Source organism: Poecilia mexicana, unplaced genomic scaffold (assembly GCF_051168715.1).
Source record: "Poecilia mexicana isolate PSO_F unplaced genomic scaffold, ASM5116871v1 scaffold_19, whole genome shotgun sequence".
Lineage (NCBI taxonomy): Eukaryota > Metazoa > Chordata > Actinopteri > Cyprinodontiformes > Poeciliidae > Poecilia > Poecilia mexicana.
In genome coordinates this window covers 12,165,115-12,227,321 of record NW_028263388.1, presented here as the reverse complement: position 1 = coordinate 12,227,321, position 62,207 = coordinate 12,165,115, and the positions used below count along the sequence as shown (strand labels likewise).

Here is a 62,207-nt window from a genome sequence, read left to right as displayed (position 1 = left end):
AAAATGGTTTGATCTAAGCAGCTTTAGCGTAGCTTTTGCTGCGTGTTCTGTTGAAAAGTGGACCTCCGCCTTTTTCGGGGTAGTCCAGCGTTCCCATTGCATGTTGTTGCCACTACCAAAGGAGGTACTGCGTTCCAGATTATGTGCAGTGTTTGTTTTCCTCCACAAATGAGCAAATGATAACATTTCAGTCTCTTCTGACGAGAGCAGTGCACCTTCTTCCATGTTTGCTTCGTCTTCTGTGCGGCTTGTGGCATAAAATGAGACTTCTTATGATTTTTCTCTGCTAACAGTTATCCTATCAACAGATTCTCCCACATGAGCTGTTGGTCTCTACAGCTCCTCTGGAGTTAAAGTTCTCGGCTACTTCTCCAAAAACAATTTCTCCTTCTCTGAGTAGTTAGTTTAGGTGGACAGGCAGGTTTTGGTAGGTTTACAGTGTTTAGATGAGGAACCATCTTCAGCGTTCTCCCTGATCTGGGTGCTGTGTTCCTCATGATAGCCTCTCTAAAAAAAAAACTTCCTGAAATTTTTGTCTTACAAAGAAGACTGTTGCTACTGGCAATGAACGTACCTCATTTATTGTCATCAAAGTACGGAAACCTGAACTGTTTTGATGAATATAGGTGTGAAGGATATGAAGGCAACTCGTTTCTAAAGCTTCAAACACAAAAATTCTTCAGTCATAATTCAGTTAATATTGAAAAAAGTATATTTAAGTCAAGCAACTGCCCACTGGCATTATGCTCAGCGTAATCTACCCAATGGTTTGAATTATAAATCTGACAGCATTGGTAACAAAGCTACACTTCCTTTTTTTCTCAGAGGACGATATGATTCAAAGGTTAACTCGTGTTTTTGTTGCCTGTTCAGAGGAGAAAACAGAAATCACATCTTGCCCTTTTCACCAACAATGAAGGAGCCTGTTTGTTTTTGTACCTGTGCTGAACAGCTTGTTTCGAAAGTCGCAGAAAAAAAATAAGCGGCGTGTTCAAGCCGTGGCTGAAAGTTTTAGCAGTGGCACAAGTGTGATGCTTCATAACGTTCTAAAATGTTTCAATAGTTTGCCAAAAACACTAATTTTGAATCTCAAGCGTGTCCTTTTCTTTCAGTGTGCTCGCAATATTTTAGCAAGACACAGGCAGACAATATATTTACCAATATATTTGCCTTTTCGACTCACTCACATTCTCCTGCTGCCAGTGGCAATCAAGCTCTGCACTGCCGGAGTCATGATCCTCTCCTCCTGAGGAGATGATACTCACAAGCTGAAGCCTTTTCTGTAGCAGCTAAACCTCTCAGCTTGACGTCTTGGACGAGCCACAAAACTGTTGCATTAGTGATTACTTGCGCCTCATTTCCACTGAGCGGTGTGGTATGGGATGATGTGGTTTGGTACGCTATTTTAAGGTGCATAATATTCAGAAAACCATTTCTACCATCAGTTCGACTGTCACTGGGTTAAACCCAAATGCCTAAAGTTGTGCCATACCTGTACAGTCACTGAACTGTGCTGTGCGACACCAGTAGCTCTGCTTTAACCATACCCTTGTCTTATAGACCTACAACTGAAGGCAGTCCAAAACAGTGGGTTCAGTACGGGCTGGTTATATGGTCTGCTTTTACAATGGAAACAGACGAAATAGCGTACCAAATTACATCGAACAGGGCATTGTGCTTTTGATTCTTGGTACTATTGCTGACTCAAGAAGTTGACATTGCCCCTTTTTTATTGAAATTGTTCTGCGGAATAGAAGTGCATGAGAAAAAGACGGTGTTGCATTCTGTTTGAACTGCATCAAAATGAAAAGTTTTATTTGTACTTAATTTCCGCTTTCAATATTGCTGCTATGACCGATGACCAATATTTACTAATATCACATGGTATTATATCTGCTTCTCTTCCCTTTCTTGACTGTGAGTGATAACTGAAAATCTCTTTCTAATTTAGCTAAACATGCCACAGTCGTGTACTGTGTGTCACTATCACTGTCAAATGCCCAAACAAATATCACATGCTCAACGCCTCCCCTTCCAAAACATATATATAAGCAGGATCAAAATGGAAATAAACATCGGTTATTAATATCAGCTACGTTTTCTTGAGGTGACCAATACCAATGTTAATTGCGATATATTGTTCATTCCGAGTTTGAATGTCTAAGCGTGGTTGAAATGTTTCAACATCAATCAAACTGGCATAATTTGAGGGACCTGTGTTGATGACGTGTCTGTACTAAACTTAAGTTAAGAAATTAAGTGATTGCCCCCCCCCCCCCCAAACCCCCAGGTTCTCATAGCTATTTGCAACAAATTGATTTGTGAAATATTGTGAAACACAAAATTTCCTTCTCTGCAAAACTTAACATCTCTGTTACGGTCCAACTCTTTTCACCACGTCTGTATATAGTAGAAGAGAACTAATAGAAAATCAGCTCCTCTAGTCACGATTCTTTGGCGATTCTTTATATGGGGGGGATTTGTATTGATTATTTTGACTGTGCCAGTCCATTTTCTACACATGAAAACACAAGAGTTTGCTAATCATGCACAAACTCAGATCTGTTTGAATCCAAATCAGCCGTCCTCAGGGGGGTTTGCTCAGAGTTTAATCTGTTACAAAGTTGTAGATCAGCCAAGTGACGTTCCCTGCTTTTATGGGAACCATGAATGAAGGCTAAAACACACAGACAAGTAAAGAGAAAAAAAAATAAAAAATCAAGTGAGGCTCTGAAGAGGTCACGTTATGTTTATGTGTAGTGAAAAAGAAGCCACAGACCTTCAGAGAGCCTGGAGCGTCATTGATCGAGACCACCTTAAGAGATTGCATGAAAGGACTGGCTGCTTGGATCAAGAGTAAACAGCTATGTGCTGCTGCAGAGGCCCAGCAGAGTCAGGGGTAAATAAGAAGAAACCACAAAAGAGGAGTAATTCAGCCCTCAATCTTCATTGTACGTCTATGAATCTCTGCAATCCAACAGACTCTTTTAAAGAGCTGAACATTTTAATGTGGCGGCAGCCTTTAACCGAGGTCAGCGGGTCACATGAAGAACTCCTCTTTCTGAGCATCAGACTGCAGTTTCGTCACTTCGGTTGAGCCATTCAGCCTCCTTTTCCGCTTCCCCCCGGGGGGTCTCGTCAAAAGGAGCTAATTTAAGGACGTGAATCATACCTTCACCTCCTAATCACCAATCACTCAACCGACGTGCCGCTCTTCAGTTTCCATATAGGGCCTGTGCTTGTTTTGCTGATTTTCTGCCTCTTTAGTCTTGTTTATTTTCAACCTTGCGCAGCTTTAAATTTGATTTCACCAAACCCCCCATAAGGTTGGAGTCGGTGTAAAAACATACTCTTTTTACTGTGCCGATTAACGTTTTGTTTGCATCTCCTTTTTTTTAGAGATGCTCTGAAGCGAACGTGCATGTGATTTTATTGTGAGCAGGACTGAATTGTCCAAGGACACGGCGCACATCAGCAGCGTATGCTACGTCGAGTCTCTTTGTCGCTTTTATTTTTATAGAAACGAGACAGGAAAAGCTTCTTTCATTATGGATGATTCACAGTCAGAAACAAGCTCTCGCAGTGTTCACTTGTGGAGACAATTAGAGCGTGTTCAGCGGGGCTGAACTGTGCCAGCTGACCTTGACGAAAGCTGTTTCGGAGTTACTCCGGTCTGAAGAGAGCGTGTTCATGTGCGCTCGGAAAGGGGAGGTTACTGACGCAATCAGACCGTTGGCACCTTTGACTGAACAGAGGAAGTGTTTTTCGTTGCCGAATTAATTAAAAAGAAGAAACTGAAGAGATGCGGTTACTATTCCAGTGACATGGCTCCTCAAACTGAATTATGCTGGTGTGAAGTTTCCTATCTTTTCATTCAGATCTTATTTTGCGATCAAATAAGTACACATGTATGCAGTGGCAAAAGTAAATGCGAGTACAGTTGTAAGTCTTGGGATGTATGTTTCGAACAGCTTTGCACTTCCAGAGAGTCAGTTTCCTATTCTTCTTGGATTGGATATTTTCAGGTCTTGCCTCAGATTCTTAGTTGGTTCTTGGAACAGACTTTGACTGGACCATTTTAACACATGAATGTGCCTTGATCTGATGCGCATTGCCTCAGTCTCTCATCTTTTGAAGCCTCTACTCGAATACTTTCCTAATACTTTCCTACACAGTAAAAAATGCTGGGTTATTTTCATAACCCAATTTCTGGGTTAAAGCTGTTGGGTCATAGGTTGGGTTAGTTTGACCAAATATTGGGTCAAAATTCATAACTCATGAGTTGGGTCAGAAATTTATCGGAAGTCTACATCTTGCACACTTCTGTTGGGCCAGGAGTTGGGTGGGTAGATTTACCCAAACGGTTGGGTTAAAGATGAAACTTGGAAGAAGCCACGCCCCTCTTCACAAGCCTCCATTTTCAACATGACTGTGAACGTTGCATATCGGACTTCTTCTCTACGTTGAAATAAGACATGGTAAGTAAAAAGAAGATAAAGTTTCAACGTTAATAGAATTTTATACATAAATTGAATTTATTTCAAACATGTTTGATATTTATTTTTATGGTTATTTGAAATGTTTATTATGGCAGGTTGCTCTGACAAAGAGCTTCAGTGTTGCTACAACACGGATGTTGGGGAAAAATAGATGAAGGGGAAGGGCACAATTTGTCAAGTAAATTAAATTCAGTTTTTAATATAACCTCAATCATATTTGTTCATAACTTAACATAGTCAAATTTTTAAAAATCGATTTAGTTTTAAAAGAAAAGGTAGTTGACGGTTTGTCCCCTGATTTTTGCAATATGCGCGCGCATCGTCAGCGGGCTGAGGCTACGTGTTCGAACACCAGCAGTAATGGCGGAGGAGAGCGAGCAGAGCTTTAATAATGTGGGTATATTATGCTTGTTGAAAATAAAATAACTTTTGCAAAGTTATTAGGCGATAAATTAGTTGTGTAAACCTGAATTATGCGCTCGGTTTATTAACATATAGCTTAATTACAAACATGCTCGGACGTGTTCGGACTTATCGCTTCCCTCCAGCCGCCTGCTCGTCTCTCCCGCTCAGTCAGTTGACCGGGCGGAGCGGCTCGTTAAGCCGAGAGAGAACGACCGTCTCCCGGCACATTGCTTTCAAACTCCCGCTGGTTTTCGGCAACGAATTAAAAGCAAAACTAAGACAATATCTAATGTTAATGTTTGCTCATTTTATTATTATTGTTACTATTAATTACAAATACATTTATTTAAAGTTGGTGCTGAAAGTTATTCAGCACTAAGTTTGTGTTAAGTTTTACTTCTAAATTAAATTATATGTGTCATTTTATTTTATTAAGAGCTATATTTATTTTTAGGAACATAAAATTACTCTGAACATTTGAAATTGCTGGCTAATTACAAGTTATTTGCAGTGGAGACAGCTATAAGATTTAATTCAGTCATTCTTAAAGTTTGATTTGTGATTTTCTTTTCTGATAGATTTTGTAATTTTACATCCAGGATCTTCAGGAGAATTAAGCGAAACTCCTCGTTCTCAAGGAAGACATTCTGCATGACCAAGAACATGAGTCTGCTCCCTCAAGGTATTGAAGCTCAGAAGAAATGTTCTCTAAAATGTTTTCATGCTTTCTAGTTACTGCAACATTTTAACACTAACTTATGTTTGATACAGAAGATGATGTAGTCCTGCAGCTGCTGCCAGTACCCCTTCCTGCTCCACCTTACTAATTTGGGAGAAGTTTCAGATCCATCAACCTGGAAATTCAGATGTTTTCATTGATATCCAGCCTGTAAGTCAACCTTCATCTCTGAATCATGCTCAGATCGTTTAAATAATTGCATTACATTCAATAGTGAGGTTTTGTGTTAAACTAGAATCAGTCAGAAATTAGTTTTTGAGAATGTAGCCCTTTACCTTTAAATTCACTAATGGCCTGTTTTTGTGTCTTCTCTCTCTTGTTCTCAACAAAGATCTTTTGTATGGCCAAGAAGAGAAAGGAGCGGCCGTCTTCTCAACAACATGAATTTTCTCCCTTAAGGTATTGAAAGCTGAAGAGATGTTTATAAACTGTTAACATTTAACATTTTAACACAAGCTTATGTTTGCCAGACAGACAAGATGATGTAGCCCTGACGCTGCTGCCAGTACTCCTCCCTACTTACACATTTGGGAGTAGAGTTTCAGACCCATCAACCTGGAAGTTCAGAAGGTTTCATTGATATCCAGCCTGTAAGTCAACATTCATCTCTGAATTATGCTCAAATTGTTTGCTGTTTATATAAGTTCATCACTAATGGCCTGTTTTTTCTGTCTTCTCTCTCCATCAGGTTGGGACAAACCTGGTGGTGCATCTACAAAATGTGACAACCTGTATGTCCTCATGCAGGGAGACTGGCAAAATGCTAAAGTGTCGTTAAAAATGCTCCTTGTTTAATGGCTGAAAGGTTTACTTGTAGTTTGCTTTAAAACAGACTTTTTTTCATTAAATGTTTTCTAATATGGAGTAACAGATACTTCTGGAGTTGTAGCCAAATGAATTGAAGTGATTTAACTACTTATGTTTTATAACTTTTGTAAATGAAATTGCTGGCTCTATATATGTATCATGTGAAAATAAAAGAAGCTTTAAATTCATATGCCTTTTAATCCTTTTTTTATATAGTGAAATTTAAAATAATTTTTTTTAAATCCAACTATAGTGGTATAATAACCCTTGTGTTGGGTTATGAATTTCAACCCAATTTTGGGTCAGTTTAACCAATTTAAACAAGTCAATTTAACCCAACGTTTGGTTAGTTGCCATGACCCAATGTGCTGGGTCAAACCCTCAACCCAACCCAGTTGGGTTAAAACAACCCAGCGTTGGGTCGGTCCATATTTGACCCAGCGCTGGGTTACGTATTGGGTTATTTTTAACCCAGCAGTTTTTACTGTGTATTAATCAGCTGATAGTCACCTTACCGCTCAGATATTTATGCCTCAGAGGCAATGGAAAAATAAAACATACACATCTTGTTTCTTGGCAGCCACTTTATCAATCAATGTGGAAAAAAAAAAAAAAAAAAAAACTAATAAAAAAATCTTCACGCAAGAGAAGTTACTAAACGTTGACAGCTTAAAATGAAACCGGAAAATAATATTGGCATTGAAAAATATAATTGCAGCTGAAAATATTAACAATTACTCTGAAATAAATGTACTGAAAACTACACTGATAGTAAAACAATAATTGATTAAAAAAAATACTTAGAACTCTAAATATATACTGTTGATTAAAATAACTAGCTTTCACACTGGCAGTTTTCTTTTCACTGACATTATTTTTTTTTAGCGGTGCTATTTTTCAATTTAAATCCTCTCTGACTGTTTTGGTATCGGACTTGAGGGGCGGGACTTTAGTTATGAATATGATTTGCATATATTATACAAGCCAACATTAGTGCTGAACCTCACACATACGTTAGAAATATGACAGGACTGGAAAGTTCTGTTAGTTTTGTTCACTTTCAGACAGCTCGTTTTTTTTTCTTTTGAATCTCTGTATGAATGACAAGGCAGCAAACAGTGTGACGGCAGCTTCAAGATGTGCATTTGGTGTGTCAGCAGGGGTAAAGTTTTTCTTATAGGTTTGATGTTTTCTTTCTCTGAACTTGACTGCCTGTCACACCTGTAAATCTGAGAATAAAACTGTTTCTTGAGACACTTCAACAAAGAGGCAAAACAGTTTCGTTCATCTTCTTGTACCAAGGAATTCAACAAGGCATTTCTGGCACGACAGTTTAAGAAAAATGTATAACAAGCTTTAGATTGAAGCTGCTTAAGTTGAGAAAAGAAAGAATCTGAATGCAATCATCCCTGTCATGTTCTTTGGAAAAACTGCTAAAATAATCTGTGCTTTCTCTATGCCTCGAGACCTTGGACTTTTAAGCTTTGCAGCTACTTTGTAAAAGATGTGCTGTACCCAAAAAAAAAAAAAAAATTACATTGAAAAAGAACGGCAAAAATTGTGAACAAATATTTGCTCCTCGTGACGGTTACAAAATCACATTCAGACGTTTCATTGTTCTCAGCAGCGTCACAGTGAAAAGGGGTCAGCGTGAATGAACCAGGTTTGGATTTGACGATGATTTGAAGTTGTTGTTGGAACGCAATCATTTCCGAGGATTTGATTAGCGGTCGCTCCCTCCTGAGAGACAATGTTAGTCTTCTGTAAGGTCATTGCTGATTTCTTTCCTTTTTGGCGTTGTGTTTCCACTAACATGTAAAGTGCCACCATCAAAGTGCCTGCTTTCAAAGTGGGGTCACACCTGCTAATGATGGAACCAGTCCTAATCTAGTGACCCCCTGACGTTTAGTTGTGCTAAATGTCTCAGGTGCTATGGCTGTAAATAGTTAAGTTAGCTCATTCTTTGCACAATTGCCTTAAAACAAAATAGAATACAAGAAGTAAAAATGCGAAAAAAAAAAAATCCTGTTCTTGTCCATGTGATTCTTATATGGTTAAAATAAATTAAGTATGCTCCTACGAAGGAACGAATTATTTTAACTCAGGAAATTAAATTTATTGCACTGATTCATGTTTTTTTTTAATTCTTTCCAACCAATCATAATATTTTCTCATTAATCAGATTTTTTTTACGGCAGACTATGCATAAAAACCAGACTGTGTTCTCTCCACTGCTGGATGGTGATGCTATATTTTCTACCTGAGAGTCGGTAGCCACCACAGGAACACGAGGTCATTTATCTTGCTTTGCAGTATCATTATCGGTGGGCAGCACACACACACACACACACACGCACACACACACACACACACACACACACACACACACACCCCCACACACACACACACACACACACGCACACACACACACAGCGTGTCCTGCCTGGAGACTGTACTGACATAATTCACAGATTGATAATTTATGCAAAACCCTCGTTCACTCCTCCTGTGCGTCTTGCAACGCTTCCTTACTCACTTCTACGTTTCCTGCCTCTGGTTTTTTGTCAAGTGACGCGCCACGATCAACGGTGCTATGCATAAACACGGACGTTTATGTAAGACACATACAGACTGAATCATTAAATGAAGAGGGTGGGCAGAGGCCCTGCCGGCTGATGGAATATTCATGGACGGCTTTCAAGGGTTGGAGAGGTGAAGCAAAGAGGAGACAGAGAGGGAGAAAAAAAAGACGGGAGTGACGCACTTCTCTGCCCCTGTCCTTTGAGGGAGCTGTACAACTGGCGTTTCTATTTGGCTCCTGAATAAGTCAAAGGACTGCAGCACCAGACGCCGCTATAGGTTTTGTTTTCTAAATGACACATTTCCGATTCATTCTTGGATGACTTTATCTTTTTATTACTAATATCTGACTTCATTTTAGACAAAAAGAACTTCTTGGTTGAATAGAAATAGATGTAAACTTAAATCTGCCAGGGGTATGAATATTTCTTGGCATAACTGAATAAACTGCAGATAGCTTTCTTTTTTTTTTTTTTTTTTTTTTTTTTAGCTTTTAATGGGTAGCAACAGCAAGGCCAAAGGGTTTGTCTTTGTGTGCAGGTTTCCAACCTCCATCCATCATGGCTAAACGAGTGAGAGACAGAGAACAGCCGTGACGGGCTGCCACTCAGATTAGCGTCATGATATAGGGAATTGATTAATTAGGAAGTTGGGTCCTGTTTTAATTATGTTTATGTAAGGCGCTCGCTATCTAAAAGAGGCATGGATTACATGTATATATATATATATATATATATATATATATATATATATATATATATATATATATATATATATATATATATGTTTATTTTTATTTTATTTTTTACATTTTATGTGGTTATGAAGAGAACAACTCACCAGCCCGAGCTCATCTCCCATATTCTTGTTGATAAAAGAGAAAACGTTTGGGAACCGCTGGCTTAATGGACGTCGTCAATGCCAACTGTTGTCGCTATTTATATTAGCTATCCATGACTTTCTGTTTCCCTGGGGGTTTAAATATGATGCGACAAGAACCCGTATTTATCGTTGCACCATTTACAGTGAGTGGGAGGATAAAATATGTAAAAAGCTCACTGTTAGAGAAGTTCAGCTCAGAGTGGCGTCTCGGGGTCACAAAGTCTGCATAACAGCCATTAGAAGATTTCTACCTGCCGACTACTTGTTTAAGGGGCATGCCTAGAAAAAGCTTCTCCTTTTCTTTCAGCGCGGATCAAAACACGAGGTTGTTAGACTCTGCCGGGACCTTAATTGGAACTGTTTGAAGATCACACAGTTTTTTTTTTTTTTGCATTAAACTCTCCAGGAAGGTATGCACTCCATTAGGTGCAAGATCTATGATGCAAGGGGGGCCAAGTCGTCTTCCGAAAGCACAGGAAAAACCATGTTGTAGTGCATTGCATGGCAAAATCTTTGAAATGCCAGCATTTTTAGAATTAAAAAAAATAAATCTGAAAACTGAAAACGGGACATCATTCAGTCTTTTGTGCAGGATAGTGATCTGAATCAAACATGAATCAACACAGAAATAAATGACTCACCAGACACAAAAATGCATTTGGCTATCTACATCATGTCTTTTGTTGAATACTAATGAAGTTGTGTGCAAAAATGCTCAAAACATCCACTCAAAATATTTTCCTGATTGGAATAGAGCTGGAAAAACATTATGAACTTAAACATCTTGTTGCCTAACACGATTTTAAGCACATCCAAAAGAGCTTGACAGGAAAGGCAGATGGGTCCTTTCTGAATTCAATAATTTACGTGTGTATCTACAACTTAGCTCATAAGGTAACTATATAAAAGTGCCTCAAAGGAGCATCTTTTGAATCATTGATCTTGTAATTCTTGCAAAAATGTTGATAAGCTGTGCTTCGTACAGTTTGATTACTTTATGACCTTCAACTGGGCTTGTATGATGCATAAAGTATACAAAGGGATGATTCTGAATGCTCCAATCTTATGAAATATTGGCGAGGACAAAAGGAGGTTGTAAAAGCTTAACAAGCAGTGAAATTTATCCAAAAATAATATTTTGAAACACAGGCTGCTCCCACTAAGCCCCACTGAACATGTATAGAGGTTAAAATTGTCTTGTAAATTTCATTATGATATAAAAGTTATTAAAAAAAATGTCTTTTTTTTTACAACTTGCCAAAAACACTAAATTGCATTTCTTTTCATTTTTTTTTTTTTACTATTTATTATTGTGGCAGGAAGCTACTCTGATTGAATATACTTAGCATGTTTGGTTGTGCAGCTTATTTTCTTCTTTTTGATACAAATATGATTTTGCTAATTAAATAGATAACAATGTTTTGCTCATCCAGCTGCTTGTCACACTCAAAAATTCATAGGTACCTGAACAAAAGTAGTAACAGGAGCCGATTATTCTATAAAAAACAGATCTCTGCTCGATCACTCATCTTTATCCCATCGTCGGTAATGGTTTTGTGGGCCAAGGGCGGCAATTGTTGTACTTCTCCCTCCTCTAATTAAAAACCAAAAGGAAAACGAGAAATACGATGGGCGGCCCACCTGTATTCATGTCCTACTCTGAACCAAGACTTTAGATTTTAGATGAGTCACTTAGCAGAAAAAAAAAAGAAAAAAAAAAGGCTTTCCAAACTCCTCTTTGCTGCTCCCAAAGGGAACAAACTCACACCTCCCACTGCACCGTCCCGGCTGTCTTCCATTGTTCAGTAGCAACCCCACTGACAGCGCCGAAGTCTTTCTGCAAGAGCAGAACTGAAGCACGACGGTTTGTTTGCGATGAAACCCTGAGCACTGCGTGACAACAGCAGGATGACATAACAGGGTGGTGGTTGCTGTTGGAGGACACCTGGTTGCTGGGGAAACTGGAAAAAAAAAAAAACGATGTGATGTAACGGCGACGCAACTCTCTACACCTACTCAGAACACGGTGCCGGCCAGTTTACGCTTATGTGCACCGCGTGTCCAATACGTTAGTGATGGAGAATGGGAATGAAGTGCGTAAGGAATGGAAAGAGACAGCAGCTGTGTGTAAAGAAATAAATAAATAAAAAAAAGAGGAAGAAAGTCCTTGTCGAACCCGGAGTCTTTGGACTCGCTGGGGATTCACGATTCTTTTTGTGTCACAGGAAAACCAGGTTACCCATTTGCTCGCCGCTCTTTACTGGACTGCTTAAACTCCCTGTGGCGCACCTAAAAATATCTGCTCACACACTCTGAAAATGGCCTACCTGTGTTTGGTGAGGAAATGTCTTGTTGACGTATCCCAAATATATTTCTTTGTTGTTCCTGCAGCTTCAAATAAATTTTTGTTTTAAATTCTTAACCATAAAATGTGCAGAGGGTAATAAATGCTTTCATAGATTTTTTTTTCTGTATCTTTGAGATACAACAAATAAAGTTGCACCAGTGAATCACTTCCACCATAGAACACGATATCTGATATCCATATTTCTTTGGTTACAGTTATTGAAACGTTTTCATCATATTACAGCAACGGTACTCGACAAGCGCATTCGTACAGCTTGGCCTTTCAAATATTTTGCCACGTTACAAAAACAAATTTCAATGTGCAGGCCCTTGGTACTTTGGAGGAGCTGCAGAGATTTATAGCTCAGGAGGGACAGTTGGTTGATAGTTGTAGAACCATGACGTGCAAAATACGCTGCGCAATACATCAAATTGCAATCACCATCAGGATTTTGCTTTCAATTTCAATATGCTATTTCCACAGAACTGCTTAGATGCAGTACAGTGGACGCAATTGGCTATATTGTTTCATGCAATATGGATTTCAAATCTGCTCATCAATAATATATTTGAGCAGATGGATGGATTCTCGTTGTCCTTTATGGCTAAATTTATACGTACTACATTAAGAATTGTGATTAAGACATTAAAATGTGAATGGAATAAAAATAAATAAATAAAAAAGCTAATAAATGCACTGTACATCCATCAACATAAAACAATAAAATAGTCTTTGTTTTTGGGGGGTTGTAGGAGGACCCAGTATCTGTAAATGTGCAGTCAGATGATTCAGGCGTTTTGACGTCATCTACCAGAACAAAGATGCCGTCTTCTGTTTGCAATCTGACCTCGCTAACAACCTGTCACTGAACTGACTCGGGATACGAAGAATAATTACATCTGGGGGGATAATCCATGTGTTTGCAGCCGGGCCAGGCCCGGCGCATGGATTTCCAATAAATAACGCGGCTGAACAAAACAACGAGCTTCAGGCAGAGTGACACTCGAGACAGAAAGAGATCACTCAGGATCTGTCTGTGCTCTGTAAGCCGCTGCTTTTTCTACTTGCAAAGCTAGATCTTTACATCAGCTTCTTTTGTTCTTCGGTTTCGGCTTATCCGGCAGCGAAAACCTCCCTTTGCACCTCGAAACCAGAAGTCCGATCAAACGGTAGCAAAAGCAATCTAAGAGCGAGCTCTGTCCTCGACAAACAAGCCGGTCGCCGTTCTTTTTGCGACGGCGACTTTGGGTTAACTCTGGTTCCACATGCGTGACGCGTGCAACGTTGCATGACCTGGAACATATGGGCCGCACCAGCCTAACAAGACTGCTGTGGCGCTCGTGTCTGGTAATTGGCTGTCAGCGTTGGCCCTTCTTCATTTTCTGCTAAGTAGAAAGAACGGTCCAAGGCAGCATGCGGACCTCTCTTCTCAGACTCAGGCCTCAGTCTGCTCTACCTGTTTGCAGTCCGTCGTCTCTGTGGAGATTTGCTGGAGCTTTTATCTTCCTTAGATGTTGCTGTTTCCCAGCCCCCCAATTTTAATTGCTTGCTGTAGTTCTTCCTTTTACTCTTCAAACTCTGCCCCCCAAAAATATCTAATTTAATATTGACAGGAAAACATGTTTTCTGTTATTTAATCCAAAGTCAGCATTAGTTGTCGTGTATGGGAAGGAATAAAGTTTAACAAAATGTTGACACATATTCCTGACAAGCAGTTTTGTATTCCAAGTGGCATCTACTGCTGCACAGGGGGTAATCAAACTAAAACTAATCAGGACAAAAACCATGAGAGATCACTGGTAATCTCGTGACGCAAAGTTTGTATAAATCTGCATGCGCCGTGAGCGCATTTAAATTTACAAAGTGCCGTTTGCTCGCATCTGCTGTTTTGCTAACCGATGGTCTCGTCGTAACTCCTCTAACATTTTTGATCTCTGTCCTGAAATCACAAAACATTTTGGTTCTGCTGTTGCCAACAAAGGCCGTACAACAATAAACCTCCCAGCTGTCTGAGCTATAGCTTTCCACTGCTTTCTCAGCCTCAGACATGTTTATATGCGCTTTTCGCCTCTGTCTGTGAGCATCTCTCAGAGTATGAGCTCTGTGCCAATGTGACATTCACATCATATCCAGTATCTTACACATGGCTGGATTAATGCCCTCAGGATAAAATTGGTGTTGGCTCTTCCATGACCTCCACTGTACATGCCGGTTTTATTATTTTCTCCGGCATCATGAAACCAGCCAGTGCTGGAGATGAAACGATTAGCTGGCAGTGAATCTGAAAACCAAATAGGGAAAGAATATAAGAATGTTCAGGTCTGCCTCCTAAAGTGTGTGTGTGTTCTTTATTTCCCTTGCTTTACTGATTTGGGTTATTTTGATAGTCCTGTCTTCCTGTTGAGTTATTCTTGGTCAGTTTCTGTCGGAAACGAGTTTTTCTTTCAGCAGTTTATTGCTTGGTTTGTGGTGCCTCTGATATCATTTTTCTGTACAGATGCAGTAAAGATCCAGTTAATTCTTCTGCATTCATTTCATATGTACTTGAGTCCATCATCAGCGAGCTTACAGATGAGTACCCGGTCTCCATAGAAGGAGCAAATAGCACCAGTAACTGGGGGGCACAGCTTAATGATCAGCAACAGGACTGACGAAATAAGACAAAGACAGAAGTGATGGCATTCGTCCATCCACATGCCGCAATGCCGTTAATGGCTGCACAGACCTCCTCTGTCTACTGCAGGGCCTCTTTTTATTTTACCTCTCGGAGAATGACCACTGAAACTTTGCTGGGAATTTGAAAGCTAACCCAGAGATGTCCATTGCCTAAAAGTGATGGCAACTTAAATGGCTGAGTTCTATGTGTTTTCCAGGGACGTAATGCCACACAAGTACACTCTAAAAAGTGTTTTTGGCTGTAGTTCATCTTATGGACTTATTTACATTAATTTAACTTAATTCTTTTGCTTTTGCTATGACAACTTACTTTTTTGTGTTCATTTAACTCAAAACTTACAAATCTTTAACCTGGAGGAACTTTTCACTTTGACTTTACTTAAAACAATTGAGTTCAACGCCAGTTTTGTATCCTAAGTCTGACCAACTCAATTTATTATGATCATCCAACTCAATTCACTAAGTTCTTCCAACTCAATTTGCTAAGTTTTTATAACTTAATTCATAAGGGGGTTTAACATGACAAATTTAAGTCATTCTTACTCAAATCATTTATTTTGTTCTAATAAACATTTAAAATCTCTTTGATTTAATTCTACAGAAAGTCAACTCAAACTTTTAAGAAGTTCCAAACTAAATTTAAATAATCTTTTTACAGTGTCATCTAAATACACAAATCTTTTTCTTAAATAACCTTTTTCACTTTGACTTTACTTGAAATAATTCAGTGTCCCATGTCTGACACAATGACTCTTACGCTTACAGGGACACAGTCCCAGTAAGCGACTGTGGCTCTGTGGATAGAGTAGTCGCCTTGTGATCGGAAGGTTGACGGTTCAACTCCAGCTTCCTCCTGCTGTATGTTAATGTGTCCCCTGGGTACTTAATCTGAAGTTGCCAACCAATCTGAGCATTAAATAAATGTGTTAATATGTGCTTTCAGTGGTCAAAAGTGCTATTTAAGTTTATTTACCATTTTTGAAGTAAACTAAATGATTTGAGTAAGACTGACTTAACAAATTGAGTTGGGTGATTATAATATATTGAATTGGTTAAACTTAATAAATTTAGTTGGATAAACTTAATTGAATTGCTTATCTACAGAAGCAATTCAATTAAGTTGGTTCAACTTTTTTCTTTTTAGAGTGTAACTATATCACCTTTAGTTGTTCTGAAATCATTGTATATGTCAAAATTTGCTGGAACAAATTTAACTTCATAATTTGACTCCTTGAAATTGGGCCTCTGCGGCTTAACAAATCTCCTTCTCCTTCCGACACTCTGCCTTCAGCACGATGTCACAACAATGCTTCTCATTATGTTACAACTGTAACGAGAGTGGGACTGAAGAAGTAGTTGGTATGATGAGCTCCACAGATGGGCAGTTCCAAGGGGGAGCTTTGAGGAATAAACACATTGAAAGCATGAGTGAGACAATACGCAATGGGTGAAACCTCATAAATGGGCCTTTGAATTGTCTTTACAGATTTAAATCCAGAATTATTTAATTCAGCCAAAAAGTTTTTTTTTTTTTTTTTCCAATTGGGAAACGTTTTCCAAGATCGCAAAAGTAACACTTGAACAGACAACAAAGTACTTGAAGTCTTTCTTGTCATTACAGTTACCAAGCCTTCCTTATAATTTCTGACTTGGCTTTTGTATGTTTTCACTGATATGTGACAGTTATTGTTTGAGGTTGAACGCCTTCTAGCTATCAAACTAATCTCTAGATCTCTCCAGCAGATTCATGTCAGGATTCCAGCTGGGCCGCTCCAAAATGCTAACATTTCTACTGGGCAGAGGAAACAATGTTTGTAAAATTGAAAGATTGCTTAAATAAGTTTGGGCTTAACTGTATCTATATTTTAAAGTATTCGTATTGTTCAGTCGCTATGCAGAATCCAGCTGTCCACTTTGGAGCTGTGGAGCAACTCGAGTACATTTTCAGTGCTCTTACTCCTCCCCCACTCCCTCAGTGTCTCTTTATTCCCTGAACACACACTCGCATACTCGCGTGTTACACACGCAGACAAAAAGAGCCCTTCCTCATGTAAAATGCAGCTTTCTCAAGAAGACGATCATCCACAATGCAAGTTCTATCTGTAGCGTGCTTCGTTTTACATTCGCAAGACTTTCCGAATCCGATTCCGTTTCACACCTTTGCGTTTCACACTTTTTGGGTTATTGGATAGTCCTAATTTTCTCACACTCGTCCAAACGGCTGTTTGAAGGTCATCGACTGAGAGGAGTTACATGTAAGGGCGTTCACTTGTTACCATGGAGGTCTTTTTTTTTTTTGCCGTGTCCTCACAGGGGACAGTCACATATGCACATGTTTCAGTGTTGCAGAGGAAACAGCTTTGGAGGCCGAGCAGCTTTGTCCTTTGCCAAGGACTCTGTCTTCCATTAAAATAATGCTCTGACGTCTTGACAAGGGGCACATGTGCAGCTTGATCGGTAAGGTTTACATCACCTGAATGAGCAGGCGCCTTTACGCTCCAGCTGAAAGATGCCACACTCCCCCCCCAACCCCAATCTGCCGTCTTTTGCGTTATCTCGTAGTCTGTCTGATCCGAGCTTCTGCTCTCTTCCCTCTCACACATCGTGTTGTTTCATCCAGCGTGAACCAGCAGCACCAGGCTTCATTAATTAATCATCAACCTAAGATCGTCATATCTGTATCTTTTACACGCGCTTAATTTTACTTGCCAATTATCACATGTGCTCTTTGTCAGTCTTGAGCTTCCTCTGTAAATTCAGGCCCCTGGACAGGTTGTCAGTCCGTCACAGGACAATACAGAGACATGCTGGGAAAATAACCAATCACACGCACTCATATTTCATTTTTACACTGTGTGATGTAGCAGTTAACAGAAGCTAGAAGTCACAAATAGGTGAGTGAGCTATCATGGCAACAATGAATGGAAAGCTTAATGTAGAATTTGAACTCGAAGAATCAGGGGCGGATGATGAGGGGAAAGAAGCTAAAGTCTAGAAAGAGGCAAAACTCACGACCAAAGATTTTCTTGCAACACAGAAGAAATTTCACAATGGGAACCTGTTACAAAAGGTCAACTTTTATACTAATTGATGTTTTTCAATAAATCAAACATGCAACAGTAGATTTCCCCATGTATTGCAGTCGATGTTGACCTTTCGATTGTTGCCTAACAGCTGGAAGGATCCCAGTCTAAATGTCACCTAGTTTCTGGGGAGCGTCAAGGTTCTCCGTGTTGCATGTGGGTTCCCTCTGAGAATCCTGACCATCTCCATCAGACCCGAAATATGTGTCAGCTATCTGGTGACTGATTATCACCCTCATGTGTGAGAGTGCAGGATTTTTTAGAGTATTTCCATTTTCCATGTGTTTTCTTGCAAAAAAAAAAAGAAAGAAAGAAAGACAATGGAGGATCTCTGTTAAATCTTATTTGGGCAGCTATTGTCTTGACAAACTATTAAACCTGAATGCAGATCAGTATCTGCATGCAGGCAGAATGTGGCCTTCAAGGTAGAAGATGAGAAAGACAGAAATATTTCCCAATGCTGTTATGAAAATTCACATTTATTCATCTTTCTCTTCTTGATGTCATTGTAACCAATTTTGGTGCAGATTCTGCTTCTTCCTTACACTGCCCCCCCCCGTCTCGGTGTCATGTAACCGATAAACCTCCATTATTTTGTTTACTTATCGACATTAAGAGCAGCGCAGAGACTCCAGGTGTGGCGTTGAACATGCAGCCCAGGCGCTGTTGGTGGAGAGTGTGCTGAATGGTATCTTTTATTAGCTACACCTGCATCACAGATACTGCACAGGGTTGTCATAGGCAAAACAAGAAGGGAAGCTTTATTTTCCCCCCTTCTACTGTACAGACTACTGTAGACGTGATATTGTTGCTAAACAACTGGCAGAAATAAATGCTGGTTCTTCAGGGATAGTTTGTATATGCTGGCATATTTCCATCTACTTCTGAGAGAAAAAGGGCAGACTATCCGTTCCATTGTACAGTTCCTATGGTTTAATGTCTTTTTCATCGGATGCTAGCGAATGTGTAAAGTATTTTTTGTAGCATAACGCACCACAAGGAGAGGGCTTATCAGAGGAGCGGCCCCAGAGGTCCATGGCAACTCTGGAGGAGCTGCAGAGATCCACAGCCCAGGAGCGACAATCTGTTGGACAAGACAATTATTATTCATGTTTACCACAAATCTGCCCTTTATATAGAACAGGCAAGTTTTTTCCCCCCCTACTCCTTGAACACAACATCCTCTTGATGAAACATGAGCTTCTTTCATAAAATGCATCAAGGCTGAATTTAAAAATGTTTTTGCCCTCGCCGTGTGATTTGTGAAAGAGACCAAGTGGGTCCAATGAGAGACTCCCAGCCTTGCGTCAGCTGACTCGTATAAGCGTAAACTGGCTTTGTGGCTCAAGTTTCTAATATAGCAATTACAGATGGTCTGTGTAGCCAGCTGCCTGGGGGATTTAAGGCAGAAGCACACAGACACCAGCTCTGTGAAGCTGCATATTTGAAGCGCTTCATTCCTCTCAAGAAAATGGCAAGACGTTCGCCGAGACAGAAAAAGATCACTAGACTTTCCCCTTGGGTAGTTAGTTACTTCAGCAGTGATGCTGTTTCAAAATAGAACAACGCTGATTAGGCATCACAAGCCGCTGATGTGACTAACCCTGTAGGAGTGTCCTGACATTTATTTTATGTTTGATACTGTAGGCTGAATCTGTGGAGCTTCACCTCACATCTTGCTTTCATCCCGCAGCGATGGCTTTTTTTTCAAAGCCTGAGGGATATGCCCCACCTGGATCTGTGTCGCACGAATGACCAAAGGGAGCTCAAAAGGGGGCTCGTCTTTGCAGACCCTTATCTACATCTATATCCAGATGTAGATATTTATGTGCCAGCATGGCCTGGTCATAGTCCAGACATAAATCCAGTAGAGAATCTGTGATTATCCGTGTTAACTCCATTAGCATGCGAGTTTGAGATTGTAAAGCGACAACATTTGAAAAGGTTTCATAAGCTGAATGAAGGCCGTTTTCTTTTAGGTGCTTACTGTTGGTATTTCCCTCAGTTTTGTCAGCTTCCTCCACAACTCAGCTGGCGTTGCTCCCTTTGCTTCCCTTAGGGTCAAACACAAACCTGTTTGACCCTGAAAATTGCTGAAGTGCAGTTTGCTCACCTCCCTTCCGTCAGGCTTGTTTCTCTCCTGCCCTGTGCTGTCTTCAGACGGAGCCCGTATCATTCCTTGTCAACTCAACAAAGAAAAATGTCTGGAGACGAAGTTGGAACGGCGGAGTCACTTTTGCATTCTCAGCGGGCTCATTATCGTTTCTGTTTTCACTTAATCATTTGGTTCGCAAAGTAGTAAAAACAGTTATTAGAGCCGATGATCTCTGTATGACTTCCGGGCTAACTGTCTCCACCACTCAGCCACATTTTTCTCTTCATATTGTTCATCTCATCTGCACGCAACAGCCATCTTTCACTCCAGCCTGCTGGCGAGCCGAGTGTGCAGCGAGAGAAAGCATCGCGCTTGTCTTCCGTAATGCTCTTTTCGCCGACTGAGACCAAATTACAGTCTTTGTTTCACCGGGAAACACACAAGTTCTTGTGAGTCATCCAACTTTAGCTCACCCCCCCCATCAACAAAGTGTGAGAACACTGATTTCTTTTTTTCCTGCAGTTGTGTTTGTGGTTGTGTTTGCGGCCATGATTTACTTTTTTTTAATTGTTGGCAAATAAAATAGATTTTGATCAAGTTCTTGTTTTTTTTCTGTGCTTCTGGGGCTGCAGCTTAGCTCAGCTTTTCCTCGTTTTTCAGAGCAAGAGAATCCAATAATGAGGAGATTAATGTCTTTTGTGGGTAAAGTTCTCATTCAAAGTCAAGATAGACTTTCTTCCCTCCAGCAAATAGAGAGAGAGAGAGAGAGAGGGAGGGAGGCAGGGGGGATGTGATGAACTTGGCTGGTGAAAGGCAAGATGGATGAATGTCAGGGAGAACGACGGGAAAGGAAGACAGCATGATGGTGGAGAAAACGGGCTGGAGGAGTTGACGTTTAACTTCAGCATCCGCAAAAAAAAAAGAAAGATTAGGGGAGCTTCGGTGAAGGAGGGGAAAGAGAGATTGAAAAGACAGAAAACTCTGAGTTGCGGGGGGAAGAAAAATACTGCAACACAACTCATTGTCTCCCTCCTGCCCCTGCCATCAATCTCCCAAATGGCAGCTGCCTCTCTCTCTCTCACACTCACACACACACACAGAAGTTCATGGCCGCCTGCGTGCACAGCTGATTCCCCCGGTGATGAATCATGGGAGCAGCATGGCACAGCACAGCACGGCATTTGTTAGAGGTGGTGTTTTTCTGCTGCGCTGACAGGCTGCATAAGCACTTTTTACTGTGTGTTCCCCTGCGAGTGTGTGTGGGTGCGCATTGTGGCAGCTGGGGCCCAGGCTGTTTTGTATGTGTTTTAGCGCATGCTACATTTTTGTCTTTAAATGAGGGTTCGTGTTTTCAAGTGCGGTTGTGTTGGCATTGGAGTCAGTATCTTACTCGGGAGTAGACAAGCAGTCAGACTGATCTCATTTCAGAGAATCGGGCAGGAACTCTCGCGAGAGCCAAGCTGAAAGCTACTCGTTTCCTCCGTCTACAACTGCTTAAATCGAAAGCTCCGTCTGTAACCCCTAAACTACAAGAACGGACCATAGAAGATACTAATTAACACTGGTCAACAGCCAGAAAAAGATGTCTGGGGTTTTTCAACTGTTTTAGGGTCATTTTGATGTGATGAATCCAAAAATCACAGTGGTTTTGCTCAGTCAACTATGGAGGCAACATGAGCATCAAAATGCATGACTTGTTCTCACATACGAATCGGTTTCCTGAGAATCTGGGATGAATGAGTGATGAGCAGGAGGAGAGAGACTCCATCAGGACAGAAAAGAGACGGAGAATTTAGCAGAATGAAGACGTAATGTTCAATTTACGTGCAATTACCCTTATAAGTGTGCCCAATTTATATTACTGTCAGAAATGGTCTAATATATCCTTGTCAGTGCTCAACAATGCCTGTGCATTCTTTTTGCATCTACCGTTTGAGTGTGCACGTCATGTCAGCTCCCCTTCGGCATGTTGAGTGCGTCAGATTCAGGCCTTTGTTTACCATTTCTCTGAGGTCAAAGAGCTATCAGAGAAGTTCATCCACTGTTTTATACCAAAGAGCCTTGAAAGGCAGCCAACTGCTATTAAGCTCTGTTATCTAGAACGCTGTAATGGCTGACGGCAACGTAGACGAGTGAGAACATTTTAATCGACCTACATGTCTGATTGTAGGCATGATGTTCAAAGCTGTTTGTCAATAAAGGTAGAGCACAAAACTTTACTGTCACTGTTATAAAACCAGCATGTCTGTGATTTCCAAATGCTAATATTGGTTGATTCTGGTTGCTCTTTAATGACCTCTTATTTCATTAGCATCTGGAAATGGGCAACAGATTCCTGATTCGGATTAGAATGTGTTACTTTAAACTGACAGCGACTTTGCAATTTTAAGCACCTTTGTTTGTCTAATGATGGAGATGCTCTCACTCTAATTAGCTGCTCTCCTTCAAGTCTGCTCCCTGTGTTGTGAGTGATGACCCTGATGCAAGAACCTATTAGACGTTGTGTTAAAGTGCAAAGCCTGGACCACAGCCACATGAGGTTCACTAATTAAGCAACAGAGATGAGCGACTCAGGCGAAGTTTTGAAATAATAAAAAATGTCTCATGCAGCTGGAAAAAAAAAAATCTGAGAAGATTCATGTTTTTGCTCTTTATCATTATTTTTAGGTTCAATGAAACTCCTGAGCACAGAAATACCAAATACTGCTTTAGCTCCCTATCCTCCTTCCATGTTATTTATTTATCTGGCTGTAGTTTGTTTGCTTTGATAAGACTTTAGTAAAAGGCACTAGAGTAGATTTGAAATCAAAACCTAAATAAGTACATAAATAACATTACTCTATTTAAGGGCCAAAAATACCAAACTTCAATCCATGAACACTAAATATTTCTATATATTATATAACATTTTCAAAATTAGTTATGTAATCTTTTTTGGCATTAAAATAGTTTAGCATTTCTTGTAACTGCCGACGAAGGTTCTGTATGTTCCCACTGGTATTTTGAATAAATATTAAGTTATAATTTTTATGTCCAATCTAGGCCTAAACCTCTAATAAGATAGCTGAAGGGAGACAAACCCTACTCTGAGGAGTGAAAGTCTTTTGTTTTTAATTGTGTGAATGCCATCGTCTCCTTCTGTGCACTCATTTATTTAATGCATTTAATCCCAATGGGATTCAGTGAACAGCCTTATTCAGCCAGTGATTTGATTATGTGTGTTATTATTATATTAAAGTGCTGTTGTCACTTGATAACAACTCCTCATGTGAACTGTGTGTCTTTTTCTGTTTGTAGTAGCAAGGAAATATAATATAATATATATATGTATATATATTAAATAGATCTATACATTTTTGGTGTTCTCCCCATTTATATCCTTTTTCCTCTTTTGATGCCGTACGTTCCCTCCGTCTGGCACCGTCCACCTCCTCTCACTGTGTCATCCCGCGATCCCCACAGCAGGCTGGACATTTGGCACCTCTGACTCGGACAGTATGCTTGTGAATGGCGAGACCAGGGCAGAGAGGTGGCGTTCCCTTTCTGCTCTGCCAAATGCTCCCATAACTCGTAGCTTCAGTCCAGAACACCTGCTTCCTCCGTCTCTCACGGTAAACAATGCCAAAGGCTGGAAGGCACGGCACATAGGAGCCAATTAACCTGCCAGCAGGTATGATGCGACTCCTCGGGTTTCTGTGTCTGTGGACGCGAGGCGTTGAGGATGCGCACGCCAATGACCGAATCACTGCAAGGACAAAGTAGCGGCATTGCAGAGCTGTTTCTCTCCGCATGTTTTGCTCTTGTCCAAAAAGGATAATGATGCTGTTTTTTTTCCCCCCAATATCCTGGATCTGCATACTGTTCACAACTCATTAAAGCCCAGGATGTGGGCCAAGTCATAGTTCTTAGTTTTCACTAGCCTTCCCTCTTCTTACATTAATCTGACAAACTACAGTACTGCAATGAATCTTCTTACAGTGAGGAAATGCTACTGTAATAAAAAGAGAAAGAAAATTACGCAGCTATATCAGGGGTGCCAATAAATGTGTGTATATGTAAGAAATATATAAAAAGTAATTATAGGAAGATGATTTCATTAAAATAGATGATAATAATAAAACAGTTTCTGTATTGCTGTGTTTTTCTCCGCCATGGGAGTTAGGACATCTGAAGTCTTTCAACAGGCTGTGAGTTGGATTTATAGGTCTGGATTTGACTGGACCACTGTGACACATGAATATGGATTGATCTAAGCTATCCCATTGTAGCTAATGGGATAGTTTAATAATGTATGTTTGTTGTATCAAACCTTGCTTGCCTTTGGTCTGCGTAACTCAGTGACAACATTTAATACAGAACTGAGCCGTGTTGGAGGAAAATGTCAGGCTTGGTCGGGCTTTTCCAGATTCGCACAAAGTGACCATGGGAGACCTCACTGAAACCACAGAACTGCGAATGCCGAGCGCATTAACTGCTCGGCGTTTACCTACGCAGTTCAAGGCTCCTTCGACGTTCCATTTACACAAAGCACAGCGGCGGTAGAAAGTCCTTTCAGTACTGTAGACAATATCACAGAAGGAGGGGAGGGGTGGTCTCGAAGGAGAAGAGAAACAAGGAAGGACTAAGAGGGAGCATGCAGGGAGGCAGTCTCGGAGGACAAAAAAGGGTGTGATGTGTGGGCCCAAGGAATAAACAATCACAAAGACGCCAATTTCACCCTCTGAATCTTCTGTTAACGATGAATCTGCGCTGCGGTTTCAGTCTCACATAGGGTGGCCCGCTACCTTTTGTGACTTAAAAATAGAGGTGGAAGTTTTTGACTCCGAATCCGAGGGTAAAGGGGTGGGGGGGGGGGGTAACAGCGACGTGCAGTCAGGAAGTTAAGCTGCGGGAGTGAGTGCGAACTGCACTGTGTGGGGTAAATTATGCATGTTAATTTAGAGACGCACAAGCATGAATATTCCTTTGTCCTTGTCTTTTGTTAAGCAAATGCAGCCACATCCATCAGCCTACACAATGTTGTCCTCGCTGACGGATGCTAGCAAAGAAAGTCAGACGTGCTCGTTTTTATTTGGATTCCAGCGTCCACGATTGAGCTGATTTTTGCTCTTTTTAGAATTTAAGCTCTGATGTTTGCCAAATTGTCAATTTACGCACAAATTGCAAGGGTTTTTGAAATTTTGTATTTTCAATTTTTTTCATGCAACAACCACAAAATTTAATGTGTTTTATTGGATCTTTGTGTAATAGAGCTAAACAAAGCAGTTCTTGATTGTAAAGTGAAAGGGATACTTGTGATTTCAATTTTATTTTCAAACTGTGGTGCACATTTGTTCTGTTACCGCTGGATAAAATCCAATGGCACCAGCTGCCTTCAGAAATCATGCAAATAAAATGCAAGTAACATTTTTAATAGTATTTTTTTTTTCTTGCAGTGTTTTAGGGATTGATATTTTTGTTCTGACGTATATTTAGAAAACATGACTTCCTTCTGATTTGTGTACCTTCATGCCTATGTGCTTTTCATGCACTAATGTTTGAAGAATCTCTTTTGCCGCGCGTCGTACTGAACAGCCCTCGTGTAGTGTTTGATTCCCGCAGCAATTTTACAGACTTTAATTGGATAAAGTCAGGATCCCAACTGAGCTTTTTGGACCTCCTCCAAGTCCTGATATCCATACAGACTGAGAGACACATTGCGACGCCAGGGGTCTGGATTATAAAACAGATTTATGGTCAAATTTCATCACTAAGCTCTCATTTCCCCTGCATTATATGAAGCAAAATCACAGGGCGGATATAAATTGTTTAAGTTAATTTGATATTTATGAGGGTCTTAAATCATCGCAAACAGTATTCTTTGAAATTCTCATGTCCAGTTTGTGTATATGTGGTGCTTTTCTTAGCAACGTTTTACAAAATAATTGCAATTGTTTAGGTTTCAGTGCAGAAACATTAATAGCTATACCAAATCTGACTATAAAGTGAGTTTTAATTGTTTTATTTATAGTATTTACTTTACATTTAGTTTTAATTTTATAATGTGTCTCTATTAATTCGAGTAATATTGAGTTCTTGACTGATTGCTTCATAATCCTGTCCAAACCACAGTGATCCATGTTGCTTGTGCATCTTCCTCAATTCTCCATGAAAATATTTGGACAAAGTACTATGTAGCATTGACTTTTTGTGGCTTATCCTTCTTGTGAAGCATCACTGATTGAATGCTGGACAGCTGTCAAATTGGCAGTTCCTATTGTTCCTATTATCAAAATTTGTTTTCATTCTCGCGCAACGTCCAACTGCGTTCTCTGTTTTCATGTTGGAAAACTGCAAGTTTGATTCCTGCTTCCCTTTGCCACACACCGAAGTGCAAGAGACTGAACTGCAACTTTCCAGCTGGTCTGCAGGTCAGCTTATATGCATGTCTGTGCAAATTGGCGAAATTCATCAATTGTAATTTCTGATTTACTGGAGAACTACTGTATTTAAGTTGAGTTTATTTACCTTTTTATATATCCATCCATCCATCCATCCATCCATTTTCTTTACACCCTTGTCCCTTGGTGTGGTCGGGAGGGTTGCTGGTGCCTATCTTCTTGCTGCAAGGCAACAGCTCTACCAACTGCGCCACTGTGCAGCCCCCTTTTTATATATGCATGTGCATATTTACAAGAAAACACCATTTCTGGACTTAGTTTGAAAAATAATTGATCAATTAGGCCTAATTAATGGAACAGCTTAATTTTTCAGCCTAAAAAAAATTCAGCAAACACAAGATGAGAAGCTGTTGAAGAGCACAAGTACTTAATATTTTACCACTTTTACGACTAACCATGTGTGTCTGCAGCCTGTTTGACCACATAGGCATTTTTGCCTGCACCTATGTTTCAGTCAGCTTTGTGTTTCACAGCCATGAGTTTGTGTGTGTGTGCGCGTGTGTGCGTGTGTGTGTGTGTGTGTGTGTGTGTGCGCGCCTGGGTGGGTGGGAGTGCTGTTGTATCATCCTCCTAAAACCGGAGCGGAAGAGAGATGTGGATTGGCTGAGGTTTTATTCCCCTCACTCCTAGAAATGTAAGAAAAATAGCACAGTGGAGGAAGGGAGTAGATGAAAATAGCTCAGTAGGCAACCGCTGACTCACAAGGCAAAGCTGGGAGTCAGGATGACATCTATTCCAATATACATCAAAAATCAGCTTGTGTAACTACCTCTGTGTCCATGAGCTGACAGATCTCAGTGCCCCTTGCCACATCCTGTATGAATTTGGTGCACATTTCTCGTCTGGCTGCATTAAAACAGGGAGGTGACGTTACAGGTGCCATTTATTTCTTTTGACAGCTCAGAGTCTTTGGGACACGAGGGCTGGCTAGACGTGATGTAGCGTGATCGGCTAACCACGCGGCTCATTCATCATGCCTCTGGTGGAGGGCAGGCTGTCAAAGCTCATGTTTTGTTGTTGTTTTTCTTTTTGAAGCACTGTGAAATGGAACACGAACGTGAACTGAACTCGTATTTGAATCATTCCGATTAAAAATATGCGGTTCGAGCACCGGTTTCTCATGATACCACGATTGAGAAAGTTGCAGGAATTGCAAGGAGGTGTGCGGCGTGTCAGCAATTTGAAATGGGAAATGTTTTCATTCGCTCCACTATCTGGCATATGATAAAAAATTGTATTGATTTTCTGATATTTGGGAAAAGAAAATCAAAAGCTGAAAATGTCACCACACCCACTTCAGGCTGATGGCGCTTTAAGTAAGTTATCGAAACACTCTTCAGCCGCTGCTGCTACATCCCACCCTGCTGCTGCTCTGGCTGCAATCAAAAGGATCTCACCAAGCAGCTGCAATGAACAATCCAGACTCTCCACCTTAAAGTCTAATTAATACCCACTTACCCGCTATAGTTTCTGCTCGACCGGAAAACTTCAGTGACATAAATAATTCATACCCCAATAACGGTTTTCTTCCAGGTTGAGGCTCAGAACGATGCAGTCTCTTTTTGGCGGCGGGGAGCTCGGGCTGCTGGGAGGAGGAGGCAGCGACGCGGGAGGCCTCAAAGAGGATGGCTGCGGCAGCATGGCGTGGAGGACGTCGGCCCTTCCTTCTGACGACGTGTACTCCGCGTCCCACTTCACCCTCATCTCCGCCTATCAGGAAATCAAAACGAGACTGGCCAGCCTGGAGCGAGAGAACACCAGCATCAAGAGGAAGCTGAAGATCTACGAAATTAAGGTGAAAGCGTTTTTAAGTCCGATGTTTGGCTGCTTTAAACAAACAAACAAACAAACAAACAAACAAACAAACAAACAAACAAACAAACAAACAAACAAACTAATCAACACGGCTGATTTTGTCCTTGTTTGTGTCAGATAGGAGGACTCCTGGTTTGTGCTGTTGATTTACTGCCAAGGCTAGAGAGCCACTCAACCTTTTCCATTTTTATTAAGGTGGGGAGTGTTTCAAAAATATAAAAAAATAAAAAAACAGAGTCTAGGCTGACAGCTGACACAGAATCTGTGGAGGAAGCTAAGATTAGGGTGATGGCAAGGAGGCTTTCCAATCTCAAAGACTTGGAGCTCACAACCAAAGCTAAGTGATCAAAAAGCAGTGGAAACGTGCACAAAGGAAGATTTATTGCTGTAATGCCAATAGATATTTTTCCGTTGGTTATTGGAAAGGATAGAAATGCTTTTTTGAAAATAAACTGTAAACACAACCTGATTAAAAAATAAAATGAAAACTCTTTTACATTGCTTTATTATCCTCTCAGAGACTCCTGGCTGCATGGTCGTAATTTTTATTTGATTGAATTTTATGCAGTGTCTGGAGTGTAGGTTGTTCATACTTATTCTGGGATTGGTATGTTTTGAAGTGAAAATAATACCAACACTGGTTGCTTTTGAATTCCTTTTATTGTCCAAAATAAAATTAAGAAATGTAACGTAACTCAGTGTGAGAAATGAGTCACGTCAGTTGGTTTTGTGCAGCCGAAAACGGAAAATTAACCCCAAATTTTTGTAGGTCGATTTAAAAAAAAAAACAAAAAACAGATTAAGTGGCAACCTAAAGGCAACGTTTGCAGGTGCGACAACTTCTACTCCAAATGGCCAACATCTGCACCTGCTCCACCAGAATCAACACCTGCCTCTCTGTGGAACCGTCCCTGAGCAAACGGCCACCTGTGAGTGAGTCAACAGCAGTTTGGCAGCCTGGAGCCTGCAGGAACAGCTGCTTGCTAAAAGCATCCAGGAGTTCTGACTCTCTCCTCCTTTAACTTCATTTGCACATATTTGAAATTCTCCAATACTAAGCCGACTGCTTGGGTGTATTTGTTTCAGCGATGACGTTTTTGTGGCTTTCTTTTGATTCTCTATGCGGTAGACCATATTGAAATCCTTAAAGTAGGGGGAAAAAAATAAGAAATGTCTGCTCCTGTATAATTCCTAGAATAAGCAGAACACCTAAGAGTAATGATTAGTGGAAAACTCTTTTTTTTTCCATCTTCTACTAATCCTGCTTTGTTCCTAATTTCAACAATTCATCTCTCCCCCTCACTGCTCACATCATTATCTCCTTTTGCTCCCTCATGCTTCATCCTTTTTTGTGTCACGCAGCGCATCCCTCCTCCCATGTAGATCTTTCTTTCAACTGCCTTTCCCATTTTTACTCATTTTCTGTCCTCCTACATAATTCCTTTGCGCTCGTTTTCCCTAAAGCTCCCCTGATTTAATCTGCATGCCAATTCAGCTATCGCTGGAAGGATTTCTGCCTCACCTGCTGTCTAATCGAACCAACAAGTCTCATCTCCAAACAGCGAAACAAGAGCAGGTCAGACTGTACTTTGAATCGAGTCGCTCTACTGACACACTAATTAATCCTGGATACTCAAACAGGTAATTGAATATGTAAATACCAATCACTTCTTAATTCAAATATTGAATCAACTCATACCATGACAGCAAGTGAGTAAAATGTATTTATGTTGCGCAAGAGCATTAAAACCAAAACAAAACAAATAACAGCATACATCATGAAGAAGAGCTAAAAACAAAGCCTTTTTATTCTTCAAACAGTTCATAAAAATTATTTATAAGGTCAAACTGATTAATTACCAAAACAAAACAAATATCCAGCTTTACAGAAGATTTGACATCTGTGCATTGCAAAGATGAAGGCAACAATTTCCATATCGGCTTTAAAAGATTTTGTCGTAAAATTAGTCTGAGGCGCCACTCTGACCTCAGAGAGGTAAAGCTCTGAGAGGTCGCAGACAGAGGGAGCGGCAGCACCATAAATAAATTTAGAAGAGAGTTTTAATATTTTAATGTGGGTTCCTAAATGTACACACCGTCAGAAATACTGATACCTCTTTCAGATTTAGAGTTAAAGAATGTGGTGGTGGAAGTGAAGCCTTCTTGTCTCAGAAATGAATCATCAAAAACACGAGTGGAAACATGTAAAAAGTGGCTCTTAGGTAAAAAAGTTCTGTTTTTGTTTTGATAGTTAAACAGATTTATTATTGAGAAATAATAACATGTCATTTTTGGTTAAATATTGATAAAAACTTGCACTAAGTTATCTTTTTAAGAGAGACCTCTCTTAAAACGTAAAAATGTTTTGTTTTTGTTGGTCCTGGGATTGGATGTTGAACATGCTTGACAGAAGGTCTGTCTGAACACGGTGGCGCTACAGTCAGTTCACAGAGGAAGTGGAAAATTTGCTGCGACTTTGACTTTTACACAGATGACTTTTTACCCCCAAATGACTGACTGCAGAAGTAACGGGGTGTTTGACAAAGAATTTAGCTAATCTCGACAACAATCACCAATAAACCAATCAGCAGCTCGGTGGCCCTCCTCCACCTCAGATTTTGCTATCAGTCTGTGGTTTAATCAGTGTAGCGCTTACTGTGTTGTCATTGATGTTTCTGTGTTCTGTGCTCCAAACGTGACAGCAGGTATCTTGTCGGTTTACTTTTACAAACCGAACACAAGAGAGTTCCCAAAATATAACCATGCAGACACATATTAATTACCAGGAGCTGCTGCTATAATTACAAATGAATTTAAATAACTTAATACCTAAAGTGAAACTGACTGGGCACAGTTATTAAAAATCATAAGATTCCTGGGCTCATATGTATCTAAATGTGAAGTTTGGCTTCATCATTTATCTTCTCCAGATGGTTTGTTACATAAAATCATCTGGGAAGTCATTGTTGGGAAGGATTTTTTTTTTTTTTTTAAACAAGCCAGGTTTTTTTCAAAGGGAACTTGGCAGTAGATTGAAAGAACATAACAGCTCAACAGAGTGGAGCCAGTTGGTGTAATCAAGCCAGTCAGGAAAGGAAGAAATACACTTACAAAAATCACAGTCATCAATACTAATGACTGTAGTTAAAGGGGCAGTATTATGTAAAATTAACTTTTTTGGTCGTTACGTCACGTCATGATGTTGTTGCCTCATCAACAGCATACCTGGATTCCTTCCTGCATCTTTGAGAAATCCTTTAATCTCCCATGGCAACCACTGAGCTGTGGAAAACGCCACCTTTGAGGCGTAGATCCTCCTCGGAGCGGAAGTTGCCGAGCTGCCGCTCTTCCATCTCATGGAGCAGAGCAGCTCCTTCAGACTAGCAGCAGCAATTAGCAAACACCTGGAAGAACTTTGCATCTGCTGAGCTCATTAGATGAGATACTTTCCAGTGCAGCGCTGGTAAAAGCTTTGTTAAAGGGCTAATAGAGGAGCGCTGCTGTGATGACTTTCGACCTCAGCTTCAGTATGGCGTTTCAGAAAGAGCAGGAGTTTTTAAAGGGACAGAAGACCAATTTCAAGTCATTAAACTGTGAAGCCAAAATTCCTTCTAGTAAAAATGTTACATAAAGCATTTTTATAACAACCGAAGGTAACATAGTTTCTTGAACGTGCTACAAAATGGCACTATGTGTACCTGGAAAACACATAATACTGCTGCTTTAAACCCACTTTAAACCCACTACTTGACATTTGCCTTTAGTATCTTTTACAGGAGAAAACAAGCTTCACTAATGGATGGATGGATGGATGGATGGATGGATGGATGGATGGATGGATGGATGGATGGATGGATGGATGGATGGATGGATGGATGGATGGATGGATGGATGGATGGATGGATGGATGGATGGATGGATGGATGGATGGATGGATGGATGGATGGATGGGTCTGGATTCTGACAGGCTTGTTCTTTCTTACCTCTCATGTTTAATCATTATTCCAGGTTCGACAGGGAGAACAATTCTGACCAACGCACTCGGCCTCAGACAGTCCTGTTAGTAACAAAGCTGCAGCAAACAGAAAACTCCAGAGCGCAGCTGCTGCTGTGATGGATGGGAACACTTCTTGCTCCTTTGAACATGGGCTGAAGCGAGGTTCCTCTCCAGTTCAGAGTTCCTGAAGCTCAGCGCTGTCAGGAAACTCTGGCCCTCGGGGGGCGACTGCACATGTTTACCCCATTTACTGTTAAACCGAGCAAAGAGAGATGCTCTTCTAAATGGAAAAGGGTTGTTTTCTCCTCAAATAGACATTGCATCAGCGAGGCAATGACTTCACACAGAAAATGAAAAGCCCTTATGGTAGGCACTCTAAATGGAAATGTGTTCATTTAGGTTGAACAACACTGAGTTATATAACCAGCATGTCTGGATCGCAGCGCTCTGCTAACGACCAGAGTTTGGTTTTGTAAGAGTAAAAACCTTTAGAGTTTAGATTGAATCTGCTTCAGCCTTCAGCTTATAAGTCCCAGTTGTGCTTTCACTCAGCTTACATACACTTTTCATTAATTTAAATCAAAAATGAGACTTTTCAGAAGCGGCTTGATGGAAATAAACAGCCGCTCGACAGCAGGTTGCACTCGCTAATAGATGTGTAGTAATCCTCAAAAGTGGATTGACCGGCCAGCGCTGCTGTAGCTGAAGACACTAAAGCTCGTTTTGACAGAAGGGTTCATGGTCTAATTTCTGAGCTACAGGAAGGCGAAAGAAGCTTGATGTGCTTTAGTTGTCTCGGGAGATTGCTGATTTACCTAAGTTGATAGGAAAATGGATGGAGCTAAATACAGAGCAATCCTAGTAGAAGTGGGATGAAGGTTCATCTTCTGGCAGCTTAACATGCAGCCAAAGCTGCAAAGGAAGGATTTAGATCAAAGCATGTGCATGTGCTAACTGGCTCAGCCAAAGTCTATAACTAAACCCAATTAAGGATCTCATGTAAGGATTGAAAGCTGTTGCTCCCAGATAATCTCCGTCCGATGTGAGTGAGCTTGTGAGCTATTGTGCAAAGAGAAATGGATAAATATTTACTCTCTAGACACGACACTGGTGGAGACGTACCCCACAAGACTTTCAGCTTGATTAACTCGACCAACAACGTCAGAAGTCAGAAGAAGATACATGAAATTCTGTCCAAGCGATTACCCTTAAGCTAGCAGAATGAATACTTCATGTTTTTAATACTGAAACGCGGCAGCTTTGTAATCTTTACTGCAGTGTGCTGTCTTAATGAACATGAACATTAATGAGCTGTCATGTGTGTCTTTGTCTCTGCAGTTCCCAATGATCAGCGAGTTTGGTGAGGACACCAACTCCTACTGCTCCTTTGAGAGCAAAGACACGGCGCTGCTGCAGTCAGAAAACGGCAACTTGCACCAGCGAGTCAATGTCCTGACCCATGAGGTACACACCCAGTAAAACGAGGGGAAACAGAATCCAATTTCACATGTGTTGCTTTTTTTTTTTTTTTTTTTTTTTAATGCGGTGGCTAAAAGAAAAAGCCTTATCAGACAAATGTATTTTTTTATTTTTTTATTTTTTTTTAGAGGACTCATTCAGTGGAAATCCTTCTTCCATTAAAACCTAATTTAATTACAGTAGAATTTAGGTCAAGAAACGTCCAGAGCTAATTAGGCTTCCGGAGCTGCTGTCTGGGCAAAAATGACGAGGAATTGATACAACCGGATAGCTGTCCAAGAACGAAGTACGACACCGGAGCTTCAGGCCGATGTTCTTTGAGATGCTTTAGAGATGTGCATATAGAGTCTTAAGGAACTGGATCAGGAGGTTTTCACCAAGAGAGAACAAATGGGCAGATTTCTTATAGAGCTGAGCTGTGTAGATTGATTATCTCTATTATTAGTTTTTAGTAAACTTTTCTCTTTGGAAAAGTTTATAGCAGAGGGTGACGGCAACATCCTTGTTGGTGCGCGTACATGCTTCGCACGAGTGCATTTCGAGAGGCTTTGAGTGGTTTTTTTTGTTTTGTTTTTTTTTTTTCTGCTCGGCTGCCACTCCAGTGCTCTCACGACTGTGTGAACGAGAACACGGGGAAACGAGAGGCGGCTCGCACAGGAAGGCCGTGGTGAAGCTGGTAGCAGCAGCGGTGAAAAAAAAAAAAAAAGACAGAGAAAAGAGCAGCGTTAGAGAGCGAGGAAATGGTTTATAAGAGCAGAAGAGATGATTAGCGTGGGACTCCACAGGTCATGGGGTTGTCTGACACCTGGCAGTCCGACTGATGAAATGAGACATGGCACTGTGAGCACTGCTCTGTGGGAACCAAACCGATACGGCACAGAGAGTCTCAATGTACACTCAGTACACAGGCTGCACTCATGTGGCTTCACTGATGGGTGAACTTTAGTGACATCCTATCCTTAATTCATATGTTTTAAAGGAGACTTACTGTATTGTGCTTCCCTTTAAACAAGTTACAGTAGGTCTTAGGGCAATAGAAAACTTTTTTTTTTTTTTGCAAAACATAATTCTCAAATAATGAGATTTCAGTCTAGTCATTTCAACCTGTTTTGAGCTCCGTTCAGAATCACTTGTTTTAGGGCTATATGTCGCTGTTATGCAATAAGCTATTGCTAGCTGCGCCTCCAACTCAGAGCATTACGCTTTTTCTAGTTTCATCCATCTCCTTGTCAACAGATCAGCTTTTCTGTCCCTGCTGAGGAAATTCATTCCCAAAGTATGATGCTGCCACCACCATTTGTCACTGAGGCAGTGATGCGTTCGCTGCCAGTTTTCCTTCCCTTGCTGCGTGTAACCGATTACTGACTCTTAATTAACCACAGATGTACGATTTTTACTAGTTGGGTGACTTCTGAAGGCAGTTTTATTTATGGGTGGCAATGTAATGCCACACATTTTAGATGTATCCCTCTAAAGAAAGCCTTTACTTCTAGTTGACATTTATACAGTTTTTTTCTGTTTGTCTGTCACACTAAATCGCAATAAATTGCTTCCGTGCTCTTTCACGAAGCTTTCCACAAGCCGTCCATGCACCAGTGCCAGATTTCCACTCGCATATGTTCCCGTCGACACGTTGAACGTCCGTCCCGGCTCCGGCATGCCCCATTGGTGTGTCCCTCTCTGTTTATCTCAGTCCCTCATTGACGCTCCCACTCGGTTGCCTGGAAGTGACCATGTTTTCTTTCCGCGTGCTTCGATGAGCTCGTTCCCTCGCCTACGTTGAAAATCTCTTAATTTCACTCAGCTTTGGAGAATCTCTAGTGCTCTCAGATGTGCCAAATAAGATTGTGTCTCACTGTGGCACTCGTCGTGCCACACTGTGAGAAAACTAAGCCGCCAAGATGTTAAATGGGCCCCCCTTTTTTAAAAAAAAACAAAAACAAACAAACAAAAAAAAAAACCACTTGTGATATTAGGGAAGCGCTGCATTGCACACGCTGTCGTCTTAAGATATTCGGTGTCCCAATTTCACCCGGTTGCAAAACATCTTCTTGAGGGACGTGTTTGATGACTCTCTGAATTGAAGTTTTCCCTTCATTTCCTCCTTTGTGGGAGAAGTTTGAAAACTAAGAAGGGAGGAAATGTGTCAACTTGTTTTTTTTGTCTCTGTGAGTCTGCCTGCTTTTCAGCTCTTTTTTTCTTTTTTTTTCTTGATCTGTCTCTCTTTAGCTGCAGAAGAGAAAGGAAAGGGAGGAACAGCTGGAGGATGTGATCCAGGCCTACGAGAAGATCCACATGGAGAAAAGCAACCTCCAGAGGGACCTCGACAAGATGGTCAGAAACGACACTCGGATAGCTTTACACTAGACTCCAAGTGTTAGTTTTACACTTCAGATTAAAAAAAAAAAAAAGCAAGAGTTGATATCATTAATAGTTAATGAAATATGCGTTTAGATGTAAAAATATAACTTGAATGAATACAACAAAAGTTCTTCCAGTTTGGTTCCAGATGTCTGCTGCTGCAGAAATGTTCTTATTTCTGCATCCTGAAAGCTTGAGAAGTTAGCATGCAGATTTTTTTCAATTACTTTTAGCAACTTGATGGCAATACATTAATAAATATTTTTCAAGCTCATACCCCTAGAAATCTCTTGCACTGCAGCCACAAACCTCAGCGTTTTTCACCGAGATTTCCTGTGAGAGATCAACAGAATGAACGTAGCTGAATCACATCAGGGAGTCGAAGTGTGGCCTGAATTTGTATTGCGCTCCATGAGTAAATATTTTGTAGATGAAGATGTAATTGCATCTTCCACTCCAGTTACATTGGATGGGGAGCATCTGGGAACATTAACTTTGAAGTCTTGTTTTTTTATGTTTTTTTTTTTAGCCCTGCAACCGAATCAAAGACACAAAAGTTATGAAAACTAAAAATCCATACGGCTTTGGGGTTTATATGAAGACAAGAAATTACAAAGAACGTTATTAGAACAACAGGCCTCAATGTATGTATTTTAAAGGATTTCAATATACTAGACCAACACAACACAAAGTGATTCATAATAGTAAAGCAGGACACAATGTTTTTTTTTTTTTTGTGGATAATGAGGCTGTTTCACCAGCTTTAGCCAAAGTAAGAAGAAGACCGCAGAAGAAAGACCTTCTGAAGAAGGTCTTTCTTCTGCGGTCAATCTGCACATTTTGGACCAAAATATGTTCATATCTAGGACAAAAAGTCTCTCACTCCTGAGCTGCATGATGGTTGTACATTCCCATCATGTCTGTACTTATATATACAGTAATATCTTGAACAGATGAATGTGGCAGCTTCATCTTCATCTTCACGGATCGTGAAGTTGTTGTCAAGGATGAGCCAGACTGGTGCAGCTCCACAGTTCTCCTCCTGATGTCGGATTTCTCTTGACTTTTCAAACATGTCGTAAGAGAAAACCAAGTTTCAGGCGTGGCCTGAAATGCTCCCAAAGGTCTCCCTCCAATTCACTTGGATATGTTAGTTAATCTTATTGTCAGTTTTCATGAAACACTTGCAGAGAATTTGGTTTTTTAAATTATTTTAGGAGCTTAAGCGCCTCCCGACAAAACCTTGCTGGTGAACAAAGTTCATTTACGTCTAGTCCAACATCAAGTTTGCAGGATTCAGTAAAACATGCTGCCGATCATCAAATCTTTCACTCTAGGCAATTTCTGTGAAGCGATAGTATCTTTCTTTCTACAATAAAACAAAACAAAACCTCCATTTGCTGATCCTGCAAATTATAATCTGGCAAAATTTTTTATTTTCATTGTTTTTGGAAGAGATATTCTTCTCTCAGCGATTGTTTTAATTAATTATTCCTGTTTCCCCCCCGAAGAATTAAGCCGCATGTGACTTGACTTTCCTTTGTGTGTCGCTCCACCGCTTAAAACCGTGACAATCTCATTTATTCTAAGTGGTTGCACATCAACACGAGGCAGAGCTGTCCAACCGAACAGATTGGCTGGCCGAACTTTCCTCGGTGCCCTTGTGAGGCAATAAAGCATCTCACTTGACGGCGGAGTCCATCTCACAGAGTATCTTCAGCAGCTTTAAACTGTCAGAGTGATGAGGGAATGAAGTGTGCCAAAGATGTCGGAGCTGCCACCTGGCAGGGACCATCGCGGTGTCACCTGCGGCTCGTTAATGGGACTTCATCAGAAAACTGCTCCTCGCTCACCTTCCAGCCTCTTGCTCACTTACTCATTAACACGTTTATAAAGTGACAGAGAGATTTAGAAATTTAAAGTAGGAAGGTTTAAAAAAAAGAACAACAGTAAATTATATAGTTAATGGCCTAGTGGAGATTGATCACTTCTTGAGAGGCCTTCCTGTCTCGGAGCCTTTCTCTTTATTCAGAACTGTGCTGGGATTACATTTGAATCTTTTGCAAAAGTAACCAGGGCAAATACAAATTGTGGTTTTCTAGAAATGTTTTCAGTCCTTTGTGAAGAATTGCCTTCTAAGTCTAAAACCCTTTTGGGCAAAATTTGATGTCCACAAACATCAAGCATTCATGTTACCTTGCAATTGACCATGTGGGAAATTTTCCTCCCTCACTCCTTTTGCATAATTGCTTTAATTCAGACACAGTTAGTGTCATTTATTTGCAGACTAATACCAATTCCTGTGTTTGACAATTGATTCAAATATCACAGTATTATATACCATGTGCCACGCACATGAATGAAGACGACATTTTACCTTGTTGCAGATTGGGCTGTCTTTTCTTGGTTTCAGACGAACCTGGTGGAGAAGCATGTCGAGCGGATCCTGGGCCTGGAGTCTGCGCTGAGGCAGAGGGACGAGTCCCTGCAGAAGCTCAACATCCAGCTGCACAACAAAGACATGCAGTACCTGCAGCTCCACGCCGGCCCTGACAAACACAGTAAGCAGCTTTGTCCCCTCGGATACAATTAGCGGACTCGTTTCGCTGGACGAATTGAGAAATTGAGGAGAAAGTAGGAGCAGTCGCTCCAAAGGCACGTAGACGCAGGAGGAAAACAGCCCGCCTCTTGTCTGTTGTTGTAACTTTTTTATAAATCAGCCAGTGTGCGTTGTTTCTCATTGGCTGCTCATCTGTGCAGAGAAGCAGACTTTTTTTTTTTTTTTTTTTTTGCCAGACTGCAAATCATTTTGTCACTTTTTATGTGATTTGACTGGTTTCAGTATGCAGATTTTTGGGATTTGTTATGTTTGTGCGACTCAGCATTCCACTTTTTTTTTTTTCTTTCATTGACTTTTGCTATTGTTGTATATATGCCTATGGGTTCTAATGCCTTCTGTTAGTCTTTCCTCTGCCTCTGCATGTTTCCAGACAGTCCAGAAACTTTTGAAAAACACTGACGTGCCAAACCAAATTTAGATTGATGTCCATCTGAAGATGATTTTATGGATACATTTAAACAACACTGAATTTTTCCATCCTACCATTGAAGCTTTGCATGTCACAAACAAAACTAAAAATATAATGTTCAATTAACGCCACTTATTAGGAATCTACTAAACGAAAGCAAATTAGGACAGCTGAATCAAATCCAACCGTGGTGAGCGACATAAACTCAAAATCTTACTGCGATGTATTGTGATAACAATAAAAGTGACTAAGAAATCATTCGCAACATTTTTGCAGTTTTTTTTTTTCCAACAGCTGTATTGGTGTTATTGTATATTTAACTACCGTCAAAACACAGCTCTAAGTAAAATATATTCTGAAATTTAGTTAATTGTTGTTAAACTGCACATAAACTGAATTAGATCATATTTCTGAATTTGACATTTACTGATTCTTATGGAATCCACAGTTGAGAAAATAAAGTGGCAATTTTTGACAAACTGTTTGGGTTTTAAGACATCATTCACTGGAATTTATCGCAAAGAAAAATTGCATTTTTCTTATCCTGACGAGAAAATGTTCATGATTACGATAATGGCTAAATGCCTGTTTTCTCTCAAATGTTAAATAATAAATAAATATATTTAAATAAATATTTAAAAAAAAAAAAACATAGCAAAACCAGCCAATATGTTAAGGAAAAAATAGCAGCTTTTTTAACGTCAAAGTTCCCAAAAAAAAAGTTATGTAATTGATAAAAAGAGCTTTGCAGTCAAACTTCAGTCATTCTGGCTCCAAAGGCATTTGGCATTGTAAGGCGTGTGCTGTAAATCGGTATTATTCTGCCCATCTGTGCCACCAAATGAACTCTGCTGCGGGTAGTCTGCGCGACTAAAACGTGTAAAAGAAAAGTGACTTGACAGAGAACAATACAAATTCCTGCAAAACAAATGCAGTGCAGTGGAAACAACAACACTGCTCAATCTGCCGTGCTGCGGGAGGACTGAAGTAGACGGGGGCTCTGTCAACTTTAATTGCTTTGCATTGTGACCTTGTCGGTGACGTGGGCGGCTGAAACGTGGAAGCAATGTGCCAGTGCCACCTCAACAGATGCCTGTGCCGTAGTAAAACCCGATGAGGAGGAGTTTTCATTCTGCTCAGGCAACAGACTGGCAGAAAACTCATGGAAATGTGCATCAAATCTGTTTGTCGTCCATATTTTATTTATTTATTTATTTTTATTTTTTTATTTTTTGCATTAAATTGTGATGTACGAATGAAAAAATATATATATATGTGTGTGTAGTACTAAGTTTGTACTGTGCATTTGCACCTGTGACTGCACATACAAGTATTTTATTGAGGAGGCAGGAGAAAAGATAAAAGATGATACTGCTGTGCCGTTGCTATGTCTTCTGTAGCTCAAGGACTGTGTGAGCGGAGCTGAATCACTAGCCAGCCCACACAGATCACATCACCCAGGTACGCGCTGAAAGATGCTGCCCTTGGAAGAAGTCAGCTCTTTGGCTCTTTTATAGTCATCGATTGTACAACCGTGGACAGCGGGCGGCGCATTACTCAGGGAAAAAAAGAAAAAAAAGAAGCAATATAAGCTCAGTGTTTGTGTCTTTTTTTTTTTGTGCTGCGTTGTTTACCCCCTGTCCTCCCATTTCTTTTGCTTCCTTTCTCCCAGTGTTGGATTGCCCAGCTCTGACCCTTCAGAGCTCGCGCAGCCTGGACACCCTGTCGGACCTGAAGCTGCAGCGGCTGGAGGCCGAGCTGGAAGGGGCGCGGCACGAGGCCCAGGGTGCGTGTCAGCGGGAGGAGGAGATGAAGGCGGAGGTCGAGCGGCTGAAAGATGAGATCAGACAGCTGCAGGATGACCAGAGGGAGAGGGTCAGTGTTGCTTTGTTTTCAGTCTGGTACACAGTGTCTGCACCATTTACACAGGCAGAAATGGACTGAACTGTAAAATATATATAAAAAAAAAACAGTGCCTTGAAAAAGTATGCCTGAACTTTGAACTTTTGCACATTTTTTCACATCACAGCCGCAAACGTAAGTCGATTTTATTGGCATTTTAACGGTATTTCAACACAATGCAGCTCATAATTAAGACAAGTGAAACATGGTTCAGCCCCCCTCTGACCTGGCACCCCTAAATAAACTCCACATCACCAACTTCCCTTCAGATGTGTGTTATGAAGCAATGATGATTCTGGGTACACCATCAGAGGCGTTTTGCAGACATGACATATTTGGTCATTTCTTTTACAGCAGTTTTTGTACATTTTTCCACATTTCCAGCAGTAATTTACTTTTTTTTTTTTTTTTTTTTTTAGTTTTCTTAGTTTACCCTTTGGGTAACACTTTATTTGAAGGGGGTTGAATAAGACTGTCATGGCACTGTCATAAACATGAGTAAGTCTTCATGAATATTTATGACTGTTGTCATAAAGCGTCATTTGGTAAATTATGACACTTTTAATACAAAGTTGACATTATTCAAAATGTCTTTATTATGACAACTTGACATTAACCAAGAAATCATTACTGTTTAAACTTTACCTTTAATAACATAAAGTTACCTAATTTTTAAAGTGCAATCAGTAATACTTTTATAACAAATTTATATCAGTAATGATTTCTTGGTTAATGACAAGTTGTCATAACAAAGACATTTTGAATAATGTCAACTTTGTATTAAAAGTGTCATAATTTACCGAATGACGCTTTATGACAACAGTCATAAATATTCATGAAGGCTTATTCATGTTCATGACAGGTTTTTATGACAGTGTCATGACAGTCTTATTCAACCCCCTTCAAATAAAGTGTTACCGTCCTTTGTTTACACACATAGCCTTATTCTTAAGATATTTTTTATAATTACTACCGAAACTAATGTACCGGTAAATCAAAAAACATCCTGTGTGTGGCGGTGAAAGTAAATATGAGACTCAGTAAAATGATGAAAAAATATATATATATTACTACTGCAAATCATATTACTGTTATTTGTTTATTCTAACAATAATCATGATATACATTTTTTTTAAATTGGTATATCCCAAAGAGACCACTTTTTTTTTCTGATTGTACAGCAAGTACAACAGAGGGGCAACAACTCAAAGCTTTTGCACAGTTTTGATTTTTTTCTTTCTTTCTTTCTTTTTTTTTCTTTTTTTTTTACTGTCTCGATGGTCCAACAACATGCTAAGCTGGATGATGAAAGCCATGGGCCTCAACTTGACAGCTACCACTGATCTCTAGTTTAAAGCTGGAGGCAACGGGGCAAACAAAGGGAGAATTTAAGATTGATGTTAGATTGACTGTTCCATGGAAACGTAATTGCAATCCTCAGTGTCTCTCCATTTACCACGTTTTCTTTTGAAAAAGCGATAAGAGCCTCATTGTGTTATCTAATCAGACATATATTTAAGCTGAAGGTGTTTTAAAGAAAATACATTTTACAGTGCTTAAATTAAACTGTCAGTTTAAAAGAAGAAAAAAAAAAATTCCAGCCACTTTTTCTTTGTGACGGTAAGACGCTGAGAACACACAGGAGTAACAGTCTTTGAGCTTGTGCTCTTCATTCTGCAAGTTTTTGTCCCTGCTGTCTCTATGCTGTCAGATTTTGTCCAATATCCCACCAGCAACCTGCATGGTAATGTAATTTCATGCTCTACTTCTGCAGGAAATGACTTCTCCGTGCAAGCAGTGCGATGTGGAGTGGATAAAGAAGGTGGGAGATGAGCAGTAAGTGACCACCGACAATCTCTTAGCAGGGGCCGAAGGGAGGGGAGCCCGTGTGGAGACGGAGACTGAAGGGAATCGGGGAGCGTGGCTAAGTTAGCAAGGAGGAATACAGGCTGAGCAACGATCACAAAAAACAAACAAGCAAACAAACCAAAAAAAAAAGAGCAAGATTGAGAAATGTTTCAGCAGAAGCTCATCTCTGCTGTCCTGCTGGGATGTGCTCAGGCCTGCCTCTAGGGGCCTCATTAGGAGGCAAACAAGTTCTCCAATCACTGACTAACTGGGTTCAAACAGCATTAACAGAGGGAGTAATGTTGTTTGGACGCTCTGGCCTGGTGAATGCACTATGCAAGGTGCCATTGGCTAATTTTCACTAAATAAAGTTTGTGAGGAGCCATCAGTAGGCAGTATTTTAGTCACGGTCAGAAGTTTGCCGAGCTGCTTTAGTTTGGTGAAAATGAAAGAAAGGCGAAACATTCTCACTGCGTGTTACAACTGGGTCCAGTTATTTAGTCTAATTTTGAAAAAATACTAAACATAGAGAGAGATCAAACTAAAAGCACAACTGAGGCAAGATGACCAACAAAAAGAAACAACAAAGCAACTAAAAGAAAATAAAGATTTAGACTTGACGAATGACAGGGTCTCAACAGAAACCATGAAAAGAGAGATGACTGTTTGTATAATGAGTAAAAAAAAAAAAAAAAAAAAAAGGGCCTCTGTTAGCATTAGCATGAAAGTACTAATAGAGAAATGTTATATCTATAGATGTGAAAACTGGAGAATTTGTAGAATTTGACTTAACACTTTTGGCAAATATTTAGCAAATAATCACCCTGAGCAGCAGGGGGCAGTGTATGCACAAACCAAAAACGTCTTCCTGTCCATTTTGCACATATTATCAATGTAATTTTTTTTTTCTTTTTTGGCCTTTAAATCCTAATAAAGTGTTGATTCTTTTCTCCTCTCCGTCTCTTACCGTTAACCATCAGAATAAAATCTTACGCTGTTTATAAATTTTATCTCTGTTTCTTACTGGAAGCGAGGGCGGTCTCTTATCTTCATCTGCGTCTAAAGTTGCCCCTGACTTCTGATGTTTACAGGGCGTCAGGTATAAAAAAGGAAAAGAAAAAAAAAAAAAAAAGAAAAGCCGCAGCAGGTTGGGCAACTGACTCCCACACAATGAAACCCCAGAGGTGTTTCGATGGGGAGCAAACAGAAAGTAAATGGTGCGACAGCAGTCAGAGGCTGTGTGTCGGGTGTGCGGTGGAAGTCTACTACTTTTTTCCAGACCTTGGTCACCTTTTGGTTTTACTCAACAATATTGCTCACTCCCACTGAATTGCCGCTACACTTTTTCCTGGAGCGTTTTCTTGTAATTGGGTCTGTTTAATGTAAATTGCGCAGATTAACAAAAAGGAGGTTTTGTCAAGAATATTAGCACAGTACATAACCCATGTAGTTAAGTCTTGTGTCTGTTAATTAGTGGTGATATTTAGAAAACCTCTCCAGTATGTAAAAGTTTTTTTTTTTTTTTGTTTTTTTTTGTAAACAGCAACATAATCAAAGTAGCATTACAAATATCATTTCATCTTCATTTATCGTTGCTGTTGTTGTGTTAATTTCTGCCTATTTCCATCCAGTGGTTCCACTCCGCTTCTTGTAACTGCATTTGCGGACTCGTTTCCCTCAGATGGAACCGTTAATTCGCGAACAAGCTACCCTCGTCAACCACAAGCCACAGCACTGTAGGCGCCAGCAGGCACCTGGCAATTACTCCCTCCCCCCTTACCCCCCCACGCCACCCGACTCATCCTCCAACTCTGCCAATTCAAAACTATTCCTTTGCGGAGAGACTGACTAATCTGTCGTCAATTTACAGAAATCGAGAGCAATTTCAAATAAATCACGGCCTGTTCAGGTGGAACTCCCTCTTCGAGTTGAGAATCCAGGCAAAAGCGAAGATTAAATGTTGCGTTCCGATTGTTCGCAGATTCTCAACTTAGTGAATTTGTAGTTTTTCGGTCATGTTTAAAATGCCAGCTGTAAAGTTTAAGAATAGCTGTTTGTTTTGAAATATGTTTTGCAAATTGAAATGGCTATCACTTATAACGTTCTGAACTAAAAACAAGAAAAACATGCTGATGCTTTTTAGTTATTTACCGGTAGGTTGAAACCAGCCAACTGAACTGTTAGGAAACTCTTGCGTTGATGCAATTTTGTTTCGGGGATGAAATGCAGGACCAATGATGAGTTTTTATAGTGGAGGCTGAAATTCCGAAAGTACTAAAACAACCGGCTACGCCTATTCGCTGATCAGTCCTTTGTATAGTGAACACAGTTTGGCCGATTTCAAAGACGCAAAGCGTCACCCCGTAACCGTGGCTTGGTGTGAGAGCAGTTTGACACCTTTCTGTGTTCCACTAAACAGCGTGCCACAAAATTCAGAATATGGACTGCAGAGTGTGGGGAAAAAAAACATTGCTTGATTTCTGAGAGATCCCAGCCCCTTCCAGGAGATCTAAAAAAAAAAAAAAAAAAAAAAAAAAAGTCAGCTTCCTTTTCTTGTAATTTCTCTCAGTTAAGAAAGTATTACGTGCACCACTGTGCATCCTGAAGTCATGCTTTTTTCCCTGAGTGTGTGCCAACAGCGAGGGAACGTCAGATCCCAGAGGCAGGAGTGGAGACGGCTTCTCCTTTAAAACATCAGATCGGGGGTCAGATTTCAGCCTACACTCACCTCCCACTGACTCACACACACACACACACATGTGGAACGCTTCTCCACCTGATCAATCTGCTTCCACAGCCCTTTCATCAATGCTGCATTGGCATTATCACACCCCTCCCACGCACTGTAGCCGTACACTGTACAAAAACGTGCACACTCGCATTCAAGAACAAAAAGAAGTGGGGGGGGGGGGGAAGGAACATATGCACAAGAGAGGAAATGCATGTAAGCAAATGTGAGAAGCATTTTTAGTTGCTCGGGAGACAAACAAACAGTTCATTACTTCTGTGCCTCTTTGCTCTCTTGAGAGGGTGCAGAGCCAGGACTGAGAGGTGTTGCGCTCTGGCCAGGACCTGTTTCGAAAAACTGCTAAAAGACATGAGCAAATGTGAAATGTGCCATGGCATACGTGTGAAAAGGAAGAGGTGCGTCAGTTTAAAACTGTCAATAAATCCGCAGCACATCAGCATTTAGATATGAACAGCCGAAGCGGGGGTAAAGGAGGATAGCCACTTAGTTTCAGGGATGCTTTTTTTTAAGACAACAACATTGTGCCGCGAGCTCCACCCACCATGTCAGTAAGTAATGCAAAATGATTGTTATTTTCCTTATGCAGCAGGTTTTAAAGCCACAAACAGCGATGGCCCTTCCGAGCTGAACCAATTCGAACCAAAAGGAAAGATGTCTGTTGTGAGACGGTGGGCTGACTGGGGGCTTGATACCCCCACCGTGTATGTGAGTCACCGTAGTCAGTTGAGAAATTAGGTGGGCCATTAACAGGCACTAACTAACCATTGGAAGTTATGAGCTGTTCAGTCTCTCTTCTGGTGTGTTTTTGTTTCAGCTTCTCTGAAACAGAGACCCTAATTTTTATGATAAATGAAATTGAAGGTAAATTTGTTGAATTCAAGAGGAGCAAAGAGCTTCCTAATCCAGCTTTGAGAATGGATTCCTGTTAAAAAAAAAAAAAGATAAAAAAAAAAACTAACAGTCTATTTGTAAAAAAAAAAAAAAAAAAAAAATGCAGGAGTAGCTAAAACTAAATTAGCGTGTGGGTGTGCTGCAGAACATATGTTAAAAAGTTACAGTTTGCTAGCTGTGTAGGAAGGATGTTTCTTTGTTGTTTTTTTTTCATTTTTTTTTTTCAGGGAAGTTTCTGTCTGTTCTGTTTCGTGCTGAAAAACTCCCCATGATATGCAGAAGTTCTGTTCTCTTTTTTTTATCCATCACAATCTTTATGGAAGAATGAGATCAGTCAATTCTTTTTCAGCAAGGTCATCACATCAGAATCGTTCAACGGCGCTTCACGGCCTCGAGCGCAATTGACATCCTCTTTTCAACTCTGACTTTTTCATTTATCTCGAGGCGGATCTGCATGTTGTCAGGGTTCATGCTTGCCCTCAAGAGATGCTTCATGCTATGTCGAAGCTTTTGTGTAGGTGTGATGGTTTTCATTTGACGCGCACACACACACACACACACACACACACACACACTGTCGTGTTCTGAAACTTTCACATTTTAAATCTCTTGATGAAACGAATGATAACTTCGGTTTTCTTGAAGTGCAAGCCGTTGTATAAGAAATTACTCAGATTTTTCATCGTTATCTTTGCAGATTGTATGCTGGATTTCATGGTTTTGGTTTTAACCCGATAACAACAAGGGTTGGTATTTATCTCCTTCTGAGCCCGAATGAGTCAATTTCAGATCAACACTGAGGAGTTTATAAAAACAAGGTGCCATATCTGATCTGACTACCTGCTTGGTTCTTATATCTAATGTCTTAGTCGGTCTGATATTCATCTCGTGAACATATTAACTTACTTTTGACTTGCATAACAAATTCCTGTCCCAATCTGTTTTGATGAAATTAGCCGAGAGTAGCGACGTCTCGTTGCCATGGTTAAAATAACGGCACCTCGTAAAACCAATTTTTTCTGGCTTAGAGCTCTGGAAATGGAGCCGCTCCGTCAGCACCGCCCCCGAGAGCGTCAAGACACGTCTTGCAAGAATATGGTGTGATTTTAAATTATGCGCTCCGACATGCAATCTAAAAATATGTGCTTCTCAATTAGCCACCTGATTTGTGTGTCACTGCAGCAGGCCTTTTTCTATTTCAGAGCGGAGGAAGATTAATTCATGTTATTCATTTGCAGTTCCTGGCTTGGAAGGGGGTGGGGGGGAGGGGGGGGGGAATAAAAATTATTTGCATTTTGACAAGAATTTGACTGCAATTACAGTTTAAATAACCACACAGTTGTAACACCTTAACATTGTGCCAACACTTTAATGTTCTGCTGTAACAATGATTATGCTAATTACATAATTACCCTCCTCCTATCTTCCTTTCAGGGTGAATTTGGCTCTTGCCTACACAGAGTTAACAGAGGAAGTGGGACGCCTCCAAGCGCTGTGCTCCAAGCAGACGGAGATCCTGAGGAAGGCTGCGCAGGAGCCGGCCAGTCCAGGTTAGCGCTTACGCGTTGAAACGCTGCGCCTCGGAGAAAATCTGGGTCGAGACGATCCCGGTCATTTTTTATGAGAAGAGCCCGGTCTTTTATCTGCGGAAGCACTCCAGCAGCACTCTCTGAAACTCAGTCACCACAGCTGTGAGTTCGTTGTGAAACTTAAACATGCAGTTCAAAAGGAAAAGCTCACCGACTCAAAGCAGGATCTCTGATTTACTACACCATAGCTGTCTTATCCAAGGTGCGTTGCGTCATCAGAGTGTATTATTATGGTTCGTCCCACTAAAGTCCACAGAAAACATGCTGAAGTTTCCTCTGGACCCTCCAGTTTTCTGCTGAAGTGCAAAAAAAATTAATAATAATAATAATAATAATAATAATAATAATAATAATAATAATATCCTGTGACTTGTGTGTTGCTCACCCTCACTCTTGCCTATTGACTTCTGGAGATGATCACTTGCGCGTCAAAACCCGGCACTGATAAAGCAGATATAAGAACATCAAGTATGTACTTATCTACTTAGTTTCAAAAGATTTTTAAAGTGGGCAAAACAGTGAAAGACAACAAAAAAAATAGTAAAAAAGTAAATTGTGGCTTGAAAAGATGTCCTCAGTGAATGTATCACACCTACATTCCTTGTCGCAGCAGCAATCTTTGGTGTGGGAGTTGTTATTGAGGGAAGAAGACTGAAAAATTGTTATTGTCAGCATTAAAGGGCGCAGTAAAAATAAATCAGAAAGGAAACTGTCATTTTTGAGTGAACTGTAGGCAAAAGAGAGCAACAGTTTCAGCAGATAAAAAGTAATGACAAACAGAAATGTTTCCATGTTTTATTTAGTTGAGGTTTCGATCTCCGTCATGGAACATTCTTGATTTGTAAATGTTTTTGTCTGTGCATCTAAGAAATGATATAATTATGTTTTACAGTGACAGCTCTGAGGCACAGTCTGCTGTAATTTCTCCTCCTTAATATAAATTATTACTGACTGCTGATAAGCAAGGAGACATGACAGAAAAATACTTAGAATTTTGACGTTTTATATCTTCGTATTTTTATAATTATCAAAGATAAAATTGCCGTCGGCAGGACAGAGACACAAAGCTGTGATTAGTTCATCTCTAAGAATTATTAGTTTCAAAATAATCAATTAAGTTAAATTATAATTTAAGAAACACCAGCTGTCAGAGACAGAAACTGTGACGTTCTCTGTCAGACCTGACTCATCAAAGGACCCAGTAATTGCTCGGCCCACTCTCTAGTGGGTATAAAACGTCTACGCTTGACTAATGTTGACACACTGCTACTTTTTTGATTTTTTTTTTTTTACTTCTTTAAAAACTAATTTATTGTAGGTTATGTTAAATGAGGAACAATCTAAAATTATTTATCATAAACAATTTTTTTATCACATTATCCTGGTATTCTAACAGGGGCGTGTAGACTTTTTTTTTTTATCTCCGATCCGCTCTACGTACACATTCGTTTCTTTCAGTCAACTCCTCCTGTGGTTTATCTATTTTTCGTAATCTATCAATTCGTATTCAAATTGATATATTCCTCATTTTTAAATATCCTTTACATATTAATAATTTCTGAGGCATCCTGAAAAGCAAGCGTAACGTAAATCAAGTTGGATTCATTAATTGACGTCTGCGTCGTTTCTCAGCGCCGGTTGTGATTTGTATGTGTTGTTTTCTCACTTGAAAAGCAACGATAGGAAATCCGAGATGCACGTTGTGGAGTAAAAGTAAAGAAGTGCTAAACGGTAGCAACACCTTTTTCTGCATGCACAAAGTAACACGTTGTCTCACAAGTTTGAGTCCAACCACAAACCAAGTTCACAGAACAGAACCTGAGAGAACTTAAGCTCAAGAAAATAAACAACAACAAGGAATGTGCAGGTAATATGAACGTCTTCGCCACCTACAACAAGAAGCTGATGTTCTTGGCTATTTGGTAGCAATATTTTTGGGAAATCATGTGCAGCCTTGGAAGAGTTCTTGAGCGAACGTACTGAATTTACCCCCTTTTTTCTCCTCATTTGGAGAAAACTCTGAAAAGCACAAACAGCCCCTCCCCTCTTTAGCACCCCGAAACCAGGCAGCCAGAAATGATGTTTCCTCTTTGTAATGGGAAGTGTAGCTGAAGTGGTGACTGCAGAGCTGACTCACTCATCAACATATCTTGTAATTACAGGAAACACTACGACTGTACTTGTGCAGATAAATCTTTTTATGGACCAATAGAGGAACTCAAAGACCATTTCTATTAACTGAATGTCTCGTTGCAACATCTGATGAAAATGTTGCATTGCAGCAGCAGCCCATAATGATTTCTGATAAGGAGAATGCATTTTAATAGGTTAACACTCTTTTTTCAATAGCTGAATATTTAAATGTGCTGATTTATTATTGAATGGTGCAGCTTTATGTGTGAGGTGAAAATAGGAGTTTCTGACTGTAAAACAGATATGCTTTTTTTTTCTTATAAAATACAAAACTATGTGTAAAATATATTCTGAACACATCTGTTCCTCAATTTTTTGTGTCCATTTGCACCCGAACAATTTAGAATCTAGTCAGAAACAACCTTTTCAATGATAGTTCAATTTATTTGCATTGTGCAACCCTCTCTTAAATTCAGCTTCCTGGACACCAGCCTCGTTTTGTTTCCATAATTGGAGTAGTTTCAGACAGATCTCCATGCTTTCTGAAGGTCTTTCAAAGTTTACATTTCTGCCCAGACATAAATTTCTAGAAGATGTTTGTTTTTTTTAATCATTTTCATTTGTTAAGATGCATCAGATAAAAAATTGTTCCATCTCACAGATCAAAATGATTCACTTTCGACTTAAATGATTCACCTGTGAATCATTCAAGCTTAAAAAAAAACCCACTCCATCGCTCTAGGGATTAACAAGTGTTGCAATATGAGTTCCACGTTCTGAATTGGCATCTTTAATAATAAATTACATTTCTATCAGTATTCTAACTTACTGATATGGACTTTGTTTGACTCAGTGTTTGACCGACTGTTGAATAGAGCAACTTCTAATTGACTGAAATATGACATCATGGTAAAATCTGTTATTATTTTCACTTTTGCTGCGGCGTGCACGCTGTAAAATGTATAACAGGAAAACAACAAAATTTGAAAGTGGTGAACAAAAATAGAACCATGTAACAACATATTAGCACATATTTGGAGCTACAACGTTAATGAAACACGTGACTGACTTTCAATAATCAGTCTTCTTCAGTAGAAGTCTGTCAGCAACCTTTTTTCAAACTCTGCCACGCAAATGTTTCTAATCTGTCACGTTGAGAGGACGTGACAGATTCACTCTTTTATTGCTTTACAGATTTTCTGGCTTTAGGTTAAGGGTAAAAATGAACGGAGGAAAATCTCACTTTGACCATTAACTCTATTTCAGTTTCATTAGACTCACTATAACTGGTGTCAGGTGTGAAAGCAAGAAGACTGAATCAAAAAAAAAGTATCCAAATGTTCTCCAACAACGTATTAGGTTGAGGATGTGCACATTAATGCATCCAGGTCGTTTCAGATTAGTTTTTTATTTTATTATTTTACAGGATAAATGTTGAAAAGCTATTATTATTAACTTTATCACGGTCTCATTGTTTCACATCTTAGAAAAACCTGACATTTCAGCAGGACTGTGTAGAAAGTTTATCTCCACTTAATCAAATGATGTGCACAGTATACTATGCTTTATATTGTGCTTCTACTTGGATTTGAATAAAAGTAGAGGCAATAGTTTCAACTCAGTCCTCGACGTGACGTATTCCCGCCGTTTCATCACTTTACCATGAAGCATGAAGATGTTTGTTTCGTTTGAGGCGTCTGATTGGAGGTTTTTCCCGCCTTTGTTCCCACAGTGCAGCTCCATTCTCCCATCCACCACCAGCGTCACTCTCCAGTTTCCCAGCGCCACTCCCCCATCTCTCAGCGGCATTCGCCAGTGCCGCCACATCACTCCCCGATCCAGCAGCGGCGCTCTCCGGTGCTGCAGCGCCTGTCCCCCGACATGCACCGCCGCTCCCCGCTTCTGGACGTCAGCAATGGACCTGCCTCCTATTCCTACCGACCGCCCACCCAGCACCTGAGAGCCAGCTTCCAGGGTCGCCGCAGTTACTCAGAGGTAGCAGACCCCTCAGCCTACCAGTGCCCGCCTCGCTTCTCCTTAGACCCCGTCTCCACCCTGCCAAAGCCTCGGCCCTACGTCGAGGGTTACCCAAAGCAGCAGCCCCAACACGTCGGCTCCCCTCACAGTGGACTGCAGCACCGCGGGTCCCCGTCGCCCCTTCAAGCCGCGGCAGGCGGAGACAGCAGCATGGCGGAGAGCTCCATGCGCCACTCCAGAGAGATGCCTTTCCCCCTGTCGGAGGTGGCACACCTCCATTTTGAGCCACCTCCTCCTTCCCAGCCTGCCCCCCAACCGCCTCAGTCCTCTGAGGATGAAGAGGAGTGGACTTGCCCCCATCCCATCAGCCCCCCAAGGACTCTTGGTGTGCTCTCTCCTGGTGTACCCAGCGGCGTCATGAGGGGCCCGGCATCCTGCACAGCCTTCCCCATCCCTCAGAGGCCCAATAACCTCAGCTGCCATCCCCAGCAGGGGTACGCAACATCAGAGCATGCTCAGTCTTGGCCTTCCATTAACGTGAGTTAATACAAAGTTAATTATGCGCCATTCTTCACACTTCTCTGTTCAGTCAGACTTGTTCATAGGAGTTCATCTCGAATGTATACGGTCCGAGTAAATATTATGGATTGATAATATACAGAAAGTACATAAATGTCAATATTAGCCCACATTTTTCTTTTTTCTTTTTTTTTTTTTTTTCACAAAGTATCCAGTACTTTTTGTGAGGTTTCGCATCGTGATTATGTAAAATAAAAAAATATATAAATAGATATATATATAAAGCAGAGACAATTCTCATAATTCTCAGCAGTAAGAACTTATCACACAACTTCCCATTTAGCCACATGCATAAAGGCAATAGAAAACGTGTTGAGGGCAAAACTTACAAATAAGTTAGATTTTATTTCCTGAATGTCCACGTATCCCCCTTTTTTAATGCTAAACAAATATAAAAATATATACTATTTACAGTTTATTATTAAATGCAACTTTAAATTGTGTGCATCTCATGGTTTGGCCACAAACAGCCGCTGCTGCTTATATATATAATATTCTGCTTGGGTCGAGAGGAGATGACAGGGTCACAAAGTCTCCATAGCAACCGTTGGACACCATCTACATGTCAGCTGGATATCTGGAGGACGTGCCTGAAGAAAGCATTTTCTGTCCTGCCATTGCAAATCGAAATCCGTAGAGTTTGCTAAACATTCTTACAACAAAGATTGATTTGCTCTGCCTCAACCACTCCGGGCGGGTTTGGCACAAATGAATATGTGGAAAATGATTTCATACTAACTGCACAGCAGAGGATCTGTGGTGCTGAGTTTTTTTATTTTCTACTTCAAAAGCTATGAGGACATTTTTGGAATGCATAACATTTCTTTAAAATTCCAGAGGTTCCTAAGTAAGTGATTTTTGCAAAGTGTAAAATTACCTTTTTTACACTTTGCATATTAGTATTGGAGACTAGTTGCAAGTATGGCAGAAGACATTTTGCTCAAACCAAATATTGGTTAATGTGAATTCCCATCCAATCTGAGTAAATAAGATACATTTACTCAGATTACAGATTGAATTGCATTCTTTACTTTTCTGTAACAGATTATAAACCTACGATATTTGTCACCATGTGCTATTAAGTGCGGAGCGAGCTGTACCGCTGTAAAAATGTGCAACCACATGTTTCAGGTGTTCTGAAAGTACAGTCGCGCTCATCGAGACGGGTTCTCAAACGGCCGTGTGGCATTTCATCATGTCTGCAGGTTACCTTAGAAACTCTGAACTTAGTTGACCAAATACTAAGCAGCTTTTTACCTCTAAAAAGTTTTCTATTAAAATTAGTTTTCACACTATATTTCACAATCTTCTTGATGCCTTTTAGTTCCGTTAGGAGGCTCGGCCAGCACGTTGTGAAATCGTCTCGTTTTCTGCGAGAAGAGAAGTTTGATAAAACTCTTATGACTGTGCATGATGAACAGAGATGGAGTCAAGATGTTAAGGCTCAATTAGCATATAAAACAAGGAAACTTACATTTTGGTTCACTCCAGAGCAACTAACTTCTATTGTTTAAAGTCTTTTTAATGAACTGTTTGATTAGTGTAAGAGTGACATGAGTTCAATTTATGTTGTTTGAAGAACAAAGTAGGTTCGTGGCCCCTTCCCCGCTTATTGCTGTACAATGCTTGTCAGCACCACTTGAAAGAAGGCCGCTACGCTTTTCCCGCTTCTTACAAAAAAGACAAAACCAGCCATTTTGAAATATTAATAGCACCACCCATCAGTCTTACTAGATAAATTAATGTTGCTTTGAGTAGTTGGAGAGCTTCACGACTTGATCCGATAGCCACTCCAGCTAATATCTTCTGCTTGTTGTACTCGTGTTGGGGTTGAACGTTTCGGAACCACCTGTCATATCCGCTACCACCTAAGTAGAAGGAACCGAATGGGTCAGGAACTGGTTTCATCTCTTAATGAACTGAAACCTATTTCTGGGCCTGTGCAGGAATCAAATTGAACAAAAAGGAAAAAAAAAAAGTCCATTTTAAATAAATTAACTGGATGAATCTGAACATGATGGGGGAGGAAGGAAAAATAAAATAAAAACGCTTCCAGGATCCTTCACACAACCTCCAGAGGGTGATCTGTGCTTGGTTCTGAATAGTTCCGGGTACATTTCTTGCTAGGTTTTTTTTTTTGCTGGTTTTTTTCATAAGCTTTTGGTGAAGGAGTCGACATGAGGATCTGATCAACCATTCAGAAGCCAGTGAGAGAAATGAATTCTACGTTTTTTTTCCCCACCACTTTCTAAAAACTAGAGAGAAAAAGACACAAAGACTATATTTTTTTTTAAGAGAAACTGCTTGGAGCTTTTTTCACGCTTAAGGTTTCAGCACAAAACCGTGCGACTGAATACAATAAAGGTTCACGATTTAGCGTCTCATACTTTAAATTAGGAATTTTATCAGTAAAGTAATGGGACTTTAACACGTATTGGCAGCAATTCAGGCAGGCATTTCATTCAGCATAACACTTTGAGATTATTAACACCTTTGATAGTCACTAAGGATGCCAGGAGGGTAAACGGGTTGATATGACTAACTGTCAAGAACAAGTATGTTAAAGGTGACTGGTGAAACAAAGTCCTGTGGGTGAAAGGTCAGACCTGTTTTTTTTTTTTCATTCCACTTATTAAACTGCGAGACACCCACCACATCCCATGCATAAATATTCAGCTCTAAGTGGGACAGTAACTTGATTTTCTTTTTTCAAAAAGCATGTAAGATGAATAGCTTTTGATTATTGCATAAAAATCTAAATTTATCTCTACATCCAGACGTGTGCAATTCAGCAATCATCTTATCGGTTTAGCACAATGTAGCCCCGCATGAAGTAGAGGCTTTTGCTTTTTCCAACACTGACTCAATTGTCCACTCGGGTCGCTTAGCTGCAGTTCACGTGTGACGTTTGGGGTGAGGGGATGCAGGGGGGGACTGATTTCTTGCGTGTGAACGTGTTTGTTTTTCCTCTGCAGCTCTGGATGGAGAGCGAGGAGAACGACATGAGGAGCTGCCCTCTCTGCCAACTGATTTTCCCCGTCGGATATCCCGACGACGCTCTCATAAAGCACATTGACTCCCACCTGGAGAACAGCAAGATATGATCGCCCATGGGCCAAACAAACCCACACACCTGCTCTCTTTTCCACTTACAGGTTTATATAAGAGTGCAGCCGATCCGTCCATGTAGGACACATGTAGGAATCACATTTAGGGGGTGAACCACTTAGATTTGTGTCATAATCTGTAGGGATTGATAGAAAACAACAGAAAGGATTGTTTTGTTTTTTTTTGGAAAAGTTCTGAAACACAGATCCGTCTTGGATTTGTGGGCCCCATCATTAGAGTTCTTTACAGACAGGTCTGCCTCTATACTCTCTGGATCTGATTGTTTTGGCTCTTAGCTTGGTTGTGAAGTTTGAATAAAGTTTCAGATACCTTCTTTATTTTTCCACTTCGCGTTGTAGCGCGCCTTTATTTAGCCGAGTACGCCAACCCTGATGCATGAGAGGCACACCGGCAGGTTCAAGGGTTCAGCACGCCTTAAAGTTAGTCTCAGTTTTTATCGGTATTTAATCAGGGAGATTTGAGTAATCAGTCTGAATAACATGTAGATTATTTTGCAGTTATCCTGTTCAGCAGGAGCCAAGGGCAAACTAAGACGTGTAGGAATGTGTTTTTTGATTGTGAAAGAAGTTTATTGCTAAGTGACACGGGTAGGGAGATTTTACTAGGTTGCTTTTTAAAATAAAGAATAACAAAACAAGGCAGTTACGGGAGAATAAAGCATTCCAATTTCACATTTACCTTCGAGCAAAGTGACTGGACAAGATGGAGAAAATGAACCCGAATCCATCTGAGTGAGTTTATTTTACACAAAAACAGTTTTGACGATGCCCTGCAGGGAAGGGCTGCTGTGAGGAAATGTCTTCTGTTTATTTTTTGTTTTTTTTTATGACAGTGAAGTTTTAGTCAGAATAGTCCTTTTATGCTTGCGGCCTGTTCAAAAAGTATCCTAGTATCCACTTTAAGTTAACAGAACCTAGAAAATGTATTTGTCGTCAGTGTCCATATACATCGATCAGCCACAACGTTAGCGAAGTCCGATTATCTTTGACCTGGGAGCAAGAGAACGGTGAATTCTGCAGGACGGTAAATCTAAATTAGCTCGAGAAGCGATGACTGTTTCAGAGAAATATCAAGTTATTCCATCCAGGAGCAACTTTAGCTTCTCTAGTTTAAATAAGCAACCGAGACTTGAACGTGGGGAGCAAAGGTCGGCCTATTAAGGGTTCTGATGCATGTCGAACGCTACAGCGTAGACCGGATAGTCACAAATCGGTCAGGAGCTTAAAAACGGGCTGACCTGGAACTGGATCGTGGCGCATAGTTCTTTTTCTTGTGAGCAGGTGGCAACAAAGTAAAGATGGAGACCGGGAACTTTTGGATCTTGTGGTACACAACACCCACCTAATCGTTGTTGCATGTTCATAGCAACAGCAGTGTCCTCTTTATGAATGATTACATGCCCTGTAAACATCACCTGTGTGATGTGTTGGACAATTACTTCCTATACACCTACCTTACGTCCTTGTGAACTCCTGCACAGAGGGCGCCGCGTTAGGGAGGTGCTCTGCCAGTCGAGACTGATTGATGTGTAGATTCTCAAGTGTCTAATTTACTTTTGAATTTGTCTACATCTACAAGACAAAATATGTACTTGGAAGATATATTTTTGCAATGTTTAAATGTTTATGCACCACATGTGTGACGTCGGTGACAAGTTTCTCCCACGTGTTTTGCACACCACTATGAATATAAATGGGAGGCAATGGTCAAATTCCCACCACGTGAGGTACGTTCCTGTACAACGGCAAAATTATCCAATGGGGAATCTCCTCCGTCTTCCTCGAGCTCCAATCTTTCACCACAGTTTGATGTCAAGCGGCCCAGACCACCTAACAAAAAAAAAAAGTCTAAAAACCAAGCTGCATGAGATTTCTATCTGAAATACTTTAACCAAACAGATGAAACGGCTCCTGGCAGCAGAGTTATTTTTGCAGGGCTTAAGCAAAGACAATACTCTTCTTTTTATACCTGGATTTCTTTATTTCTAACCACTGAGGTGACTTAGTTTAAGATCTACTTGTGGTACTTGCTCTTTTTAAAATGAAAAAGGAAAAAAGAAACGATATCATACTGATGTCACTTGCTCTGAGGTTTTCAGTCACAAGCTTTTTGTAATGTGGGGCGGTCTCTCACACAGCAGCCCATTTCTTTTAACTGGCTGAAAGTGTTTTTTTGTTTGTTTTTTTTTAAAGAGATGAAATGCTGTGGATTGGAGTTATGCAGAGCAGTGATATTTTCAGGAAGGCTGCAGAATAGAGTTCTGGCTTTACTGATAAGGTTTGGAGAAGGAAAAAAAAATATCCCTTGATAGTTGTATTAGATTAAAGGACAACTCTGCTTTATTACCTCTATTATTACCTTCAGTTTATGTGGCCACGGGGATGTCCAAACGTTACTCAGCTTCCCCACATTAAACCCATCGGCACACGTTGTGTTGTGTTGCATCTATTTGTGAACATGCTCCTTAACAACACCAAGAAATACTCTATTATCTGACTGGAAAAGCAGCAACAGCTGGCGTATCCTGCTGCTCTTTGGACTTTAAACTGGAACGCTGTTAAGTTGCACACGGCATTCCCATCCCCACATTCCTATTTTTATGTTTGCAGTTTCTCGTGAAACACAGAATTATAAAATAACCTGCACTGACACTAATTTGCAAAAGCTGCCTGGTCGTGATCTAGCCAAGTTAGAAGTACTAAAACAAGCTAGCACTACTTTTTCATTTTCACTTTTTAATAACTAATGTCTTGACAAATACTGTTCCTGCATTGCGATGCTTTAGTTCAATGCTTAAGATAAATATCCCAGATTGTTGTAAAACTTTTGAGATATTGACTTGCCACAACTCAAACCAAAATTTCAATATTTTAATATTTCAGGAGAGAAAAAATATATTTTCAAACTTTTAGTGATTTTTTTCAATTATCTAAGTCCAATTTCAAAGGCTAATGAAGCATCATTAAAACTAGATAACCTGGAAGTACAGAGCTGTAACATTAAAGATACCTGGCAGGAATTAAGTTTAGTTGAAGAAAACTAATGTTAAGTCACCAAACTGAAAATGTTTTTACAAGATAATTAGTAAAAAGTATTTTATCTGGCTAAACGCAAAGTTTTAACAAGACACGCTCTCCAAGCAGACAAGTGTTGCTCTTTATTTTCTTTTCGTAGCAATAGCTAATGAACAATCCAGTTTTACTTCTGAATTATTAACTTAATTATTAAAAATAAATACATTTTCTGAACTTTTAATAGTTTTTCATATAAAGTAACGTACAAATAGGTAAAAAGCTATGCCCGGAGACGTAAAAATACTGAAGTTTAGTTATTTTAGCTGATCTCCTGAAGTGACAGTTACGCAATGAAAAATCTGTGTAAAGTACAGACTTTCAGTTTTATATTCAAAACCAATGCCAAGTTTTAGAAATCACAGCTCTTTGTTATGTGAAACCCCCTTTATACAGAAATGACATTAAACGACGTCAGCCTTCCATATGCTGTGTAAAACAAACACTCTGGAGTTTCTATTCCTACAATATAAACACAAGATTGTCAAGCGACAGCAAATTATTGAAACAGCCGCTTCGGCAGACCGGTAAAAAAAATTCTCGTACGCATAAGAGTCCTTTGCATCGTTTTCATCTCCTAAAGGTTCAAGCGTTTTCAGGGGCAGAAGAGAGAAATCTACAAAAAACGACCTCTCTCTTTCCTCCTTTTCTGTTTTGGGGGGACGTGGGTGGTGAGGAAAGCAGTGTTCACCACCGCCGCCAACCAGTTTCCTGGGGGAAACCCTGAAAACTATTCTGAATTTCACAAGAAACAAGCGAAGTTCGAAGAAGTCTAAAAAAAAAAAAAAAAAAAAAAAAATTTCACCCAATTCGGTTACTTTTACATCAGCCGTAACCATCCCCGTCACCTCATTACAGTTCTTCTGGTTTATGTGCAGTTTTGTTTTGTTTTTTTTTTGTTTTTTTGTTGCTGTAGCTATGTAAATTGATCAAACTGTATTAAAACAGAATTGTCCTTCGAAGCCTCCCCCAGAAGCTTGAGGCTACATTCGACCATTAATTCAACGGGGTTCCCATATTCTCACGTATTCTCCGCTGTATGTGCAGTATGTTCTTCTATTATTACGTGTGAAAATATTTAGAATTTTGTACAGTTACTTTGCAAGTGTTTTAAGACTGATGCAACATGTACTTTATTATTCCACAACTTCAAATTGGAGTGTATGTAAATCTATATATATCTATGTATAAACCCACAAGAGTAAACATGAATTATAATACGCGCGTGAAATCCCTGCAATCGTCCACTGTTACTCACTATGTAGTGATGTGTCTTGTAGTGCATTTTTATCACAGGTGTTCTTGAAAGTTTCAAACGCTTCAGAAAAAAGTTTATGATTTAAACAACAAAAATAATACCTAATTAATTAACTGATATTCCAGAAGGTTAAGCTACAGGATGCACAGTGCCTTGCAGAAGCTTTCATGTCCTTTATGGAGGTTTTTTTTTTTTTTTTTTTTTTTCCACATTGTATCATATGTATCTCTATGATTATATCATATGCCATTTTACACTGATAGACCTAGATAAAATTCAATGGAAACCAGCTGCCTTTAAACTTTACTGTGCTGAAAACATCACCTGGAACAAACTATCCTAATCCTATGGCAGCATCACACTGTGGGACGCTGAACTGAAATGCACGCTGCGCTTTTTTTCTTTTTTGAAAACCCATCCACCCTTCTGCTTCATAGTCATGCACAAATTTGTGTTGGTTTATCACGAAAAAAAAGCAAATAGAATGCTTTAAATCATTTGGTTTTAATGTGACAAAAGATGAAAAATATCTATAAAGGGTATAATTCCTTTTGCCAGGCACTGCAACTGTTGTTTTTAAATATCATTCGATTCATTTCTTCTTAAAGGCAGAAGAGATGTTTTGCGGTTTCAGATTTTTTTTTTTTTTTTTTGAAATGCACTACATGCATTTCTTGGCCTCCAAACACAGGATCTAGGTCTGCTCCTAACCAAAGAGAACAAATTGTTTCCTGTATATTTTGAGCAAAGAGAAGTCATTGTCTGAGGCGTGTGCGTGTAAAGATGCTGCGTTGTGGTTATTGAAGCTGGAAGGTTCACGACCGCAAGGGTGCTGGCCGGCAGCTGCAGCGCAGAGTGATTGTGTGCCCCTGCATGAGCTCGTGAAGTGATGCACATGGATGTTTGTACTGCTGCACATCTGCACTTACGCAGGCCTCGCTGAGGTCAGTAAGAGTGGGGTTTAGAATCGCTGCTCTAGGCTCAATTAACGGTGTTCAATTACAGAACTTTAACCTGTGACGCAATCGTTTTTTTAGATTATTATTTCGACGTGCTTAAAGCGAGCTGACTTTGTAGTTTACTCAGGACAGAAGGGATATGAAGTTCAGTGTGAAGATAAGTTACGATTTTTTTATTTATTTATTTATTTTTTAATGAAATTTCACTTGGAACTCTGCTCAGAAACTCTCAGGAGACAAACAACAACACGGTCCTTTAAAGCGCTCGAACAAAAAGAAAAGGAGAAAAAAAAAAAAAAAAAGTCGAGACTTTTCATATTCTTCTAAAGCTCCACTCATCTATAAGTACCTATGTGAGTCAGATTTGTCTTCGGTTTCTTTTTCTGTGGGGGTAACCTTGAGCGCACACTGAGACCTCGGCACTAATGAACTCCCCACAATCACTAATGAGAAATAATGTCTGTGTGTAAAACTTAATGTGTGAAACAACAACACCACCACTGGCATTCGCCAACTCTAATATATATATATATATACATATATAGACAGAAAAAGAAATCTGCCACTTAGGTCCACAAAATGTTTTCCGTTTATATATATATATATATATATATATATATATATATATATATATATATATATATATCTGTAAATATTCCTATTAATAAACTTGCACTGAAATAACATGCATACTGGCTTTCTTTGTAAGCTTTTTGTGACGTTATGGCCTAGCAGGATGCATCTCACATCCTGTTTTCTTTGATGTAGTAGCGGTATTTTAGATGCACACGAAGCCTTCCACATTTATTGGCAGCACTGGTACTGTTTAAAAAGCCTTCAATTAAATTCAAGATCTGTTTCATGCTCACAGTGTTATGTTTGCTGCAG

At 40.1% G+C, this 62,207-nt stretch overlaps 1 protein-coding gene and 1 long non-coding RNA gene across 4 annotated transcripts; both read left to right on the top strand.

Moving 5' to 3' along the window:
• Positions 1-3,687: 3,687 nt before the first annotated feature.
• Positions 3,688-6,638, top strand: LOC148153664 (uncharacterized). 3 transcript variants are annotated; one of them, XR_015761477.1, is made up of 6 exons: positions 3,688-4,478; positions 5,504-5,586; positions 5,676-5,793; positions 5,975-6,042; positions 6,114-6,233; positions 6,332-6,638. It is a non-coding gene; the product is annotated as an uncharacterized LOC148153664 (long non-coding RNA). The 3 variants fall into 3 exon arrangements; XR_015761476.1 differs by lacking the exon at positions 3,688-4,478 and having other exon boundaries at positions 5,142-5,586; positions 6,118-6,233; XR_015761475.1 differs by lacking the exon at positions 3,688-4,478 and having other exon boundaries at positions 5,142-5,586.
• Positions 6,639-28,092: 21,454 nt separating this feature from the next.
• tbkbp1 (TBK1 binding protein 1) lies at positions 28,093-60,337 on the top strand. The gene is made up of 9 exons (XM_014983913.2): positions 28,093-28,348; positions 33,704-33,829; positions 36,074-36,178; positions 38,619-38,766; positions 40,907-41,109; positions 42,911-42,972; positions 48,059-48,174; positions 52,079-52,860; positions 55,878-60,337. The coding sequence occupies exons 1-9, from the start codon at positions 28,103-28,105 to the stop codon at positions 56,004-56,006; spliced, it is 1,917 nt and encodes a 638-aa protein (XP_014839399.1). The 5' UTR covers positions 28,093-28,102; the 3' UTR covers positions 56,007-60,337.
• The last annotated feature ends 1,870 nt before the right edge of the window (positions 60,338-62,207 follow it).

Bases quoted from the DNA above. Each gene is read 5' to 3' on its own strand.
- tbkbp1 (XM_014983913.2), top strand. From the start codon at position 28,103: ATGCAGTCTCTTTTTGGCGGCGGGGAGCTCGGGCTGCTGGGAGGAGGA. The intron at 42,973-48,058 runs GTAAGTGACCAC...TCTTCCTTTCAG, and splicing joins AAGAAGGTGGGAGATGAGCA to GGTGAATTTGGCTCTTGCCT. The intron at 48,175-52,078 runs GTTAGCGCTTAC...TTGTTCCCACAG, and splicing joins GCAGGAGCCGGCCAGTCCAG to TGCAGCTCCATTCTCCCATC.